Consider the following 72,089-nt stretch of genomic DNA (forward strand, 5'->3'; position numbering starts at 1 on the left):
CGCTACCTTTGGAGGAACTTTGCTCAGTTTCTAAAAACAAACCCTCTATTAGTAACAACTAGAAAAACCGGTTTCTTGTAAAACTTATTGAAACTAGAGGAATAACTTCATGGATACAGCTGTGCCTTTAAATAAGATCATCAGTTAGTCCAATGTCAAAAGGCAATATGGAGAAAATTCAAACTACAATACAACACAACGAAAGAAAAGTTACTTTTCCAGAGCCATGATTCCCTTAAGGCAAAAATAAAGGTTTGCACTGAAAGAAAGAAAAAATGGGAAAAGAAAAACAAATTCATCAAACAAAATTCACTCTTTAGAAATAATGAAAAGCGATTTTACAGGCAACTCAAGACAGGTGGAGTTGATGAGCATGATAAACAGCCTCCCATGGATGCCAATGAAAGGTTCTGGAAACAGTTGTGGTCTATACCTGGCAACTGTAGCCTGGGGGCACCATGGGTCCGTGATTATGTCCATGCAATGCAGGAGAAAGTAACTAGGTCGTTTGTCTGTTACATCTCACCAGATTGCCTGAAAAGTGTTACCAAAAAGTCCAAATCTAATACAGTTCCAGGGCCTGAAGGCATTTGAAACTGGTATTGGAAACTGTTTCCCTGTGTCCAAACACTATTACTCCATTGTTTCAACTCTCTTGTGGACACAGGTGATGTTCCTCCATGGTTCTGCAAAGGTCGCACAATACAAGAGAGGAGACTTGACTGATCCCGAAAACTTCCACCCTATCAGGTGTCTGAAGACGCAATATAAATTATTCACAGGGTGTTAGACGAACCTCGTGTCATCTTATTGCTCATCTCATGAGACAATTTACAGAGTGCAGAAGGGGGCGAGAAAGGGATGTTGGGGGTGCAAGGATCAACTTCTTGTACAAAAAAAATTATTTTGGAAGAGGCTAAATGTATCACCGCAACCTCTCCATATGCTGGATTGACTTCAAGAAAGCACATGACTCTGTCCCTCAGGAATGGATTCTGAAGTCTCTTCAATGTATTTGACCTCCCTGGGCGACTACTTGATTTACTCAAGTCTTTAATGAGTTGCTGCTCGACTCAACTTGAGATGAACTGTCAATGGCAGGTGCAGACTTCGGAATCTATTACAATCAGAAGGGGAATTTCCCAGGGGGACTCCTTTAGTCCTTTGCTTTTTTTTGTTTTGTCTCTAAGTCCTTTGAGTTTCCTGCTCAATGGGGAGGATAGGTACCATTCCGGACCTCCTCAGCACAGATCCCCAACACCTCTTACTCATCTCCTCTACATGAATGACATCGAGCTCCTTGCCAAAGGAGAGACAAATTTGAAAGACCAGGTTCTTCTTGTCGAGTCCTTTTCTAGTGATACTGGCATGACATTTGGACTCAACAAATGTAATACTCTTCATTTGAAACGTGGCAAGGTAACCAATGATGGATCGGTCAAGTTACAAGGGGGAGGAGTTATTGAGCATCTTGTGGAAGATCAGGCCTACACCTATCTTGGAATGCAAGTTCGAGACAAGCTCCAGAAAGCCCAGGGTCAAGATAAACTTCGGGCCGAGTAAAAATCTTGTTTAACGAAAATCTGGAGTTTAGAGCTAAATGCTCAAAACAAGGTCAAAGCCACCCCTACTTTTGCTGTGCCAGTCCTCTCCTATTCCTTTGGAGTAGTTGATTGGACAAAACAAGACATCCAGAGTCTTGACCGCATGACCAGAAGGATGATGTCAGATAACAGAGCACACCACCCTCATTCCTCTCTTAATCGTTTATATATGCCAATCAGTTATGGAGGTCGGGGTTTGATTACTGTGGAGGCTCTTCATGATAGAATTTTAATGTGCACATATTTATATATCGGATGTTCATCTGGTGATGCATGTCAAGACACATGACGAAAGCGAGGAATTCCACAGCTAATTTTAAGCGTGCCAAGGTTGTTGGACACAATCTGAAAGTTGAAATAGATTTTGTTGATGGCAATGTACTGCTGGACGGTAAGGTGATGATGGTAGTAAACCAGGTGAAGTCCTTCACCAAGTCAGCCCAGAGTCGTTCCTTCATGAAGCTGTCTGAGAAGCCACTGCACCGTGTGTATATGCAGTGTGTGGAATAGAACAGCAATCCAACCGATTCCGTCGGCTGGTCTCAAATGTGAAACTGAGGGCTTCCTTTTTTCAGCTCAGGACAGTCACTTCCCAATCGCAATCGTCCTGAATGTTATTCTTAAAGAAATTATCAATATGAAATGTCTTTGCAATGAATTTGCGGAGACTGTCCAACACCTTGTCAGTGGATGCCCTTCCTTGGCACAAACAGCATATCTTTAAAGACATGATGGCATAGCTCGCTGATGTTACTATCGTCTCCGCCATGCCTGTGGCTTTGACTCTGAGGTCCATCCATGGTACGACCCTGAACATGTCCAGGGCATCCTGGAAAATGATGATTTCAAACTTCTCTGGAATAGGCCAATATACAGCCTGAGACGAATTCCAGCCATCAAACCTGATCTTGTCCTTGATAAAGCCAATTAATTAATTTATTTATATCATTTAATTGTCCCTTAAGACCGCAATGTGATTGTCAAGATTCAGGAAAAGCATGATAAATATGCGGACCTCGCCTTTGAAATGTCTCGCTTGCATCCCAAGTACACTATCCCCATTGTTCTCGGTGCCCTTGGTTTGGTACCTCCTGATCTCTTGGCGCAGATCAGGAGAGTGCCCAGGTTCTCCACCGGGAGCACAGCCCTTCTGACAGTCTGGGAAATGCAGAAAGCTGCAGAGTTGGGGATCCTCCAGAAAGTTCTTGGTGGGTTCGACTAGGCAGTGTTTCCTGGGTGGAGTCCCATTCGCTGTCTGGGCTGCGTGTAGAGGGGACGAGGGCCCTGAGCTGATGATGAGCTTTACCAGCCTGTCTGTGCCAAGATCACCCAAATCCTAGCTGCTGCATATCTATCTTAACCTGTAAAACATAATAATGAAAATAATATAGTATTGGTATCGTATCGCAATTGTTTAGATCGAAGCTCATGCTGTTGATCACTAGATTGTCTCGACTAATTGCAGATCGCCGTCATATATACATGGGATATAGCTGTGAGGGATTGGAGGGGATCGCAATGCACTTTTACCTCTATTTGTGGGGTGAAGGGATGCGGGTACTCTTGTCGCTTCTGTCTGAGGGAGGACACAATGAACAGGCTCATGCTTCCTCCACGCTAAAAAGTCTCTGGATACCATTACCAGCAATCCTCTAATATCACCAGGTTTATCAAAAATAATCTCCCGTTCCTGGATTTCGTACAAGCTGTAAACTACTACAACATGCCTCACATGGTGCCAAACCTGAAATACTTGTCAAGATTGATTCGTGGAAGGGGACGAAATGGCACAGCACCATGGATGACAGGAGTTAAGGAAGCTGTTAATATGACTGTTTTGCTAATATATATTGTACTGTCCATCATTCGGAAACGTTGCACCAGTATCTACAGTACATAACTTGGTGCCCAGTAAACCTTCCACTCGTATATAATATGCGCCTTTATATATTAACACCAAACAAAGCATCCATTATTCTGGAAGATGTATATGTATGTATTGAAGGGTAGACCGTGCATTCAGTGAATTAATTTGCTAGTAGGTCATTTGGAGTAACAGCTTTGTTGAGATCTTTGCTAGAACCTGTTACAGTTGTGGTGATATTGTTATCCATTAGTATCCAGTTAACACAAGAATGTTTTAAAAACATCCCGAAAACATTTCATGAAATGTAGCAAAAACGTTTTGTAAGATGTTTTATTCACGTGATTTTGAATGGTTTTAGAAACATTTTCACAAACGTTTGACCATAAGGTTTGTAAAACGTTTTACTGACATGTTTTTAAAATCTTTCAAAAAATGTTTAATTCACGTGATTTTGTATGGTTCCAGAACTGTTTCAGAAAGATTTTAAAAAACGTTCAACCACAATTTTTTTAAATGTTTAAAAAAATGTTTAGTTTATGTCATTTTGAGTGGTTCCAGAAATGTTTTAGAAATATTTTCAAGAACGTTTAACCACAAGTTTTTTAAAACGTTTTCCTGAAATGTTTTTGAAATGGTTGTAAAAATGTTTCATTCACGTGATTTTGTATGGTTCCAGAAAAGTTTTAGAAACATACCCAAAACCATTTCGTAACACTGACATAATCTATTTTGAATCTATGTTGTAAATATTGTTGCAATATATTCTGAAAATATCAAGACATTTCGCTCACTTGATATTGTGATGCTTAAGACATGTTTCATAACCTTACATAATATATTGTAGTAATATATTCTGAAAATATCAAGACATTTCGCTCACTTGATATTGTGATGCTTAAGACATGTTTCATAAACTTACATAATATATTGTAGTAATATATTCTGAAAATATCAAGACATTTCGCTCACTTGATATTGTGATGCTTAAGACATGTTTCATAAACTTACATAATATATTGTAGCAATATATTCTGAAAATATCAAAACATTTCGCTCACTTGATATTGTAATGCTTAAGACATGTTTCATAACCTTACATAATATATTGTAGTAATATATTCTGAAAATATCAAGACATTTCGCTCACTTGATATTGTGATGCTTAAGACATGTTTCATAAACTTACATAATATATTGTAGTAATATATTCTGAAAATATCAAAACATTTCGCTCACTTGATATTGTGATGCTTAAGACATGTTTCGTGATTTCATGTTTATACTTTTATGGCATCTCCATAAAAAGTACAAATCATTTTCGATGCACTGTCATGAGAAAGTAAAAAATACAACAAAACTTTTGGACTTCTGTTCCAGTTAACATGGTTACGATCCAGTCCAGTCAGGAGACTTGACCTGCAGGCATAGCATTGTCCCATGGGCATGTATGGCCTACACCCATGTGATTATGAGGTCTGATAACAATCCCAGCTTGCTACATGAAACTTGCATTACTGCATTGCATTGCATTTCCATTGAACTGGCCCCAAATTCTCGAAACAAAATGAAGTCTGAATTGTGACTTAAGTTCCAGTTTTCACAAGAATTTGATTAAATACATTTCCCTGAATTCACTGAAATTGATATTAACCTCGAAAATAGTAGTCAGTTTGATTTTTGTGACTCTATAGCTTCAGGTGTTTGGGCATTATGTATTTTAAAAATGAATTTGAGTTACAAACAAAGCAGTTTCAAATTGTCAAACTTAGTTTGAAATTTGAGTAAAAAATTCAGTTTCTTTCGAGAAATCGGGGCCTGATCTAGCAAATATATATGCAAATATATATGACAATAAGCTATATCATTTCACAACAGAACATTATAATATGACATAATAACCTTAGCATTTTAAAAAGTGCTGTTTAATTACTCTTTTTCAAGTAATGTTTCAATTATGCTTTCATTACATTGAGTTTCACTGGACAAGGATAATTTTGTGCTCACAAGATTGTGTATCTTGGCTAGTGAGGTCTAATATTTATCTTTAATCTCACCAGTGTTTCTCTCCTGTTTAGCAGAGGCAACACTATATAAAAAAGCAATATGCTACGAGTTCATCTGCAGAAACCCCGAGCTGACATGAACCAGGCGCAGCCTGTGCTAGCAATAGTGTGTCTCACAGTAGCAGCATGTTTAACCATTTCTTACCCTTACTAAAACAGAAAAGTAGATCGGTCTAGACTAATTTTTTTTGTTCAAATTTGACACATTATTTGAATAACTTCTTTCAGCCTACTTTTCAATAACTAATTTCATTTCTAGAGTATTGAAAAGAAGTATTAAGTGTGTTTCAGATGGAGTGGAAAGTCGGGGAAACTGTGGCATATCAAAGGTTCAGGTGGTTATGACTGAATCGTTTCTAATCTACTCTGCAAGACTGCCTGTTGTGAGACAAAATATAGAGACGTACAGTGGCTTCGTTATTTTCCCGTCCAAATAGTTTTTTACCATTTCTACCACTGGCACATGATTAACCTTCAAAGTGTTTCATTTGTTTTCATAATACATTTGTAATGAAGTAAAACTGTCTTCACCTTAAATGATCTGTCTATAATTAAACACTCAATTTCGCATGCGGACTGCGCAGCAAAGGTCACGAACCAGTCGCGAAATCTGGGATATCATCCGGTTACTCACGGGAGAAAAACAATAACAAAAGTTTAAACCAGTCCACGGAAATTGCTCCTCGTCAGTGCTCTTTTAGAGAGATTAGGAGCGCGGGAAGTCCACGGGCTGAATACATGCAAATTGATATGATCATTATTTGGATGACTGAGAAGATATATGTGTGTGTTGCTAGCTGTAGAGTTTGAAAACTATCGGCCGACTGGTATCGCCCCTTTGCTGGGCTATCGTCCAAAAAAAAGGCGATGGCGAAAGTGGCGTAGATTTGCCAGTATTGGCGCCACACGTGCGTTCTACTTTGGGAGATAACGAGGAAAGAAACACTATGTATATGCTGCTGCAGAATTCCTCTTGATGTCGTTATAGTTCATCCTGCTGTCGTTCTATTGTGCTTATGCAACTGGAAACAAATGCCGGTTTTGTTTTGTTTATGTTTTTTTTCAGGCAGAATCCATAAGTATGCACGGGGTCCTTTCTGTAATACACTGATACCCCTAATTATAATAATGACGTAACAGCCTTTGCATCGGTAACCAAATGGCATTAGGATAAAGTGTACAGATGTAAGATGAATTCTCACATGGGTAATAAAGTATTACCATTATACATGTGACCTTAAAAACAGTATTCAAATAATCTGTTCCTTGTCTAAACTTACTTTAGCAGGTAGATGAATGTTCTGGATTTTTAAAAAAATATACATGTATTTACTTTTTGGAAACTCCTTTTGAATGAAAGTTAAGCTGACCTGAAACGGACGGAGTGTACAGAGCTATAAGGCTATTTCAATGTACCGTATCAGGACTGAAATTTCCAAAGCGTGCGGGAAAAGTGAGATATGAAAACAATGTTCTTTTTTCACGTTAAATGAGTGAGTAAGTTGATATTTAAAGTCACGTACATCGCCAATAGTGCAGCCATATCGTGACGAGAACATTGTTGAGATAGGATAGTAATACATGTACATTATCAAAATCCGTCGATGAAGGACAGTAGAACCACCAGATTATGACAGTTAGAATCATTTAAACTTGCCTGGAAAGTTGAAACTAATAGCACTGTTGGGACATAACAAGTTTTTAAGATGTGATCACAATGTTTAATTAAAATATTCTTGCATAACATTTCACTAATATCATGTGAAATAGTTTAAAACATTTCAACACATTTTCTGTATTTTTTTTCTGAGATTTAGACAGCATTTGTGTTATGTAGGGAACCCCACTAGTATATCTACTCATGTCAGTTATATCAACACGAGTTGAAAAAGTAACATGTAACCGAAGGTTTTGTCATGAGTATACTATCTTCAGTAATGACTCTTTGTTAGTTTTCAAAGAATATTTTACATCTCTGAACAATTTACAACCATAGACCGTCATCAAATTATGACGTCATAGCATTGTGCAAATTCTACTGTGAAAACGATATCTCCTAGGAGATACTGTATAATATCTCCTATATGGAATACAGTTTGTTTTTATTGATGATAGATGGATAATTGTGTCCCAGATTTCATGAGTAGGTCCGGTTAATGGATTTGGCACGGACTTTTTTTTATCAAAACAGTCTGATAACGTTCTTTAAACCTGTTCTTGCACAACATTCCTGCAACGTAAAAAAACACATTTCAATGAAATGCTATGAAATAGTTTCAGGGCTGTCGTAGCATGAAGTTTTTGATTACCATTTGGAAAACATTCCCAAAACATTTTCAGTCATTTTTTTAGACATTTACCCATTACTTGTATGACTTGAGATAAATGTACCCACAATGTTTTCGAAGCGTGATGACAATATTTCATTGACATGATCCTGCATAACATTTCTAATGTGTTGTGAAATAGTTTAAAACATGTTATACCATGATGTTTTTAAATAACGTTTTGTAAATGTTTCAAAAAGATTTTCTGCATAAATGTATCCACAATGTTTTTGCAACGTGATGACTATATTTCATGGAACATATTCTTGAATAATATTTCTGCAACGTTAAAAAAACACATTTTACTTATGTTAAAGCATGACTTTTTTTAATAACATTTTAAAAGCATTTACAAAACATTATCAGTATTTTTTAGATGTTTGCACAATTTTTGTATGCAGAGTGCGAAATAGTTTCCAGATATTGCAAACCAGTCGGGATAGCTATGCCTGGAAATTAGTAGACCACAGAATACTCCGACATTTGAAAGTAGCACGCGTGTCGTCATTAACATATCTGCTTAAATGATGAACATTTTCATAAGGCCATTATCTTGCATGGTTTAAATGTGCATGTATTATAAAGTAACATGAAGGAGCTAGAGAGGGATATATTCACAAAATAATCCCACGAACATTGACTTGCCAGTCGGGCCAATGACTGTACAGATTCACTGGCCCGAATGGATTTTTACTAGTCACGTGGGTTACCGGACCAGTGGCTACTTCAGACACTGTATGATTTAGCATAACCGTGTCCATAGTGTTTTTCAAAATGACAATATTTCATTATACATGCTCTTGCATAACATTTCAGCGTTTCAAAACATTTACTAATATGTTGTGAAATGGTTTAAAACATATCAAACCATGACGTTTTCGAATAACATTTTGAAAACATTTGAAAAACATTTTCAGCATAATTGTGTAACAATCTCTTTACAACTGACAATATTCCATGAAACACATTCTTGCATAACATTTCTGCAACGTTTAAATACTTTTGATGACATGGTGACTCATTTGAATGAGTTCTGGGAGAGTTTAGTCAGGGCTAGCGGCTTTTAAGGTCTGCAGGTCCAGGTAGCTGCCGGTCAACGTTGGCCCAGCATCTGCAAAGAAACCTTGGATCAACGTCTGTTTTATTCCTCAATATTTTTCACCTACCCTGAAACGTTTGTACAAATCTAACAATACCGTCACTGAAAAAGCAATTCATTCTTCAAACGGAATTCACTTTGGGCACAATCAGTGAAACAGCAACTCAGTTAAAGCTCACTCTCTCTGTCTTTGCTGCACAGCTTGGTGTAGACACAAGAAAAATTCAAAGTGTTTCTGACACAGATAAAATAATAAGCATGTTTCAGAACACTTTTCAAGCCTATATAAGTCGCTAATGATTAAAAACAGTATTAAAAAATTGGTGATTTTCAAATAAAAAGAAGCTGCCAGACAACAGTATGGCCATATATCCATTTGGCGTATCTTTGGAAGCATTTGACCACATTCTTAGTGACTCCGCGATTACCTGTGACGTTTCAGAATAATCACTGATTAATGAAATAATAAAAAAAATATGAAAAGTCAAAAAAGAAAAATAATTAATTCCCTCTTATGTAAACATTCAAAACATGCACAAACTTTAACACCCCTTTGGTTAGTATGTAGCAGAATGTGACACTTTATTTATCAACTTAAGTATAAAATTTAAAAGGTGTTACAAATGAAATTCCACTTTCTCTTTTTGCAACCTATAAGTGACAGTAGGCATTACTTTGCTAACAGATATTGTTTTGATGTCGTATTGAAAAGAACCAACTCTTGAGCTTGGTTCTTTTAATGAAGTGAGAAAATGCGATTCGTGGGAGTGGATCAAACAGTGTGAAACGACAAGTAACATCCCATACATTACAGATTATCTCCCTTATATTGATGTCAATTATCTCTTTGCTTCGTGCATGGTAGAGACTCTAGCTGTCGTTGATGAATAATTTGTAAGATCATAAGTGTTTCGATGACTGGTCCCAAGCTGACGGAAAGACAGGAAGTAGCTTTGCCATATCGATGCATGAATACCAGTGCCCTTGAATTTAGCACAACTGTATTACAATATTTCATTGGACGAAATTTCCCTGTACCACAAAACACAGCATGAACGGCTCCCTCTCAGTGCACATTTAAACACAAAACTTTAGAACTATAGATCTTATTAAGACTTAGGCATGAACATGTTAAACAAAGGCTAAAAACCCTTCCTTGAGTTCAATTTACCCATCGTCAACTACCCACACGTCTTTGCAGCTAAGATAGATGCCGATTTAGGTTAAATTGCGGTTTGATTCCATTCTCCGTACAAAACCATAAAAGTACACAAGTCAAAATTACTAAAATATGTGGCAAAACCAATTTCGAAAATGTGAAGATATTTCATGTCCCTACCATGTTCAGATCACGTTTGTTTCACAGTACCTAAGCGTGCCAAGCACCACATAAAATCCATTATTAGTCTCTCTTTGAATAGTGATTCATAAACACGATTTGACCTCGCATGGTGAGAATCACTGGATTGCCTGGTCCAGACTCGATTCTTCATAGACCATATGGTACAGCTGTACTGCTGGGAAACTCATGCCTCACAACAGGCATTGCTCGACGATTACCAATTCATAAAACAGAATCTGCTTCTGTTTGAGACGTCAAATTATTATCTTCATCACATAGTTCATACACTGAGTGACACAGGTTAACTCGTGAAAGAGGAGAAAAAATTCAAAACAAAAGCAAACAAACAAAATGTTATCTGCTGGAGGTAGAAATGTTTATCACATAAAATGTTTATAGTGTCCTTTGAAATTCTCTCTCATTGTAAATTGCCTTTGTTTAGGGTTCTACCAATGTAACAAGCTGCAGTAAAGAATAATACTAGTATATTGGAACAATTAATACGTAACTGGATAACCTTTTCCATAACACAAAATCTGCTCACAGAAAACCATGTGAAACAAAAAAGTTGTTACAAGAAGTAACTGTTTAGTTGATTTAAGAGATAATTTATATTAATTATGATTCTAATTCTGGAAATTTCACATATTTTCTTTAAACTATACTGAATTTCTTTGGAAAGAATTAATTTAAGACGGTCGAACGGGGAGGGGGGGGGGGGGGGTCTGCGAAAAATATCCAGTATGGGTAAAACATTCATGTTACTTTAACACTGTTGAAAGTCAGGAACAATAAAAAGTACAATGAAACCATTAAGCAATAAACTTTATCTCTTGAAAGATGGAATTGATCGTGATCCTCTATTACATCGAACACTTTGCATGGAAGAGAGCTTGCGGCAAGACACTTATCTTTCTCTTCTTGCTTACACTCGGCACTGTCACGTCATTAGATTTTATCGACTGGTATGAAAGTGGGCGGGGTAGCGATCATCACAAGGTCCATTTCAGTGCTAAACACCCAAGCGCGAGTCACCGTTTGAACCAATCGATAAATGTGTTATATTTTTTGTTTACATTGCAATCAGGGTGTTTATGACGTATTATGTCTGTAAACAATATTGCAATGAAAATATATATTTTTCAAGAAACTCATTTCTACTTAAAATGTTTGTGAATGACGACTTGGCTGTGTAGTTAAACTGCTTGAACAATGCATATGTACGGTAAAACTCAGCTCAAGCCTACAAAATTCGTAATATAAAAGAGTTTTCTGCTCTTAGAACCAATCCACATGAAGACATTGTCTTGTCACTCTAAAGATAATTTTTATTTGTAAATTAATATTCACAAAAGATTGAGCACACAATGAAAGGATAGGTCACATGATTTTAGAATGAGACGAGACAGCATAATCAGCTTTGCAATTATTACTTTTGCAGACAATAAAACAACCAATTTATTGATGACATAGAAAGAACATTTGCTCATGCATCAGTCTCTTTCACCGTCACACTTATTAGTTACGCTCACCTGTAAGTTGACGTGCTGCAATATCCACACCTAGATGAATAAATATATAAGTCCATTATCAATAACGATAATAGTGTTGTTATCGTATCCCTATAGCTGATGATCACCTGATTGCCTAGTCCACTTTTTTATTTACTGATCGCCGCCATGGAATATAGCTGTGAGGGAGGGGAAGGGATCCATGTGGGTACCCCGTCCCCTGTCTGAGGGAGGTAGACAGGCATATTTCCAATCCACGCGGAAACGTCACTGGGCACCATTACCAGCAATCATCTAATTTGGCTCCTGAGTCTAGACTATAGGCTCTCTGCATGGCAGTTAATGTATGGCACTTACGACCATCTTAGTGCTGAGAGAGAGAGAGAGAGAGAGAGAGAGAGAGAGAGTGTGTGTGTGTGTGTGTGTGTTCGTGTGTGTGACGCTTTCTACTTCCGTCGGCCAATAGGGACATTTTTCTTATGAATGTAGTGTTCACTAAAACCCTTAGCTTCATTCACTTTTCACACTTACCTGTAGTTATGTAATGGAGAAGATTATATTGTGCACAGTAAAAGCGAACATGTCAGGTTATATAGAAAATAGATGGTTCACTACATTATTGCGGACAATTGATCATTGGATTGTCTGGCCCACTCTAGATTATTTAAAGACGGCGGTGATTTCGTTGGAATATTGACGAGTGCAGAGTTAAACAACGTTAACCAATACAAAATCGGCTTTCTAATCGGATTCCTTCCTAACACGTATCAGTAAATTTCTGGGAAACAGCACTAAACCTTAATGAATGTACTCATTTCCGTAGTCTGTCTGATATTGTTTCAAAATAGTTTATTTGTTAGTGCATTTCTCGGTATATGAGGCTAGGCACTCGAACGGGTGCCTCATCAGTTTCTGCAACAGGACTAAAATATATGATATTTGAAGAAAAGAAAATCCGATAGTCTGGCCGTCAGATATGTTTTCACAGAAGACCAGGGACTTGGCTAACATTGTTGCTACTCGCTCTGATTTTCTGACAGTTGATGGCCCTGAAATCGACATGCACGTGTCTACCTGACGTCCACTCGGCTGGCAGGTGTATCTGTGGGAGAGTCTATAAATAGATTTGACAGCCGGAATATATCGAAGTTTCATTCCCACTGAGTATTTCGTCTTGTTTGCTTGATACAGGGCAGAGACTGGTGATCGAAAAGATAATTTTTTAATCCCTCAGACACTGGGAGAGGTTTTATGTTACAAAGAAATTAAAAGGGTTATTCATAACATAGACTGCAGCACAATATGAATGTTTGTTCTAAAACGGGTTTGTAAGTGGCCATCTATCTCAATACTTATATTGTCAGCTGATACCTTAGTACATTTCAATAATCTGGACTGTAGCATAGAATCAGGGAAACTTTACACCACTGGATAATGGTGTGACTGTACCAGGTTCAAACCCCCTAAGCCGATTTCCACACAGCCACCATACTGTGACACAACTCCACTTACCACAATGGTGGCCGCTGCTAGCGACCTCTTGCCAATTTATATCTCGTATCATTAATTCTTAGCTATCATAACTTCCTATGAACCAGTTTTCCAAAATATGTGAGAATCAAGTTAATTGAAGACTATGGCTCTTCTAAAAGATTCCAGGTTTTGACGTCAACATATTGAAGCTGCGGGATGTATTATCATTGATGAAACAACTAACTACTAGTGATAGAATGAATCTGCTTAATCATGAAAATTGTACAGTAAGTTACTCGGCCACTGTAAAATCCTATTTGGAGGGAAACAATTTTGACCAACAGAACGCCTCTTCAGCAATACTTATCACCCAATGCATCTCGGCACCGGTCAAGACATGCCACAATCCCCATGTCTGTCTGTCTGTCTGTCCATCTCCCGAGCCTCAAACTGACATTGGGGCCGATGGAGTAGCTTAACTGCTAAAACGGTCGCCCGTCACGACGAGGATCCAGATTTGATTCTGGACATGAGTACAAAAGGTGAAATCAATTTCTGATGTTCTCCTCTTCTATCTTTTGCTGGAATATTGCTAAAAGCGGCGTAAAACCATACTCACTAAATGTGGCATGGCTTAATGAATGTAGACATACAAAATTGAAACAGAGTAAGGGCTAAACCCAAAGTACAGTGATAGTCACAAATACTAGTACCCACCATGTCAAATGATCAGGAATATATCTTTAAACATATTTTTTTCACAATGTGAAAAGGAATGGAGATAAATACTTTCTACTAATAAATCCCCTCTCCAAAGATATTTACAATCACTTATTACAAGAAATTATTACAAACAGAGCAAGCTTGAAGGATAACAGAGGGAAATGTTAGAAGACCAAGGGTGTATAGAGAAAAGACTACTGGAATCGTTCAGATTTGCATATGTATTGATGTACAGTTTTGAATATAATTTAATTTTTATGCTTTGGACGGAAAAAAACTTCAACATGATTTGACATCACATATTATTTTCACAAGTGCCCCTCCAGCAGGATTTCGAACTCGTGACCCTGTAACTCAGAGTCCTGCTCTCTGCCTATTGAGCTACACAGACCTTGATAAGAAAAAGTTCAAAATTTAAGGTGATACTTGCGAGGTGGAAGTTGGTTTGCTAATGGCAATGGTGCTTGAAACTGAAAATGATTTATCAGTCGGAATCGTCCGTCAGACTGAGTATGGTTTCTCAACTTGGTTTTAAACAACTTATGACAGGTACAATCTTTGTGGAGCCACTCCTATGGACAGGATAGGAGAGCCAGGTATCATTGTTGGGAAAGGTTCGGTAAGTGAAAACACGTCAGGTGGTCAAAGGCTAGTGGGTGTTCGGTGGTTTTGAGAGGGGGGCTGGACACAAGATTTGTGTGATACCACTAACCAGCAGACATACTCCCATTAACCAAACGTTGTATTGTTCCGGGTTCAGTGATCATTTATTAATGAGTCAAACTGCTGAAGAGTCGAAATCTGTGTCCTGTACAAAATTTTGATGTATTTGGTTACTTTTGTTTTAAAACCCCATTCCCTGTGATATATGTCAAAGCCGTTACCATCATCTATTTGATGAAAATATTGAGACCTCCCCACTAAGTCAATGAGGCACTTCCTGTCTTCCACCCCTTCCTGTGTGCAGAAGCACATGGCTACAGGGTTTTGAAAAACACCAAGAAAAAGAAACATTACGTAAAGCGGTCAAGGTAAGTAGCAGGTTGGGTGTATTATGTGAGTGAGTGAGTTAAAATGTAACGTCACATCGGCAATATTTCAGCCATATCGTGACGGGAACGTAACATTAAAATGGAATATATGAGTATTATAAAAATCTGTCGACGAAGGACAGTCAAACAACTAGAACATCACAGAAAAGAATGTAAAACTTGTAGCTATGCCTAAAACAATTTATCTATAGAGGACAATACAATATAAAACTGGGCTATAGATTGCCAACAACTGAAGGTAGATCACCATACTAGGGACCATGGGGACTTACAGTACCTTTGCTACCTGCATGGACCCTAGCTGGATTTACGTCATCCCCTCAGCCGTCAGCAATTTCGGAAATCTAGCCATTCAATGAAAAAAAACACTTATACTACGATTAAAAACCTGGAAATCTAGAATTTACTTTGAATGTTTGTGGACTTACGTACCCTCTCAGGAGGACAATAATTTTACAATACTTCAACCCCCTTTGAGGGTACAGCCACCAACAATTCAAGTTACTAATTCAAACTACTAGTCATTAAAATAATATGTTTCTGTAAATAGATGTATTCAAAATTCAACCAAAAAATCAATTTCTTGTAAGAAAACCTATTATTAAATGAGAATTCACGCTGCTAAAAAGATCCTTAATTGTTTTAACTGTAAAATACTTATCTCTTGTGATGGATAATTCAACACAGTCAAGCAGAATATGCTTGACCGTGAATCTCTCATCACAAGGGATACAAAATGGAGGATACTCGCCTTTTAACAGGTACGCATGAGTACATCTAGTGTGGCCAATACGACATCGTCGTAAAATAATCTCTTCAAATCTCGACTGACAACCCCAGTGGGTATAACCAATGTAAGGTTTTATCTCATGTAATTTATTGATACACACTTGGGTGTCCCACTTCTTTTGCATCAGATTACGGATATAAGATCTAATGGTGGCTGTGTAATCACTGTAAGGAATAAGAAGTGGTGTCACAGATTTGTTGAGTGCTGCTTTAGCAGCAAGATCAGCCAATGTGTTACCAGAAATTCTATGCTGGGTAACCAACAGAAGACGATGTCGTATTGGCCAGTAGCAAGATCATTATACAATTCAATAATTTCTATTAAAAGTGGATGTTTGCAAACAGTATTTTTAATAGCCTGAAGGCAACAAAGAGAATCGGAATAGATTATATATTGTTTACGTTTAGGGTGTCTTTGAATATATTTGAGAGCTGTTAATATGGCGTTCGCTTCTGCTGTAAAAATAGAACTATTATCTGGTGATCTAGAAGATATTGTTCTGGATCCAATGACAGTGGCACAAGCCACTGCGCCACCGTCCTTGGATCCATCTGTAAATAAGGGTTTCTAATTGCTATATTTATGTTTTAATTGCTCTTGATCACTGCATTGTCTGGTCTGATTATTTACAGACTATAGCCATACGGCTCGAATATCGCTAAATGCGGCATTAAATAATAAACAGTGAAAAAGGAAGATACTAAACCCTAGTAATTAAAACATAAACATGGGCAAACTTCAGTAGACCTGTATCAGCCCTGTATTGGCTCTACATCGGCTCAACTTACAAAACGACAAGCCCCCATTGTGTAAAACAAAAAGAATTTTGATAACAGGTGTATGGGTAACATGCACGTGTGTGCGTACACATGCCCATGCACTTTACTTTCCTTTACATATGGTGGCTTGTTTTGTATTACCAGTGATATCGACTTGGTATTGTTTCTTTTGCCCTTTAGTTTAGTTTTTCGTTTCACTTCTCCATGGTGAATTCCTATTTGTTATATTTGATAGCATGTACCACGATGTATCAATGAATAGTTCATATGTATATCAGAATAATAAAAACACGTGAAATAAACAAACATCCCTTAAACATTTCTTGTTTTTGAAACGTTAAATTCACATGAATCCGTATGGTTCCAGAAACAGTTCCAGGATAGTTTGGTTCCAAAAATGAGTAACCATCAAAAAGGTCCCTAAAAGCGTTTTATTCATGTGAATGTTTATGGTTCTGGAAACGTTGCGACACAACAGTTTTAATCAAGATGTGGTTTTAACCTTTCAGTGAAACACTATTTATAGGATCGTCTGTGTATGGACAATAGACAGTGTTACTCTCAACAAGGAAACATAACAAACAAACAAAAAACATAAAGAATGACACACACCTAATCAACACTTTTTATTTGTTTTTTTTTCTGAAAACGTGTACACTTTCAGAGATTATTTCAGCATCTTCTTCTTTGGTTTTGCCTTGATCCATGCCTTGATCCACCCATACAGAAAAAATATAGTAAGTGTATTAAGTCAAACCAGAGACACTAATAAGTTGATGAAGTCTTGGAGCACCTATGTCTATGCAAGTGTTTGATGGATACGAGAACTCATTAGAAAACAATGGAAATAACTGGATGCCTAATTTGGTGATAGTACCCAATTACGTTTAATGGCATCGACAAACTCATCACCCTCGTTGGTCAGAAGCTGAGTGCAGGGAAATTCAGTTTTGGCAATAAAAAGCCAAAATCCCATCAGCATGCCTACAGACAATGATACTTAACAGATGTATTTACGTTGACTGATTCACAGATCCGGGATTATTTCATGCTACCCTCAGTATTAAAGTTTACACAATGTAAACACTTTACTTTAATTATATAGATCCAGACTTTCACTGAAAATAGCGTCGGGATGTTTCACAACCTTGACCCAAACACCCATGCACTTGATCAACATTTATAGTTTTGTCAACGTTTACAAAAATCGGTGATTAAGCATGCTTCGGTCATTTCTGCCAGAACAGTCATCTTAAATAACATACCTACACTCTACCAGTAACTAACAGCCTTTAGCCAGGTCGACCCGAAGTTATTTGCATACTTTTGATTTTCCATTTTCGTGCGAGAGGTTGATGCAACCTTTCCCACCGACTGATGTGAACGAACATTCCATAGCTTAAAATCTGATAGTAAGTTGTAATGTTTAAACTAAAAACATATATATATTTCAGAAAAAAGCAAACAAATTAAAAGACGATAAGTACCAAGGCGTCTGAGCTGTGCTGCGCGCGTGTGCATGCCCTTTCTACAGTACAGTAGATCGAAAACCGAACGAAATAGCCGCCTGATTTGAACTGTGGTTATGAGCTTACTGCTTGTCAGTGATAGCTAAATTAACTTTTGTATAAAAAATAACATTAATATGTTGCAAACTCCCACAACAACTGATTCACAACAATATACAAAAGGTTCTTTGTTGAAAGCCTAACACCACCGAATCTAAGAGATCGTGTACGGCTGCAAAGTTTTTCACAACCTCGCGAATTCTGAGTACCAAGACACATTAATCGAGTGAATATCAAAACGTAAATAAACATAACAATAACGGTTAACTGGGTGATAATGACTGTAAAGGTAACTGACCGAGGTTAGATCTATGATCCACATCCATGTCCTCTTGCAGAATGACATTGTACTGTCCTGAATAAAATTCAACTAAGACATGGCAGATGCGAAAACTATGATGTGAGCATGTGACTTCATTCCGACGTCCCGCGGTAACATTTCTACCTTCATGAACTTGTTCAAAAGCATTTGAATCGTTAATGCTTCTAAATAGTTGAGCGATACCATTGTGACTATGTTTTGACGACAATATGTTTGATTCACCAGTTTGAAAAAGTTAGTTTACATCGGCCCGATATCGGCTCAGCGTAGCCGACGGTGCCGACCATCAGCCGACGTGGGAACGATGATGGCATGCTACGTAGCGTGGTCATTAGTGGACTGGTGCACATCCAATCAAGCACAGATCCTACACTCTGTGGATGAACCCTGCTCTTCATTACAAGGTAAGTCGTACAGAGAAGGGCGGGGCAGGGCTGCAACCAAATATGGAACAGTGCTTGTATTGACGGTGTCTTTTTCAAGGCGTTCGTGAGGACCTCGCACTTGTCGGACCAACCCATTTGAGTTCCAACTCTCTTCCACCGAAAACAACAACTGTAGCATTCAAAACACAACGTCGAGGAAAACAAAACGTACATCTTTATGTTATCAAACAAAACGTACCGGAATCAGATACAGTAAATTGTCTAAGTCTAATGTGGTATACCAGCACTTACCCTGGAAAAAACACACTCTAATTCTGCCTCCCATCCAAATTTCCCTTCATACTCATTTATTTACTTATATTTATTCATTCAGTTAGTTAGTTATTGGTAGTAACACAACTCTTTTAAAATTTCTCTTTGAGCTACCCGGCGAGTGACTGAGCGAATGAGTGAGAGTGTGCGAGTGAGTCAGTGTGCGAGTGAGTCAGTGTGCGAGAGTGAGAGTGTGCGAGTGAGTCAGTGTGCGACAGTGAGAGTGTGCGAGTGAGTGCGTTTATGAGTCAGTGAGTGAGTGAGTAAATGAGTCAGTGAGTGTGAGAGTGAGTTTTGACCCCAGTTCTACCCCGCTGTAATGTGAAGTGAGATACTAGATTTCATGGAGAGTTTGGTATGAAAACGCTGCGCTGAGAGTGAAATCTAATGCCACAAGACTTGACACGTTTATGTTAATAGAGCCCCGACCCCACATAAAGCACGATTCATTTATATGCCACGCCACGCCACGCCACGCCACGCCACGCCACGCCACGCCACGCCACGCCACGCCACGCCACGCCACGCCACGCCACGCCACGCCACGCCACGCATACACACAGGGATAAATGTACAAATCTACGTTGGGAAATATCATTGATATGATGTGCTACAATGTTGCTTTCAAAACAACCAAACGTCAGCTGACAATAACGCCGGTGGTTGATAACTGACTACATCTGCCTGCTTTGGCGCTTTTGTAGCAAGACTAACTCTAGCACCCTAAGTTGCAAAGATCACGTGACTTTACGTGATTACTATTTTTCACTTCGTATTAGAGGTTTTGTATGGTAACTCCACCATGTGAATTTCTTTTGGAGCATGAACACATAGTCAGTGTAACACAACAATGTACAAACAACATTTACTGAATGTTTCTCAAAAGAGGTAATTTCAAAACATTTTCGTGTTGTCCAGATCTACCTTTTCAATGCACATCTTTTCAGGACAAACCTTCTTTCCACTGGTTTAAACATTTGACATGATAGTACAGAATTAAATTCATTATCGGAATTTAAGTTGCATGTATGTCACTGAGGTACTTACGAAAAAGAAGTTATACAGAAATCTATTAAACTGGTTGCCATGATTACAACACGACTGAATAGGAAGTTCTCTAAACCATCTTCTCCAAACCATCTATGTAACTCACCTTAAACTTTGAATTTACATTTAGGTGTCATATCACGTGGACAGGACATAGCTAGACGAGAGACTCTGTCCCATACACATACTGCATGCACACGGAGGTTCTTCCCCGTACACATACTGCATGCACACAGTTTCTGCTCCGTACACATACTGCATGCGCACGGAGGTTCTGCTCCGTACACATACTGCATGCACAGAGAGGTTCTGCTCCCTACACATACTGCATGCATACAGAGGTTCTGCCCCGTACACATACTGCATGGACACAGAGGTTCTGTCCCGTACACATACTGCATGCATACAGAGGTTCTGTCCCGTACACATACTGCATGCATACAGAGGTTCTGCCCCGTACACATATTTCATGCATACAGAGGTTCTACTCCGTACACATATTCCATGCATACAGAGGTTTGCCCCGTACACACACTGCATGCACACAGAGGTTCTGCCCCGTACACATACTGCATGGACACAGAGGTTCTGTCCCGTACACATACTGCATGCATACAAAGGTTCTGCCCCGTACACATATTCCATGCATACAGAGGTTCTGCCCCGTACACATATTCCATGCATACAGAGGTTTGCCCCGTACACACACTGCATGCATACAGAGGTTCTGCCCCGTACACATACTGCATGGACACAGAGGTTCTGTCCCGTACACATACTGCATGCATACAAAGGTTCTGCCCCGTACACATATTCCATGCATAGAGGTTCTGCCCCGTACACAAACTGCATGCACACAGAGGTTCTGCGCTATGCAGATACTGCATGCATACAGAGGGTCTGCCCCGTACACATACTGCATGCACAGAGAGGTTCTTCCCCGTACACATACTGCATGCACACAGAGGTTTTGCCCCGTACACACTAATACGCGTTCGTAATCTATGAGTTCATTGAGTGAATGAGTTTAGTTTCATACCGCTTTTAGCAATACTCAAGCAATATCACTTGAGTGACACCAGACACCAGAAATGGGCTTGCACATTGTACCCATGGGGGAATCAAACCCGGGGTTGCAGTATAACAAGTTAGCGCTTGAACCACTAGTCTTTTGTTAATCTTAAAACAGCCGTTGTGCATATAACTCTGTTATGGTCTCCACCCATTGAATGAATGTGCAGGTATTCTGCACCGATATTGGTGTACAGGATGTGAAGATATTCTACTCCCATATAGTGTACAGAACGTGCAGATATGTTGCAGTGATACAGGTGTACAGAATGTGCAGATATTCTACAGTGGTACAGGTGTACAGAATGTGCAAATATTCTGCACTTATATATAGAAATATAGATTTAAATCTGGTACACCAGCACACTGTCCAGAAAACCGTTGTGCCAGCTGACGGAGCTTAGAAAACAGCTGTTGTGCCAGCCGACGGAGCACAGAAAACGCATGCCGTGTATATTTTTATGACCATGACACCCACACTAGCGACAATGTATGTATCTGTGTCCACCATCGTACCCACACTAGCCACAATGTATGTATCTGTATCCACCATCATACCCACAATAGCCACAATGTATGTATCTGTGTCCACCATCGTACCCACAATAGCCACAATGTATGTATCTGTGTCCACCATGACACCCACACTAGCCACAATGTATGTATCTGTATCCACCATCGTACCCACAATAGCCACAATGTATGTATCTGTGTCCACCATGACACCCACACTAGCCACAATGTATGTATCTGTATCCACCATCGTACCCACAATAGCCACAATGTATGTATCTGTATCCACCATCGTACCCACAATAGCCACAATGTATGTATCTGTATCCACCATCGTACCCACAATAGCCACAATGTATGTATCTGTATCCACCATCGTACCCACAATAGCCACAATGTATGTATCTGTATCCACCATCGTACCCACAATAGCCACAATGTATGTATCTGTATCCACCATCGTACCCACAATAGCCACAATGTATGTATCTGTGTCCACCATCGTACCCACAATAGCCACAATGTATGTATCTGTGTCCACCATCGTACCCACAATAGCCACAATGTATGTATCTGTGTCCACCATCGTACCCACAATAGCCACAATGTATGTATCTGTGTCCACCATCGTACCCACAATAGCCACAATGTATGTATCTGTGTCCACCATCGTACCCACAATAGCCACAATGTATGTATCTGTATCCACCATCGTACCCACAATAGCCACAATGTATGTATCTGTATCCACCATCGTACCCACAATAGCCACAATGTATGTATCTGTATCCACCATCGTACCCACAATAGCCACAATGTATGTATCTGTATCCACCATCGTACCCACAATAGCCACAATGTATGTATCTGTATCCACCATCGTACCCACAATAGCCACAATGTATGTATCTGTATCCACCATCGTACCCACAATAGCCACAATGTATGTATCTGTATCCACCATCGTACCCACAATAGCCACAATGTATGTATCTGTATCCACCATCGTACCCACAATAGCCACAATGTATGTATCTGTATCCACCATCATACCCACAATAGCCACAATGTATGTATCTGTATCCACCATCGTACCCACAATAGCCACAATGTATGTATCTGTATCCACCATCTGTGGGGAGGGAGGAGTTGGTATGATGTAGTTCGTGGGGCATAAATAAATGTTAATGAAGTGAGTTAGGGGTGGATCTTTGTCACATTTGACAGATAAATTTATCATATCTGTTATAACTATTTAACTAATGACATCATTTTTTGTAAAACTTCGTATGGTTCCACGATGCACAATTCCCCTGGGCACCATGTTGAAGGATATGTTGATTAACTTGTTGCTATCCAATAACTAATCAACGGAAAATGTAATCTGAAATTATGTGATTTAGGTCAGATGACTCCTCAAAATGCGCAAAAATTTCCCTGTATCTTACGAAAATTGAATGCAAGAAAATCAATAATGCTAAACTAGACATGGAAAATACATCAAGTGTCTGGATAGTTTTAGCGCGACTCTGTAGCTCTCTTTCTAACCGTAGTAACAATAAAGTAATTACAGTTGTCCGGAGTTGGAACTACACCACTCTCCCCTGCTACCGGACATTTAGTGTCTGCCTTACTGGCGCTGAGCTATCCGCATGACGTCATGGCGACGGTCGAGTTAGTCACCTGACATACAGTCGTATTATTTCTCATTGTAAACCAAAAGTTACTGAGTTCTGTAATCTGATTGGTTGAAAAACATGATTAAATGGTATTAGATTCCCGGAAACTGAAAGGCTGTTCACCGCGTACTGACACGTAAACAATTGTTTTGTTGTTTCATCAACAGTGGTGACGTCATTCAAATCATATTGTGACGTAAAGTTAGAATGACGTCACAAATGAGCAACTCCAGATGATACCGTGAGAACCAGCTGAAACGACCAGCTGATGACACTTCACTGCTGTGTCCGTAATCGATGTAAACGAGTGCAGACACTAAAACCCTTATGGTTTATTTTTGTGTTTACAAACTCGATAAACATCATGTGTTGGCCAATTTACGGGTGTTATTGAGTATTTGAAGCACGGGAATGCATTTGGAACCGACGGCGTCAGACGGCCAACACATGATGTTTATCTCCTAAGTGAAACACCGCTGTCTTTAGTACTGTAAACTAAATCCTTCGGAATATTTCGTTGCCAGTATGCACACACCCTCAAGAACAGGACATATACTTGATGTGTGTTAGGGGAAAGTAGATGTCTGACATTCCCTTTTCAGTTATATAGCCCTTCTGTTCATTCCGAGCTGACGTTTGTCAACATGAGATGTCACTAGCTGATGACAACAGGTACTGTGTACAGACGTGTTTTCCGGCTACAAAGGTTATGACGTCAGCATCGCCGGGCGTGACGTCACGCCTACCAGACCAACGTACCGGTTAGGTGGCGGTGAGATGGCTGTGGGAGGCTTGCATTTACTTTTCGAGGGAATCCTGCGCGGCGGGTTGGGCGTGGCATGATACTCCTTGGATGGTCACATGTAGTCGTCTAACTGTCAATATGTCGTTATGATGTTTTATGGCCATGACGTTTGAGAGTGCTGTTAGTGGGGAGGGGTTCCCATATACGAGGGTTAGTGGTGAGTGTGCGAGTTAGTGTTCCATATACACCCGACATATCCTGTATTCCGCGTGGTCACACGTGTCCTGTAATAGGCCTCTGTGATATTTCAAACGCTTGCTAGTGACCATTACGGCTCCCTACGTACGATTGAAGGTAATTTTCACCACGTGATCTTGCCGCACAAACTGTGTAAGTGAAGCCAAACCCTGTGCTCTGTGGGGGAACTTTATCGTATTTTCATAACTTAATAATTATGTAATAACGCGATCTTAAACTCGCAAATGTTATAAGAATGGTGCAAATGGTCGATGTTATTTAGCATGTTTTGGCATTACATGGAATAACATTTCACCAAACAAAGAGATACCAGGTGACATTATTGCAATATGGATGTGTGTTATACTCCATATTCACACTGCGGCGATGTTGGCAACGAAAGTAAGGCTCGTAACGCAAGCCTTTCGACAACAACAGGCCCAGCCAGCATGGCCTGGTCAAAGAGTCTTCGGGTGTCCCATCTTTAACTCAACAATATGTATGTGTGTGATTGGGCGTGAATAATTTAATTCCAATTCGAAGTTACAGACGAAGTTATAATTTGAGAGACTGATTGACTGACCCTGACTTGATTGCTGGTGGCCTGGGAAGCTTTTCAGACTTCTTCAGAAAGACCATGATGTAGTGCACAGTTCTCCTCCGGGACACGAGGATAAAGAAGAGGTGCATCATCTTCATCTGCTCACTCATATACAAAGAGTAGCCAATAGAAAGAACTCTTAACTTTAAAAATCAGATCTACAAACTGCTGCTAGATGGCAGAGAAAGTGATAATGCTCCCGGTCCTGCAGAGACAGAGGTACTAGTATTCATGTCTGGTCAGGTTTGTGTCATAACTACCACGGATCTCTGACGACGGTACCACTCCCGGTCCATTTCATTACAAGGGTGATTATCAAGGGTGTATGTTGCATTAATCGTTTGTAGCCATGGTGTTCATTAATGGGTTTCTCAGTCAGTAGTATATTTGGCCCGTCGTGGCCCGGCCCAGCCCGACTTCTAGGCCATCCCTAAGAGGCGACTTACGGAGTCGGGTGGTCAGACTTGCAGACTTGGTTGACACATGTCATCGGTTCCCAATGGCGCAGATCGATGCTCATGTTGTTGATCACTGGATTGTCTCGTTCAAACTCTATTTACAGACCGACGCCATATAGCTGGAATATTGCCGAGTGCGGTGTAAAACTAAACTCACTCACTCACTCGATCACTCACTCACTAGGGACTATTGCGACTTACTATACCTTTGCTACCTGCATGCACCCTAGTTGGATTTACACCATCCCTTCATCTGCTAACGATTGTGGGAAATGTTAGCCAAAATTTAAAACAAGAAGAAAACGCGTTTATATTATTTTGTATTAATGCATGATCAATCTCGATTTATACTACTACAACTACAAAAATGAATAGTTTTACAACGTATCTTCATGAATTTCTGGATAGTCCTTGTGTAATTTGTACATTTTGAGCAGTTCCACTGATCAAAATTTGTCTTAATTTCCTAACGAATGTCATTCTCCAACCCTGAGGTCCATTTTGGTAGACTGTGTTTGAGGCTCGACGTTGACCACATGGAACTCGTGTACCCAACTTAGTTTTACCATTTTTTAAAGCCATTATCTGTTTTGGGGTGAATAAATCTCGTTCAAAGGACTGAAAAAGACTTTAAAAGGTGACAGCCAATTTCGCATGACATTTGTAATTGTCCCGGGATTGTAGCCGAGTTTATGAAAATAAAAACTTTATGAAATCCTTCAGCTAAAAAAATATCTCAGTATATTAATTCCCACCCTCTACTTATTCATATATACAGATGACATGTCATTAGTGACAGGAAATGTGGGCAGCCTGCCAACACTTAAACACTTCATACTTGTTATGATAGTCTGTGTGTCAACAATGAAAGTAGTAAGTGTATTCAGTGGCGGAATACAATGCACGTCGTGATATACTTCTGATATGTCCCACAGAACAGATAGATAGATAATAGACAGTTCGATGATGAGTAGTCAGTCACGTCATTTTATATGCCCGTCCAGTCGCCAATAGAAAGGATACACTTGAAACTGGATAAAAAATATTTCGTACGTTGTGAAACCAGTACGAGGCTGAAAATGTTGCCCAAACACTTAAGGTCTTAACACCATGTTAACTTAACCATGAATTTTCGTTTCTTGATGGTTTCCCAAGGTCAGAAAACCCCGGCGATGTACAAATGGTAAGTTACCAAAGAATAGGGTCAAGACTGTAAAAACAAATAACTTCTAAACTGGTCGTTACAACTGTTGTTTGCCAACACTGACTTTTGACACTTAGACAAAATACTTCTACCTGTCTGTCTGTCTGTCTGTGAGATGACGTTTGTTTATTCATTTAGTAAATATTCTATCAGCATGTAGTTGTGGGTTATTGGCAACCAAATGTGTGCTTTTTTAGATCAAGTCCATTTTACTGGCAAATTGACAAGCTGTCTTGTATAGTTTATTGGGACAGTAATCAAGGGCGAATGCGGTCTGTGAAAACATGGAGAGACGCCAATTAACAGTACTTTCTCTTGATGTCAACGGGACTGCTCTCTGCGGAAGAAGATCTTGCAGAAACTTCACGTGCAGCGCACAAAGTTCGGCGGTATGTTTGATACCACGTGACGTGGTCGTGCCAGTCGAGCGCCTGCATCTGAGGTAAGTAGAAATGTCTTGGACGAGTTGATCACTGACCGCCTCACTGTTATGTAACATGGCTAAAAAGAGATTGGTTGCGCTGTATTTATATACTGGTACACTATCAGCAATACAAAAGTACTGAATTTGTAGTTACATTAGCTGAATGAGTTTGCTTCGTTGTTGTCCTGATTCCCCCAGGAATACTCGCTGACCATTATATAGCAATATCCTGGCAAAAGAAAACTGCATAGGACACGACTTATTAATCAGTCAATCAAGTCGTGATTTCTGTGATAAATTTATTTTATTAACGCATAATTCATGTGAAATGTACAGATTTGTATAGCGGAAACATACCCAAAAACATACACACAACCAGAAGCATCGCCAAACCCTGTACACCACCCCATCCCCCACCCCCTCCCAACCCCCTCACATACACGCGCCAAATAAATCAATCAGTCAATCAATCAATCAATCAATCAATCCATGACAATTACTCTAACCCTTCAAACTTCCATTTTGCAAAACAGCTGAGAAAATAAATTAAGCAAATCACAATAGCAACCAACAAGAACCACTGTCAAACTTTATTGCGGCTTGTATGAAATAATGTTGGAAACATTCAAAGATATGATTTTAAATTCAAGATTTCGATTTTACTGACCATTGGAAGCATAGTCACAAGCAATGCAATGATACTCCACTTCTATGGCACACCTAGCTCCAACAACCAAACAAAATTCATTACTTATACAAAATTACCAGAAATATGGTCCCAGACTAAACAAACCCGGGTTGTTGAACAAGTAAACCTACACACAGTCAGCTATACCTACAGTACTCGAAAAACAAGCTACATTACAGGTCATCACATCAACAACAAAATCGTAAACAACTTTGTAATCTAATTATGGATTTCTATGGATTTCACTGAATGAAGATGACTTGTGGTAATACCAAGTCTTAAACAGAGATAACTCTCACCTACCCACCCCATTTCGCGAAACTAACACATAATCCTGAAAACCATTATCAAATAACATGCACAAAGTTCCAAACATAACCATAGTAGCTGAAACGAAATCAGAATCCATCCTGTCCAGATAACTTGAGACCAATTTAGAATGCCATGTGAAAACATCACAGGCAACAAGACAGAGCACTCTGACAATTTATTGATATTTGTGAACATTATACATTGATTATTACACCTCAAAATAAAGATTACATACCTGTTTAGCTGTCACATCAGAGTAAATTCCAACAACCCGCACCCTATCTGTACCTTTTCTCTTGACAATGACACCCCCATTCTGGACATACTCAAACCAATAATAACACATCCCAAATGATATACTACAAGATGCAATTTCATACTGGTCTTCCTACTACAGGTACAAATCAAATGCTCACGTAAATATGAATTAGCATTTAAAAACTTGAAAAACAACATTGATACCAAATGTATACAAATCAGCATAAAAAATATTCCCAAAAACATGCATGTTCAAAGGAAGTAACATGGCCTTGAACTTTAACCACTATGTAACATGGACATGCACACCTGTACATCAAACATGGACATGCACACCTGTACATCAAATGGCCAACTCAAGGAAAGCCAGCAGCACTGACAGTCGCCTTGCAGAACAAGGAGAAAGTATCAACAGGTATATGGGATTTAACCAATCTTAACATTATCTTAAGAAGTCATATTGCGTGATGGTAGAGGTGATGTGTTAGGTTAGGGTAAAAGTTTTATAGTTAACTTAGGTAGGTAGATTTATGTGTGGGTGTATGTGTGGGAAGTTGGAGAGCAGTGATTGTGGGGGAGGAATATCTGGAGGTGGGGAAGGGGAAAGGCGGGGGAGGGGAGGAGGGAAAAGAGAGGTTGTGTCCTCAAAGCCATAGTTATCTCTTGGATGGAGGGTATTTGAAGTTAACTTGTCGCTTGTCTTTGCGATTTTGCTATATTCAGGCATACTGTGAGATTCGTGATGACAAGACAGCGTCAGCAAGTAATGATGACGAGGATGAGTGTATGACACATTGTAGATCAGCAGTCCCATTCAGTTAGACTTAAACTGGTAAGAAATATTCTTCAAATACATATGTAATATTATACGCATGAAATATATATACATGTCCCCACAATATAAGTGATGATCAACTTGTATAAGTTCCCTTGAATTAATGATCCCTTGTTAATTATGGTCTGAAAGTCATTAGAATTCATGGTGTGTGGCCACTTTTTGATTTACGTCACACATAAATACCAGGCACATTAAAATGAAGGGTATGGGGTGAGTGATTGAGTGCTTTTGTGCCGCACTCAGCAACTGCCAACTAAATGGCGGCAGTCTGTAAATAATGGAGTTTGGACCAGACAGTCCAGTGATCAACAGCATGAGCATCGATCTGTGTACTTGGCAGTAAATGGTATGGGGAATAGCAGCGTGTTCATGTCAACACTATGTCCATAATTAGGTCACCTTGTCAGTGTGAATCAAGGGTGTTTGCCTTGTGTTAATCTGTCAGTTCAGCTGTTGGCACTTCAAACTTTAAATCTCTTTGTCCCTAAAACTATTATCACATGACATCTTACATGTCCCCAGCTACATCTCTCTCTTACCACATCTCTATACAGGAACAATGTGTCAAAAAGGCTCTGTCATAATTATACATTTAAAATAGAAAGAAATCTGCTTTCTGGAATTCTTTTATGAAAATCCAACTTTTCCCTGTAACTCCGCACTATAATATTCAGTGTCTTCTTATGATGTGTTGAGGTTAAAACTAGTGAGAACTTGTTCAGAAATATGTATCAAAACTAGATAGATTAATAATACAAGGTTATCATTGTTCAAAGGGCAGTGATGACACAATTGAACAGCTGTGTGTATCACGTGAAAAGTTTCAAAAACTGACAATGCCACAGGAAAAACGTCTGAAAAATAAGAAAAATATTACAACCATAGAGAAGTGCATTTACTTTAAAAAAACCGCATTGATGTGAATCAAACAGAAAAGGTGTAAATGAACGAAATTGTGGGTAACTAGATTTCCGAATAAAAGTTTGATACCTATAACATCTTCAATGTTTTACTAATCACAACTTGTCTTTACACAAAATTCCTGCTAGTTGTATTATTTCAATGTATTACGTGATCTGTCATAGTTGCATCATAGTTCTTTCTCCAATCACGCATCCAACGCCCCTCCAACAAGGGGTGGTAAAGCCATTATATTGTACACTGACAACTGCTTCAGATAGCAGATAGACAGATAACAGCAATATCCACAGCCCTATGCATAGAGAACCTTACAATGTTCATATAGTAGGGAATGATATGAAAGTTAATGAGGTAATGTTATTTAAACACAGGACCACAAAGCCATGAGAAGAGTATTAGGGAAAGCACTGTGTAAGAAGGAACACAAATTAAAGTGAAATTAAAATTCAAAAGTGTTGGGGTTGTTTTGTTTTTGCTGGTTTTTGTTGGTGTTTTCTATTTGATTTGTGAGTGTGTGTGCCCAGTTTAGAATTACAATAAGCTATGAATACTAAGAACTACAAATTATATTCCAATGCATAACATTGGCAATGGAATGGAACAACTGAGCATGACTTGACATTTACCTTTGCAAAAGTTTGGGATACACAATGAATACCCTACAAAATATGTTAAATACATATAGCACATTCACATACGGAGTGTAGATTTCACGTGTTTAATGGAATGTGAGAATGAGAGTGTGACATGAAACATAAGTGGACACAAATTAAAATGAAATCACATGAAATTAAATCACCTGTGGTTACTGATGAAAGTAAAGAACATTAGGACCTTGAAACACCCTTGACTGGTGTCATATTTGAATGAAACATCCTCAGTAGCTAATAAGGCCTCATTTATCCCTTGACTATGTAATGAGGAGCACTACTGTTATCTTATGAAAGTTGAAAAAATGCAAGCATTGAAAATCGTGTGATATGTAAAAAAAACACTGAGAGACTTTCAAGTTACAATCAGCTCCTTGGGATTTGTTGTGGTGTAAGTGTCCATATACGCTCGTTCCTCTGAATCCTGGTAAAAATATTCTGGATATGAAAGAAGTGGGTAGCAAGGTCATCTTCCTGTGTTCAGTCTGTGTGCTGTAAACAGTCATTTGTAACAGAGATTAAAACTGTTTACATCTCCCCCCACTTGATACTAGTTTTGAAATGCCCTAATGTTACATTAAACGTTATTATTTATCTCACTTAAAATTCTTTAATGATAGTACATTTCATGTTTCTCTAACGCTGTCACATCACACATTAACGTAACCACATGAGATACACTACTGGTAAACTAACTTGCTTAGCAAGCAGTTGTCAGTTGTACCACTTGCAGCTGTTCAAAACTACCTCGCCCGACGCCCAGGACAAGTCAGTTTTCACTTCGGGCGATCAAATGTTATCTGATTTGTCCGTGATTTGTTTGATTGGCATTGTTAGGAGTTGATGAGTAATAAGAAAGTAAGATTGTGAACTTCATTCTTTCATATTCTTTCATTACCATGCTACTCAATTAATGAGTGAGTGAGTTTAGTTTTATGCCGCACGGATCGACTCAATTCATAGTTAATTTAAGTAATTTTCAAGTATTTTGAAGTGTAATACACACGACTACAGGTACATGCCATAAAAGGAACAAGACATATTGAATCTCTCATTTGATAATTATGCTACTGATTCAGTTGTGGTTGCCAAGCCATTTATGTTTATAGGCCAGTGGGACATTACAGAATTCCAATAAACTACAGGTATTCAGTGCTTGAAGTTATTAGCTTGGCTGTTACATTTACAGCACCAGTTTGAACACAGTGAACCTCCATTACAGCTTAACAAATACAAGATGGAGACAAGGACTTGTACAAACGATGATATAGGCTTGAAGTGAGGGTGGCTTCGTAACAATGAACATAAAGCAATAGGATGATGTGACTGTTGAACATGGTTTGTGATTGTTATTCTTTTGAATGATGTGGAGATAATCTATAACAGCTATTACTGGTGGTATTCCAACCATACCCACAAGTGTAAAATTCTCGTAGTAATCCTGACTGACCTGCATCTGTGGTCAATGTACAGAAGACCTGGAGTATCCGTGTTAGTGCTTGGTGACACCTGTGAGGAATATTACAATGTCCAGAACATGGGTGGTCATTGAGCAGACCTACGGTTTACTGACAGAGCAGTTGTTTATGTGTCAGTGCTGGGTGACACCTGTGAGGAACACTACAATGTCCAGGACATGGGTGGTCATTGAGCACACCTAGGACCATTATGTTGATGTGTACAGTATTATGAGTTTGGTTTCTTTACTGGTAAAATTTATAATCATATGCCGATTTCTTGCTGCCCATCTTTATTTTGTGTGTCATAATTGTTTGTTTCCTGGAAACATAACATTATATTCAACAAATGCCGTTCTGTGGTCATGTATATAGGAATGTAGATGGAAAATGATTTCTGAAATCATGTGAAATGTATAACAATAGATAAAGGAGTGAATCTGTTTTGTTCACACAAATATCAAACACTGTCTGAAATAGTTGTGTTTGCATGCTCTGTCTATAAAAGCAATGAAGTAAAAAAATGTAAAGTTTCTACAAACAATATTGGTCTAAATATATTGACTTTATTACTGGGCGGAATAGCTCTATGATAGTGTAGGACACTGATGTGATGGGGTTTGATAGAGAAGAATGAGATGGGATTTCATGGAAAACGATGGGATGGGGTTTGACGGGAATGATGGGACCAGGTTTGATGGAGAAGGATGTGATGGGGTTTGATGGAGAAGGATGGGATCAGGTTTGATGGAGAAGGATGTGATGGAGTTTGATGGAGAATGACGGGAGTGGGTTTGATAGCGAAGGTTCAGAGGTTACTCAAAGACGGGGAATTATCATAGTGGGCTTAATGATGAGATGGATACCCTGATAACTATTAACACAGGTACCCTGACTGATAACTATTAACACATGTACCCTGACTGATACCTATTAACACAGGTACCCTGACTGATCACTATTAACACAGGTACCCTGACTGATAACTATTAACACAGGTACCCTGACTGATACCTATTAACACAGGTACCATGACTGATACCTATTAATACAGGTACCCTGACTGATAACTATTAACACAGGTACCCTGACTGATACCTATTAACACAGGTACCCTGACTGATACCTATTAACACAGGTACCCAGGGTGATAATTACTGACACAAATAGCCGGACTGGTGACTACTGACACAGATACCTTGAATGATAACTATTTAAACAGGCACCCTACTGATAACTATTGAAACAGGTGCCTGGAATTATAACTACTGACACAGGTACCCTGCAGGATAATTACTGACACACATAACCTGACTTTTGACTACTGACACAGATACCCTGAATGATAACTATTGAAACAGGCACCCTACTGATAACTATTGAAACAGGTACCCTGAATGATAACTACTGACACAGGTACCCTGGATGATAATTACTGACACAAATAACCTGACTTTTGACTACTGACACAGATACCCTGAATGATAACTACTGACACAAGTACCCTGAATGATAACTACTGACGCAGGTACCCTGGAAGAGAACTACTGACATGGATACACTGAATGATAACTACTGACACAGGTACTCTGACTGATAACTACTGACACAAGTACCCTGAATGATAACTAATGACACAGGTACCATGAGTGATAACTAATGACATTGGTAGCCTGACTGATAACTACTGACAGAGGTACCCTGAGTGATAACTACTGACACAGGTACGCTGAGTGATAACTACAGACACAGGTACCCTGACTGATGACTACTGACACAGGTATCCTGGAGCATAACTACTGACATGGGTATTCTGAATGATAACTACTGACACAGGTACCCTGACTGACAACCACTGACACGGGTATCCTGAATGATAACTACTGACACAGGTAACCTGACTGACAACTACTGGCACAGGTAACCTGACTGATAACTACTGACAAGGTACCCTGAGTGGTAACTAAAGACACAGGTACCCTGACTGATAACTACTGACACAGATACCTTGAATTTATTTCTGTTTCTGTTCTGAAATTCTTTTAATGTGATAACCTTTCCCTTATTTTCAATCACAAATCAGCCTGTGATGACTGTGAAGGTGACTTGATGGCGGGCATTTGACCCGCTCACTCAATCTACCATTGTCTTTGTTGCAGATACGATTATTAAGATGTGTTCTTTGTATGAAATGATCCTGACGGAAACTGAGATACAGACACTGATGAGCAGGATTAGATGCAGAATTAACATCGGAGGCCCAAACAGCCAATGTCAGTTGTGGGAAGGCTCAGTTGACAAGGATGGCTACCCTGTACTCAACACGACGTTGCGGACGAAAAGGATGAGACTCCGGGCAAACAGGGCTTGGTATTTCCTGCACAACTTGAAGGACTTCAGGGATGACTTAACCGTCAGTCATCTCTGCCACTTCAAGTTGTGCATGAATTTATCACACTTGACCCTGGAGCCCTCAGGCATCAATACGCAACGTAAGACATGTGTGGACGAGAGACGGTGCTTCCACCATGGCCACTACAAAGACTGTCTGGGTTTCCCGGAGTAAATGTCACTACTTCATCTTACACTGTCTCAAAGTAGTTCTTCCTAAGCCTTCAATGACGTCTGCAAAAACATAACCTGGGACACATCCATCTGTGTATGAACCACTTCAGCAGAGACTTAACCATATGTCACCTCTGTCACACCCGTCTGTGTATGAACCACTTCTCCAGAGACTTAACCATCTGTCACCTGTGTCACACCCGTTTGTGTATGAACCACTATACAAGAGACTTAACCATCTGTCACCTGTGTCACACCCGTCTGTGTATGAACCACTTCACCAGAGACCTAACCATCTGTCACCTCTGTCACACCCATCTGTGTATGAATCACTTCGGCAGAGACTTAACCATATGTCACCTCAGTCACACCCATCTGTGTATGAACCACTTCACCAGAGACCTAACCATCTGTCACCTGTGTCACACCCAACTGTTTATGAACCACTTCGACAGAGACTTAACCATATGTCACCTCAGTTACACCCATCTGTGTAAGAACCGCTTCAGCAGGGAGTTAAACATCTATCACCTGTGTCACACCCATCTGTGTATGAACCACTTCACCAGAGACTTAACCATATGTCATCTGTCTAATACCCATTTGTGTATGAATGACAATACCAGAGACTGAACTATTGATTACCTGTGCCACACCCGTCTGTATGTGAACAACTTCAGTAAAGACATAATTATCCATCAAACCATCAGAATAACGTTTTGCTATCCAAAAACCATAAGCATCACCTTGTCCTATCAAACGCCATCAGAATCGCTTTGTTCTATCAAAAACCATCAGAATCACCTTGTGCTATAAGAAACCATCAAAAACACCCTGTGCTATCAGAAACCACCAGAATCACCCTGTTCTATTAAAAAACATCAGAATCCCCTTGTTCTATCAAAAACCACCAGAATACACGTGTGCTATCAGAAACCATCGGAATCACCTTGTGCTATCAGAAACCACCAGAATCACCTTGTGCTGTCAGAAACCATCTGAATCACCTTGTGCTATCAGAAACCATCAGAAGAACGTTTTGCTATCAGAAACCCTCAAGATGACCTTGTTCTATGAGAAACATTGTGTTGTCAGAAACCATCAGATTCACCTTATGCTGTAAGAAACCATCTGAATCACCTTGTTGTATCAGAAACTACCAGAATAGCCTTGTGCTATCAGAAACCATGTGAAAGCGTTGTGCTATGAGAAACCACTTATCCACTCTGAATCAGTATATGTTTTCCCAAGGTAACTTTCCCACTTTGTGTAGGTCTAACATTTTGTAATATTAGGTTCATGCAGAATTTCATTAAGTACCTTACATACAGATTTATTGTTTGTGTATGTTTGAGATGTTGAATGGCAATATTGGTCCTTTTCACTCAATGTTTCCTATAGATTTTTTTTTAAATAGCTCAACATAGCTTGTTTAATTCATTGATAGGTCACGAAATTGGTTCTAATTCTAGATTTGTTAACTAGTCATCAAACTCATATCATTTTACCATGTTCATCAATAGAATCGTTGAGACATATTATACCCTTTTTATTCCACCTTGCAGTATATACTGGACAAAAATAGATAGGGATAAATGTAAATTTTGAAATTATGAATCATGAAGTATTTATCTATTGACACACTGATATCAATCATAAAAATACCAATATCCCAAACATATTTTGTCCAGTATATATGGGCTTACCATCAGTTTTGTTGGAATTGTTATACCAAACTGATTTGCTTACAGTGTCTTCAGTAGTTGTTTCTTTAGAGTCAAAACAGGTCAGTGTGTGCTCCATAATAGCAATATCTACATCCCAAAACTGTTATGAATGTTTGGCGCAATAGTTTTCATTCACTACAGATTGAAAAAATATGTTTGACCACTTAGACTAACCATTAAATAATCTAGTAACCCATCCTAATTTCTGAGGTGCAATTTTCCACAACAGGTGCACTAATGCCACCATATTCTGGCTGTAGTGATATTATCTCCCTTCTCTGGTTTAAACTTCGATATAAACTGAAAACATTTTTTTCTGAAAATTTTCTGTTATATGCTTTGGTGGAGTAGGTATACTGCTGAAAAGATGATTAATCATAAGTAGAAGCAAAGATTTTTAGGTAGAAGCAAAGATTTTTTTAGGTAGAAGCAAACATATTAATACTACATTTCCGCCAATTGGTGTTGATGTTCTCTTTCCCTATTACCCGTGAAGGTCCAGGGTAGAATAGGCTTTCAGCAACCCATGCTTGCAATATACTTGGCATAAGGGGTGACTAAAGGGATCAGGAGGTTATACTCACCGACTTGGTTGACACTTCATCTGTTCCCAATTGCGCAGATTGATGCTTATGCTACTGATCACTGGATTGTCTGGTCCAGACTCGTTTATTTACAGACCACTGGCATGTACCTTAGATATTGGTGTGTGGCCTAAAACTAAAGTCACTCATTCACTCACTAACCCTTTACCAACCATTTCTTTTTCTACCTAAACAAATTTATATGTGTAATTTAGGCTAACCATATTATCTAATTCCACATGAAACTCAATCCCATGTAGTTCAAATTGTGTCTATGTCCAGTCAAAATTCCAGTCTTCACATACTTTATATCTAGACCTTATCTTTTTACCCTATGCATATCAATTTAGTTTTTTCAAGCATTAACTTTTAACCTAAATATCTAGCAAAACACGATAAGGTGTTCACTGTAGCACAGAGACTTTTTTCCACACCCATCTAAAGTAAGTGTAGATTTTAAGTGGCCTATTTGAATTCCTTACCTACTATTATTTCAAACCATTATTGCTAAGATGTCAGCACAAAGAAGAAATGTATATGGCGATATTGGGCCTCCCTGATGACAACCTACTGGGACAATGAAAAAGGGTGGTTGCAAACCCATTTACTAAAAAACTACAGTCAAGGTCTGCAGAAAAGAGTTTTATCCAATATTGAATGCTTGGCCCAACGTTGAAAATGTGTAAAACATCCTTTTCAAAATCAGTAACAGTATACTGGTATCTGATACAACTACTGTGCAACATAAATTATATAATAGGTTACATCACCTATATATCTACCTTTCCCAAATCCTTTCTGATCTTCGTGAATGATTAATGGTACACGTGGTTTTAACCTATCAGTAATTGAAGCCGCTGCTAACTCATAGGTTGTATTTAAAAAGGAGATGGGTCGCCAGTTTTTCAAATACCTTTCACATTTATTTTCTTGTGGTATACAAGTAATCAATCCTTACTTTTTTTCATATGCATCAGGATACTCCCAGGCAGCATGACGGTAATGGCCCGTTGCCGGTTTCATGCTGGCCGCTACCGTCAGTGCCGGCAGGGGATATACAGTACAGGTCCAGCACTGTGCCAGTGCCTGGCTGCCAGTGTCCTACAGTTTGCCCAGCTAGCTAGCAGAGATTGAAATGCGATATCCCTTGTATCCATGTGTATCTAAATATAACTGGCCATGCTTGCCACCTACAGCCATTCTGACCGCTCAGTGCTCCCTCCACGTTGTGCATTTCTTTGTCTCAGAATTTAAGTCCTGTCTGTAATACTACTGAAAAAGTCTACCAACAACAGTGTCATACTTACGAGGTAACTATTCTTCCATTCTTACTTATCACAGTCTTTAAATCTGCAAGAAATTGACCTTCTAACTTTTGAAAACATTGTTTCAGTAATTTGATATCTCAGTGCCATTTTCTCAACCGTCTCTCTCATACAGACAGATCTAGTTTGAACAACATTTCTTCTGAATGTTATTTGACATTCTTGTATCAGTTTGCATACTTCAAGTTCTGTTTAATCTTTATGAATTATTAGTACAGAATAAATATAAATTCATACCAGTAATTATAAGCATTAAATAAATGTTAGCTTTATAATAAGCATCAGCTGGATTTCTAACAAACCTTTTAAATGATGTACAGATGCTAATTATGGCCGGTATACCGAAATTGTACTAGGGAAAAAAAATTGCATGCTTTTGATCCTGAATTCATCATTCATCTCATAGGAGTATTTATAAATAGAAACATTTATCAACTGTAGTATGAAATAAGTTCGGGAAATTAATGATACATCAATAGTATTAAGATACACATAATAGACTGGTTATATAAAGCGACCATGAACGATTCTAACTGGACAAGGCGTCGTAAAATCAGAGAAAGAGTTACTAAACATTTAGAAGCTATTGCAGCAAACAGTTGTGATTCTTATGCGACTCCACATGAACATATTCACAACAAGAAAAACAGATCTGAGGATCTGACTACTGACGAAGGTTCACGTATATCTGATGATGACTCAAGATCAGCAGTTCAGTCAACTAGTCAAATCCATAATTCATTTGGTGAAGATGAAAAGGATACCAACATGTTCCCTCTACCGGTAGAGGATACAGATGAACCTGATATACTACTTGACATACAAAGTGATATCAGTTCAAATGATAGCAAAGAGACAGATGATGACATAATGCGTGTTAAACTGTCAGAATGGGCAGTGAAATATCAAGTTCCACATGCCGCCCTTTCTGCTCTATTGGAAATACTCCGGAAAGATTATACGTCACTACCGAAAGATCCAAGGACATTATTATGTACCTCTGTAAGTTATGATATAAAAAACATTGTTGGTGGAAAATACTACCATTTTGGAATTGCAAATGGAATTTTGCAACGAATCGGTGATATTGAAGATGTTGATATGCGAGAATCCATTGCCATACAAGTGAATATAGATGGCCTATCCGTATTTAAAAGCACTTCAATGCAGTTTTGGCCAATACTGGGTAGAATTGAAGGGTCCAAGGCACGAGAACCCTTTATGATCGGTCTATTTTATGGTGACTCAAAGCCACAAAATTTAGATCAATATCTACAAGATTTTGTAAGTGAAATGAAGACATTGCAGACAGAAGGGATGATTTATCATGGTGCCACTATAAAAGTTATTCTGGCATGTGTTATTTGTGATACACCCGCCAGGGCCTTTGTTAAAAGAGTTAAAGGACACAGCGGATATGGAGGATGTGACAGATGTACACAGAATGGGGAATGGTTAGGTAAAATAATATTTCCAGAGACAGATGCTCCCCTGAGAACAGATGTTCAGTTTGATGAGATGACTGATGATGAACATCATCTCCCTGGTGTTGGAAAATCTCTATTTACACAGTTGTCAGTTGGAATGGTGTCACGATTTCCATTAGACTACATGCATCTTGTGTGTTTAGGGGTTACAAAGAAACTACTTATGTTGTGGATGAAAGGTCCTGTTGGCATTAAATGTCGGATTGGCTCAACTGCTGTGAATTTACTATCAGAGATAATAACATCTTACAGCAGCTATATCCCACGAGAATTCCACAGAAAAGGGAGATCACTCCGTGATATTGACCGATGGAAAGCAACAGAGTATAGATTGTTTCTGCTATATACAGGCCCTGTAGCTTTAAGTAGTGTACTGTCTCCTGTACTTTATAGAAACTTCCTGTTATTTGTTACAGGCATCACTTGCTTGATAAGCCCCAAATTATCTCGGTATTTTTGCGATTATGCTCAGGAACTGCTTTGTTTATTTGTTCACAATTTTGCCGATTTGTATGGGCGTGATATGCTAGTATATAATGTCCACGCCCTGGTGCACTTGTCTGATGATGTGAAAAACTTTGGACCATTAGATAACTTTTCGGCATTTGCATTTGAAAGTTATTTAGGGGAGATTAAAAAAATGCTCCGTACACCAAATCAGCCACTTCAGCAAGTGATTAGAAGATTTTCTGAAAAGCAGTCTGTTGGTCACCCGCAGAGAAGAAAAACTACCAGGACAGAAAACGAAAATCTAAGATGTAAACATACAGATGGTCCCTTACTTCGTGGAATGGATGCCGTTACACAGTATAAGGAAATTCAAACACCCGATATATTTATCTCAAGGTCAAGAGGTGACAATTGTGTAAATATAAATGATGAGGTTTGCATTATCCGCAACTTAATTCTTCAGTCAGATAATGAAAAGACCGTTATATATGAAAAATTCATTGATAAAAAAGACTTTTTTACATATCCCCTTTCTTCCTCAAACATTGGTGTATACAAAGTTTCTCAACTGAGTAGACATTTAGAAATTACTTTGTTAAGAAATGTTAAGAATAAATATGTCTTATTACCCAAAGACAATGAATACATTGCGCTACCACTGTTGCACCGTGAAAACTAGTAATGTCGTGACGTTTTGGAAAGTCATAGATATATGTCATACCATTACACTATTATAAGATTAAATACAATTTGAAGTATGCTGCATGTTTTTAACCTAACATATTTAAGGTCTTGAACACGTATTAATTATGTTTAGCAATAAAATGTGTTATGTCACAGGAAGAATGTATCTTGTCGTGGAGTTTTCAAGCACAGGTGACATTGGCCTGATCCCTGAGTCATGGCTCGCAAGCAATGGCAAGCAATGCTACTGGCCCACAACTAAGAATATTAACATGCTGAACAGGGCCGTAAAGACTTGCCAGCAACCAAATGAAGAGTCATGGGAGCTTTATGACATCAGAATTCTCTATAAGAACGGTAAGCGAGTAATACTTTATCATGTGTTCTTTTAGGTTTTGTGACACATTTTGTCTATATACATGATGCACATTTGAAGAGTTGTGCGTTACAGGCCCTGAGTGAAAAGTGGAAAGAGGAGCTCAAGCTGTGAATCGAACCAGTGTCGTTTGGACTCTGATTCCAGTGGTGTACTAACTGAGCTAAAGGGTTACCCCATGTTAATTACATTAAGAGTATCCATTTTTGTTTATAATTACATCATTCACTTTGAGTTATGAGTATCATGAATACTTTGTGTTTATTTGCAGCATCCTATGATAAAGCAAGAAAGAAGCTACCTCTTGCAGAGGAAACGTCAGATCTATATACAGATGTAGATGATGGGATCGATGGCATAAGAAAGAAGAGGTTCTTGGATTTAAACATTAAACAATTAATTATCATACACATATAACTTCTGTATGCAAATAATTGAAATTAATGGTTGAAGAGAAATCTTCTTGACTGAGAAGCTATTTCAGTCTTTAGGAAATGGTTTCTTCGTATATTCTTACTGACTAAGAAAATAACTCAAGCTCTTAAATTAAGAGTGACTCTTAATTGCTAAATGCATGTATCTGACTGTTCCAAACACTAGGTTACTTTCTATCTTCTATAAATCTTTATAAACACAAGTATAAATCTTTATAAACACAAGCAGTTATCGAGTTTTAATGCTCTTGCTTTAGGCCAAATAGAAGATACCTTTCGACTTCAAGCGAAGATGAGGAAGAGAGGGATCCACCAGCAAAATGTAAGAGGACTGGGTCTCTGTCTGTTGGAAATAGTACACCTATCAGGTCACCAACACCCCCACCATTGCCGCATCTGTTTTCAAACAGACAGCCTGCATCACCTGCAGCAGGGGAATCCTTGCAGTCTTCCCCACTCACACCCCTTACGACTCAGACGGAGGCCGTACGACGTTCACCTAGAAGGTTATACTCAGCAACTGGTATCAGACATCAACCAGACTTCAGACCACCATCACCGCTACAGTTGCCCCATCGTGCTTCTACTCATGGTGCTTCTACAGGTTTGTTTGTTTCCAGTGTTACAGTATAACAATTATAACACTGTGAGAGTGATTTTGAATATTTCCAGATTTGAATTTTCAAGAATGCATTAAATGTTACATGACATGGATGTTTTACAATCATCTGTTTTAATTGCAGCTGAAGTATTACAACTTATTAGGGCTGTGGAGGAAAACACAGCTACAACAAAGACAAATAACCAGCTATTGCACCAACTCCTAAGGGTCGTTACAGCCCAGTCAACCCAACCAAGTGCCGAGCAAAGAAAGCTGGACCTTCCCTTGAAGTCACTGAAAGAGCTTCATGACGCCAACACGGCATTGGATGATGCCATAGCATTCAGAAGTGTGGTAAGTTATTTCATGTCTATTGTCCTTACGTGATCTATATTCTGTTGAAACAGTAAACGCATAGAGAATGACATTACCTCACTTCCTTTCTATGCAGGTGATGCAATTAGGAGTAATTGGGGGATCATGTTTAAAGCACACCGTGTATAACATCCTGGAAGCAGCTTTTACCACCCCACTGGCAAGAAGTGTCAACTGGATAGGCAGTGGAACCAAGGCAGCTTTTAAGGGGATGAAAATGAAGGATGCAATAGTCGGTATGTGAAGCAGAAACAAAGGGTTCACACTGCATTCATAATAACTTAATAAGTTCGCAGGGCTTTTTTTAAAACTTGGGTTAGTGCGTTTAAATTTAATGAAAACATAAACGTGAAAAGGGAAAGTAATTTATCTCTCGAATGAAATTATCATTTTTTAAAAGTGCAAGAGAATTTAGTTCAAGATGTAAAGAAAGTGAAAAAGCGCTCGTAACATGCCGAGGGGAAGTTACTCCTTCAACAGACCAAAAATTCACGAGAGAATGATGTCAGCTGTTGCTTTGCAATGAAAGTGCTGTACCAGTTTTCATTTGCTCACTGACACGACTATTTACCAAGAAAACAACATTTACTCTTATTGTTAATGGACACAACAGCAACATTTAATATAATGTCACTATGAGTTTTATTGTTGTCTAATAAAGCGCGTTTTGTGGAATTTCAGAGGCTACAAGGAAAAGTCCGGTGACCCAAAAGGCATCAAACATTGAAATCGAAAGCTTTATAAAGCTGTGGTTCCGCAATGCTGCAGACAGAGATGGTGGCAGAAAGGAACGAGAAAAGAAAAAGACTGCAGCAAGCACTGTAACGGCACCCAATGACGACACATTGTCATGTTAATTCATCAATATCACTTGAATGCAAAGCCTAGTAGAATGCTGTGACGGCACTCTATAACACATTGTAAATGAAAGTCCTTTCAGGAAGCATTCATGTAATACCAATGTATATTTTTGTATATAAACCATTGAAATCATTTAACGACTACATTGTCATTACCACCATGAAATAACTAATACTGCGGAGAAGTCTATACCAACACTCAACCTCGTTTTCATGTATTTTAAGCATTCTAGACAATTTCCAGCAATTTGGATATGCTCAATTCCACTACTCGTGTTTTATAAAAACGACGGAGTGCGTTTGGTTCAATTGACGACTGAGAGAGCCCATTTTCACTGACTTTGTTGTATTGGTAATTACATTAATGTGAACAATAGCTTGGCATGTTAGGGGCTGAAAAACGATATAGTGTAACAGAAAAGCTACGTACAGCCGGTAGTTTCAGTACAGGCATGGTGCTGGTTTAGTGCTGGCCCGGTGCTGGCCCAGTACTGAAATGTCATGAATGGCCCATTGCTGACCCAGCGTTGATAAACGGTACTGGCCCGTTGATGGCATGCAGCACTGGGCCAGCATTTAGTACAGCACTGGGCCAGTGGTGGCCCGGTGACGAATTGCCACCTGGGCTGTTTTATATGCATAATTTAGGGTATTAATCAAGTATTTCTGGAATAAGTATGTACACCTTCCGAAGTGAGTGATGTTTGATGATCTGGCCGTGGTACTAAAGCATCAGAAAATAAATTCTCAAGGTCAGTGTGTGTACAATTTGCTGTTTTTGTATTATTTAATGTAATACTTTCTTACTTCTTGCATAATTTCAATTTGTTTTTGTTTTGTTTTTGGGAGGGTTTTTTTCGTTTTTGTTTTCTTTCTGTTACTTTTGTTCCATTCTCTCAATTGAGAATGTGGAAGGATTTATTTATAAAATGTCTGTGTTCTACATGGAGGAGGTAGTTTGAGGGTTTTTTCACCATGTTAGATCAATTTGCCATCAGATCGCACAAAGAGGCCTTCAGTTCTTATTTTGTAAAATTTACTAGTTCTCATCTAGCTCCTTTGAACTGTTCCCTTATATACTCTGCCTCTCTATCAACATTTTGTTCTCCTAGCTTACTCTCAAGACAGTTTAATTCATTTTTTTCTTCCTATGTGTATAGATGAAAATAGTATTGATGCTCCACTTTATTTAGCAGTCACATTTCCCATAGTAATTGATCGTTAATTGTAAACATTCTTTCATCTTCTATTTATATTCTTCTAGGGTATCATTTACTTTTTTTTATAATATCGACATATTTTGTATCCTTTGTCAGTGAATTATTGAACTTCCAGAGAGCCCTTCCCACTTTGTATACCTGACACTGTAATTGTGAGTGACACTTTTGAGAGATCTGAATTAATACTTGGATGTATATTACTTTCCTCTACAGAACTGAAAGCATTATGGGAAAAAACAGTCTATTCGAGCTTGCTTTCGTGGTTGTTGCCAGGTGAACCTTCTCTCAGAGGGACCAATTCTCTTTAAGACAGGAAGTCTATTGTCTGTAAACAATTCCTTCCTTGCTTAAGGGTTATTAATATGTTTATACTTAAAGGTATCATTATCAGGATTAATCACCAAATTCCAATCACCACATGTAACAATATTTAATTCTTCTGATATTTCTCTAACATTTTTATGAATTCTGGTTTATCAGAGTTTTGTCCATCTAAGTTAATCAAAGTATATATCTTATCATTGATAGTCACATCCACTGCTACATAAAATTGCTGTCCTCCTTGCCTTACTGTTAAATGGGCTTATGTACGGTAGTATTCACTATACATCCCCACTGTATCCCCATTGTTCTGTTGTTACTTGTTCCTGGACAGCTGTAACATGATCATCCTGTAGACAATAGATTTCAGCCTTTTTCTTTCTCACGGATCTGAAACTTGTATTCTTTGAAGGTTATTATCAAACCCTCTACAATTTAATGATAGCATTTTATTTTTTCCCTTTGGGAAAGTGTTCCGCCCGTACCCCCCGCTCTTTTTACGTAAAAAAATCGCTCCAGGGGAATATGCCAACACTGAAAAAAGTTCATTGGATCGATTGATTGTTTTTCTACCTGTTATAGATTACTAAATGCATATTTAGGGTGAGCTTTGCATGTCCGTTTGTAAGTTTGGTTTTTGATGGGAGTGGGGGTACGGGCTGAACTCTCACTATGCTTCCGTTTGTTCCAAACCGAAACCGCCCTCATTAATGAACATATTTACATGAAAAAAAAACAGTGTCAAGTATCTCAATGACTAGCGCATACCGGGACTCCATCGTGTTCAGACATTGCCATAATGTTCACTCGGTGTCTTCTGATAATAAGTAACGTTTTGCTGCCTCAAGAGTCACTTACACTGGAAACAAAATCACGTGTAACTGGTGGCCTTGACCTTAACACAATAACATCCGGTTTTAGGGTCACGTGTTATTTACAAAGAAACCAACGTAGTCAGTGGGGAAGGAAAGGTTCACCCTATCTCTCTTCAGACGGAGTCTTACTGTAAATCAGGACCTGGTCGAGGAATGACTGGGAAGGGTTAGAACTTGGTATGTCCAACACTTCACTAGCAGCAACGATTAAAATCTGAGTAAAATGCTGGTACATTTGCGTTCAGAAAGAGACGCACGCACTAACCAATCCGCGAATTAGATTACAAGTGGATGTTATCACCAAGCTTGAGAGTTTTCCATGTCCTTTCTATAGTCATGTATCACATGAATTCCCCTCTCATATATTCGTGTTTGAACCTTGAGTTCGGTTTTTCGCGGGGTTGCTTTTGCTGCTCGGTATTTCTTTAGAAAGACTGGGAGATCAGTACCGATTGTTTAACGCTCGCTTGCAGCACACCTTGTCATCTGCCGTGTGCACAAATTTAATCACTATAGGTTTGGGGGACTTCTTGGTGTGCTCATTTGTGATGTGTGGTGGTAGGCGGTGGTTGTTGACAACATCCAATGACGTGGGCAGGCCCATATCGTTTAACAAATTTTTACATGTTGATTTGGGTTCTCACATCAGGAATACCCTACACTAACAGGTTTTGTTTACGGGAATACAGTTTTTACCTTAACAGCTTTGTTTCCATCTCTTCCGTGCGAGTTCAACTGGCAGCCTATGATCTGTTACACCAGTGTGCTAACACACACCTTTAAGTGGCTCTCCAGGAAGAATGGCGTAGAATTCCGATTGGTACCATCCATACACTCTTTCGCAGAATGCCACGACAATGCCAAGCGGGTCTCCAGAGACAAGCTGGACACACCCGATATTGATTTTCATCACTTGACTTAAACCTTTTCATCTGTATCAACTTTTCTCATACTGTTTCAAAGATTAAAAGTCAGAGCTATTTCATGCGTTCCCTTAAATTTTTCCATGGGTATATATTTTCAATTGACTGATGTTTAATCTTCATTTCTGTCAAACAATGTGCCACATAATCACAATTCATTCAACATGACTAGGACAATCACGATTGAAGCCTACGAACATTCATCAAATACATGAATGAGTTACAGTCAAGTTTCAAATTCACTGCCGAATACTTTTTTTAAACATTTATTTGTTCCCACGATAGAGTACAAGCATACACAGTAAAGTAATAGATGTACACATTTATGTTCCAAGTTCATCAACTGGTAGTCTAAAAGAAAAAAAAGATTATATAAGCAAAACAAACAACACACAAGAATGTTATATTGCAGATTAAATCAGAGGTTGTAAATTGAGGATAAAGAAAACCATTTGTCAGAAAATTTATCAAAAGTATTGTTCCTTCTGGATATGAAGTTTTCAACAGTGTAAATGTTTTTCAATACTTTTAAGAAATTATTAACCTTTGGGATAAGTTTCTTTAAAGTGCAAGTGTAAATATGTCTTTTCGCAGAAATAATTATGTGGTTTAGCAACGGTTTATTTCCCAAAACTCCAAACCAAACCAGAGTTTTTGTTCTTTCAAAATTCTGCCTGTTTTGTATTATCCAGTTTTCAAGTTCTTTCCAGAAGATTTGGGTTACATTACATTCCCAATATACATGACATAAAGGGTCACTATCAATGTTACAAAAGCTACATGTCAACATGTGTTGTCAACATGTTTCATAGTCAAAAGCTCTGTTTTCCTATAAATAATTCTGTTCAAAAAATTTGAATTGAAAACCTTAAAGTTTTACATCTTTCAAATTATTTCTACAAGTTTGAAAATTCATATGCCAGTCCATATCAATATGATGAAATAGGTCTTCCCATTTTTGGCAAATATGAGGTTTCTATCATGCATAATCCTCCTTCTGTATAATCTTTTTTTAAGGTACTCCATTTAATTTTGTCATTTTTTGTCATTCCAAATAAATTTGAAAAATAGTCTTTCAAGGCAAGAGATAAATTCTTCATGTGGATTAGGTAATGAACTGAAAATGTGAACCAATTTTGAAATAGCCAATGTTTCAATTGCAGTGATTTTGCCAATCAGTGTCAAATGTTTTTTTCTCCATGTTGCCAGTAATCTATAAATTTCTTCAATTCTTTTTCTCGTGTTAATTACCCATAAGTCATTCAAATCAGGTGTGACTTTTATACCCAGAACTTCAAATTCCTCTCTTTGCCATTCTATAATTGAAATCATGACAAATTATATCTCTGCTACCTGCTTTTGACCCTATCCAGATTGCTTTAGTTTTATCTATATTTATCTTTAACCCTGACATATTATAAAAAGTATTAATGGTATCAATAGCAGGCTCCTCCGAACCATCCAAAAATAATTCAGTATCATCAGCATATTGTCCTAACTTATATTCCTGACTATCAATTACAATACCCTTTATATCATCGCTTTGTCTTATCATACATCCAAGGATTTCAGCTACAAAAAGAAACGAATATGGAGATATTGAATCACCTTGCCTGCAACAGCGTTCATTAGGGAAGAAATCGGAGAGGTGTCCGTTTTAAATAACACATGACGTTCTATCATATGTTAATAGATTAATCCAGCGTATAACCTTAGGTCGGAAACCAAATTTTAGTAAAACAAAGTTGATAAAATCTTTAGAAACTGTGTCAAAAGCATTTTCGAAGTCAGTTAACATCAGCAGACCAGGGACATCTCTCTTCTTTGTTTCAAACATTAAATCATTTAATAACCTTGTATTTTCACAAAGTCTTCTACTTGATATAAACATCCCAGTTTGGTTATTGTGTATCAAAGAATCTAAGGTCATTTTCAACCTGTTAGAGATACAAGCACTACCTATTTCATACAAAGCATTTAATAAAGTAATTGGCCTCAAGTTCTTTAATAAGGTTCTATTTTTTTTAGCTTTAGGGATGCAAGTAATAACTCCTCTCTTCATAGTAGGAGACATCTTATTTCTTCTTGAAACATCATTGATAAATCTAAGAATCCAAACCTTGAGTTCTTTCCAGAAGTACTTAAAGAAATCTATAGGAAATCCATCAATTCCTGGGCTTTTGTTGTTCTTCATTTTTTGACTGCCAGTGTTATTTCGGTCATGTCTATTTCTTTGTCTAGATTGTCTCTAATTTGGTTACTAAAGACTGGAGTTATTACATTGTCTAGGTGGGCATCATCGCCACAATTCTTATCTGTAATAATCTTATTTATTGATTTGCTAACAAAGTTTCTATTTTCTAAATTACAAAAGTATTTTGTTGCTTTCTCTCCTTCATACCATAAGATTCTTTTTCTGAATTGTAGCAGTTTAATTTGTAGCAGTTCCAATTTTAATTTTGTAAGTTCAGCTAGGAGGGCTTCATTGATATTTTGAAAACCTTTTCTAATGTTGTCTTCACAATCTTTGATTTTAAGTTCCAATTCACTGGTCTTATTTGCTGGTTTCTTTTTGAGATGAAAAGGAAAATGATTTTCCTCTGACTTTCATCAGGAAAGTTTCCAAGATTAAGCTGTCATCAGTCTTCAGTTTCATATCAGAATCGTCAAGATTTTCACCAGTACATTCAGAATCTAAGTATTCGTTAATTGTATCCCTCAAGACTGATCTTACTAAATCAGCATATTCAGTATGTAAGAGTAAAGATGTATTAAATTTCCAATAGCCCCTCCCTCTATCTTGGTTAATAGTGTTTGAGAAAGTAAAGCTAATGGCTGAATGACCTGTTTTATAACCAGGTATGATATCAGAATCTAGTCACATATTAACTAAGTCTTAACTAAGAAAAAGTCCAACTTTGCTTGTTGTCTGTTTTCTTTTCTCCATCAGGTATATTTCCTCAGATCAGGATTTAGTTCTCTCCAGATATCTATGAGATCAAGGGATTCAGTTTTGTCTAACACAGTATTTCTGGCTTGGGGATTGTTGATATTTTTTAGTAATTTTCTAAATCAATGGCAGGATCAGTAACCAAATTCCAGTCCCCGACAATAGGTATGGATTCATTATCAACATTACAAATATTGTCAAAAAGTTTTACATAAAAATTTGGATCATCATTATTAGGCCCATACAGATTTGTAAGAGGCAAATCTGTTATTTTCAACGGTTATATCGGCAATTATAAAATTACCATTTTCATCCTCTAATGTTCTGTGTATGGTAAGATCAATGTCATTATCAAGAAGTATAGCCACCCCTCTAGAGTTAGATCTAAATGGTGCAATTATACCCCATTCATTTTTAATCCTATTTAGCCACATGGATGTCCTGTAAACAAATGATTCATGACTTCTCTCCTTTTATTTGTATCAGCTAAGCATCTGCAGTTAGCGGAAACCAGACAAATTTTCTTAGTTTTATCCACCGTGAAATGCTAAAGTTGTTGTTTTTTTGTTGTTTTTTTAAAAAAAAAATTAAAGCGATTAATAGCAACAATTTTCATGTAGGATACAAAGGGAAAAGTTGTTTGCGGATAGTCTGCCATCTCAGTTTTCAAACAATGGGAACAGAGTTTTGCTTTAATATAACTAGTAAGTGGTAGAGGACAACAATGTAAAAAAAGGTAAAGTTGAGTAAATACTGGGCCTGTCCCTATTTCGAAAAAAACACAAGGAGTAAAAACCAAAACTATGTACAGAAACAGAAAACATAGTTGAGGCATTGACGCTGCACTCTCATACCCAATACAGAAGCCAATGGCAACAAGCGTGCCGGCTGATAAAACCATAAACATGACCTCAGGGTCGAGGTCGAACATAATTGACAGAGAAGATTGACATTGTTAGTCTGACCGACTCACCCTTAAACCCAAGCAGATGCGTTTCCGCTAGCAAGTCACGTAAGCAGTACATAAATGCATACATATATATGGGAGGTGTAAATTTGTCGAAGACGTAATAAACTACTTATCAACTCACGTGAGGACTGTTTATTTACACACTACTCAATAGCTTCCGGGTGTTAGATCCGCTGTGAGTATATGCTAAAAATAGCATAGCACGTGGTGATGTTTATAAACACTGCCGAATACCAGAGAAAGGTAGCCTGTCTAGAGGCATGGGTTATGTATAACAGTGCACTCACAAAAAGGAGTTGAAGATATTGAGACTATGTTTTCGTATTAGGAATCAGATTTTAGTCACACCCACGTTCCAACCGCAAGGTCTTACTGACAAATGTTTTAGCTGAGATATGCAGTTTTGGCCTAGCTATCTCTTTTGATACGTAAGCTAAATTTAGTCGACTGTACTCATTTATTACCATGTCATAACACTATGATGTCATCAACCTATGCCGCATCAGAAAGCCACCTGGTTGTCTGCATATGGTATATTGTATCAAGAGTGCTTCACACTTTACAAGGACGTTTTGATTCGATACACGACAACATCAGGCACGTTTGCGTGTGTCTACGGATATGTTAGAAAGGATGACTGCCTACGTCACTTCCGGAAATCACGTGCTTGTCACATGAACACGCCGCTGGATAGATATTTCGACATCGAAGACCCAGAGCTTCCAACCCCGAAAGAAGAAATGCTTGAGAAGCCGGGGTCCAGGGGTTGCTGGCCGCGGCCGGGTCCAGGGCGGAGACCTGGTGGGGGGTCAGGGAGGCGAAGCCCTCCTGAAGCTGAAGAAAAGTAGTGTTTTTTAACACCTTAAAAGTGCTGTAAAAATAAGTAAAAAGTTTTGGTTTTGATAAATGTATGTTAATTTGTTTTTTCAAAGCGTGAAATTAGCAATGTCTGCCGTGACAGCGTGACTAATACTTGAAAACCGTGGCAGGTCTGAAGACCTATCTACAACCACTAACCGACTGAACAAAGCCTTCGTCTCTACGACCGGAACGGGTCTGAAGTGAGCTCAGACAGTGCCACAATATCCAGGGAACCACTCGATATGTGTACCCTTCCAGTTAATAGATATGGTTGGAATTGTTCCCATGCCCCACTTGGTACAAATACCAAAGGAATGGAGGACACGTAATCATAGAACCATGCCCGGTACAAGGACTCCATCATTCATGGGGTTTTGCAGGATGCTTGAAGAGTACTTCTGATCAGTAGCCTCCTACACGGACATGGCCTACACTTCGATGTTTGCAGTTCACAAACATCGCAAACTCAGGACAGTAAAACTGACTTATCCAAACCTCGTATATGGCCCACTCAATCTATCATACAAAGTAGTTTGTATTTACTTATACTCTATAATCAATATACTGTCATATATAGTGGTACCTGGTTCTCGTATCATTTTTGCTCCCCTTACCAAAACAGGTAATGGTGTTCTGACGCTGGGACCGCTGAATACTTTTGTAACAAACACAAACAATGTTGAACCAATAAGACAGCACTTTATTCTGATAGTGAACGAACAAACAATGTACAAAATTGTTACACATGTTGCATACAACTGAGCCAATACAGCTCAATAGTAAACGATCAGTACTGGTATATCTTCACATCAGTAGGCATCTGTTCCTTGTAACAAATGTCATCGAATATTGAATCAGTCGTGAGTGTGGCTTCAATACACCCCAAACCACGTCGACCCAATGATGACGCAACAGGACGCATGACGTTACACCTGGTCCGTTGCCATTTCTGAAGGGAACATTGTTCCAGTTGCTCAGCGTTGACAGGTGCAGGTGATGGTTTTCTGATTTGTCGATCCAGAGAGTCCAATTAGTATTCTATCTGATTCATGTCGGGAGAACATGCTGGCCACGGCAACAAAACAAAAGCGTTATGCAGAAAGTCGTCTGTTAGCCTTGCTGTATGAGGCTTTGCGTTTTCATGTTGGTAGACAATGCTACATGATTGTTGCTGGATAACATTTATGGCAACACAACTCTCACACAATCTTCGAGCATTCGGTCTTGTTTTAGATCGCGCAGAGCTCACTCCACACCATTGTGCTATAGGCTCCAAATAGTGAGGCTTGATGAACGCAGTCAGGCACCAAGCGTTTACCTACTCGTCTGCGAGCACAAATCCGGCTGTGGTTACCGTGAAATTAAAACCTGCTCTTGTTGGTGAATATCACACCTTGCCAATCACGCATCTGCCTCTTGCCTGGCTCGTGTCAAATGACTACTTCGGTTTAGAAGAGTCACACTAAAACTGACGAATTCCTCAGTGGGATCGACGTGCTTGAATGCATGCTCTCATAGTCGCCGGATCTCTGTATGTCAATTTATGCTGTGTCCATGTGCCTTCACTTACTTTAAACGGGGCTGTTACAAAACGCCATCTCGATTGAATTCTCCGGCCGTGGTAATCAATTCGTAACTGTATCACCTGGTTCCCCTGATGCTGGTCTTTAAACATTCATACCATGTGGTCCACCTAAATCCCGGTCTTTAAATTTAAATATGTCGACCATCTGGCCCCCCTAATGCTGGGTATATAGAGGATACTAAACGACATTCCGTGTAATACTATTTTTAATTGACAGAAACTGCAGCAAAATTGCCTACCGTGTGAGGACTCTCAGCTTTCAAGTCAAGCAAGGTCTAGTCAAATCGCGACATCAACATTAGCATTGTGACGTCACAACTTTGAACCATTTTGACGTCATACGTCAAGCGGTATTACACTAGTGTAATACAGAAGTGAAAATATTACACTGCTGTATCTTCAACGGGCGAGTAATACTACAAGAACATCTTCCATCTGGTCCCCCAAGTGCTGGTTTTTAAATATGTTTACTGTTTGGACCCCCAAATGTTGGTTTTTAAATATATATACCATCTGGTCCCCCTAATTTTAAAAAAAAAATGTTATATATACCATCTGGTCCCTATAGGCCCCTTTTTAAAATGTGTGTATAAATATATATACTAAACTGGTCCCCCTAATGGTTGTTTTTTAAAGATATGTACCATTTGGTCTCCCTAATGCTGGTTTTACATACGGTCTTCCTAATGCTGGTTCCCGATATATATTCCGGTCTCCCTAATGCTGGTTCTGTATGTATAAGGAGACCGAAAAACAATTTGATTGTGCTGACAACTGAAAATTGTTTACTTTCGGAACAGCAGTGCTAGTCTTCAGTGATGGCTATTTTATCAAACAATTTCATTGTGCTGACAACTTAAGATTGTATACTACAGCAACTCAGTCTTCAGTGATTTAATGAAAACCAACAAATGCACCTCCACAGAAGCCTGTGTACATGCCTCCTACACACATCGGTATGATGGACAAACGGAAGAAATAGTCACGGAAGGGCAGGGTCTACAGTACAGCTTCAACTTTGCTCAGCTGCATTATTTCCCGGCATCTGAAGGCCGAAATCTTGTTCCTGAGGACCGCCGTCATTGAGATGCATAATACAAATTCATGTATACATTTTCAATGTAACAAATTTAAAGTTGGCTATATGAGATGTTTCAGGTTTTACACTGGTCATAGAACATTGATTCCAAATGTTTATCTTTAGAATACTTCAATCACCATGCAATTCAAAACAACTTAAGGAAGTAACAAACAAACATCTGATTCCTGATTCTCATTTACCCTCAAAATTAGCTAAGATACATAGCGTTCACTACAGGAACGCTATGCCGCACCTCCATAGGCCCCAGTGGTGGAAATCCTTTGTCGCACTTTTCCACACTCGTTACGACTATTGCGCACGAAAAACTTATGTGAATAACTTCTTTGAACTTATACCTACATGTGCGTCCTAGTTTCGTTATCAAAAAATCAATATTTGCAAGCCATCAAACATCTCAGTCGATCACTCGCATGTGAGTGGCGTCATTGTGAATCACGTGACGCGTTCCCACCCTAAAATAGGAACACGTGTTCTACACCTCGTTGTTTCATACAATCTTAAAAAATTGAAAGAATTTTGTGGAGACTTTCGTTTCCAATTTACACTGACTGATCCTGCTCTTTCTCACTTAGTAAAATCGTTTCCATAACAACCAAGGAAACTAAAAAGGCAAATAATCTGTACATAGCAAAAGGCACCACTTTAGACTGATCCTTATTTATTCCAATTTATGCTGAAAAGTAACAACCGTTTCAGAGCTATGTACATGTACATATTCATATACTCATCATTGTTTAAGTTCTCAATATAAGTCAATAAAATTTGCACCTTGAAAAGCATACTTTTCTGCACTAAATCTTTTATTTTGTCAACCATAAATGGAAATTAGAGATAATTATTTCGATAACTCAATATTTATTTAGTTCCTTCGTTCAATGTGTCTTATTAGTAAACTATGTTTTGTAGCCAAACTTTTAGGAGTAGTACAGAAACACCTATGCACTGTCAAGGTGGCAGCAATGATCCAATGTAATGAATATTGAAGAAAGCATTGTAAGCTCCAGAGCAATTATTTTCAAAACAGTTTTTGAAATGGCTGGGTGGTCAGTCAATCGGGATTGGGAAAGAAAGTCTCTACACAATCTCCACACAATCCTTTGTATTATCTAAAAATGTATGAAAATTTGTTACAAACAAGCACCGAGGTCTGGAACAGGTGTGTTACTATTTTAGGGAGGGAATCCCTTCGAGTCACGTAATTTAAAAATGGCGCCGCTCATGCGATCGATCGACTGAGATGCTTGATGGCTTGCAAATATTTATTTTTGAATATAATGATAACGAAACTAGGGGGCATATGTAGGTATAAATATAAAGAAGCCAATTTTTTTTTTAAGTTTTCCGTGCGCGAAAGTGCGCAAAGGATTTCCACCATTGCGGCCTAAGGAGGTGCGGCATAGCGTTCACTACGTCTCGGCCATCTCCTCCAGGACCCTCTCTTTTGATCTTTTCAAGGCATTCTCCTGACGAGCTTTCAGGAGGGCAGCCTTCTTACGTGCACCTCGCACACTTTCTTGAACTGAAAATTATTTATTGATCAGTAAATCACATTAAATGCATTTTGGTCATCTGAAATAGAAATAATTGTAGGACAAATACAATCCATTAACTCTACATTCTATTTATTGATTTTAGTCACAATTATGTGAATAATGAACTTTTCTAGAAAATAGATAACAATAGTACTGTGTAAGATAACCTTTTCAATTTAAAAAGCAAAACTTCAAGCAATGTGAACAATATTTACAGTATACCTAAACACCTGAAGTTGATATTGTTGATCTATTGTTTTCTCGGCTCCATGGACATGTTGCTGACTTTGTTTCCGGAGCACAGCTCTAAAACCATTTCATATCTTTCAAAAGATCATGGCAGATATACGAGACAGATCTTGAAATGGGGACTTGTTTCTGATTACAGATATATGGCATTTATATTTTTCATGAATTCCATGGAAACAATTCAGACATGGTCTAAAAGAACAACAAGTACAGTTTCTTTGTGCCTTTTGCTATTTACAGAATTTTGGCATTTTCATTTTTTTGTAATTTTCCATGGAACATTTTGGTGTTAGTCTAGTGGTGGGGCAGGCTTCGTTTCTGAAGCATAACTCAGAAACCGTTCAATATTTTTCTGCAAAACTTGGTAGATATATGCGACAGACCCCAAAGTGGTGCCAATTGCTATTTACCGGCTTTAGTGATTTTTTTTTTTCGGATTCCATGGAAAATGTTTCAGACTTAGTGTCAAAATGGAGGAATGGGCTTCTTTTCCGTTGCAGAACTAAAAAAACATCCAATGTATTTCAGCAAAACTAGGTAAATATATCAATCGGAACCTAAAGTGGTGCCTTTTACAATTTCCAGGTTTTAGTGATTTATCATTTTCTCAGTTCCCATGGAAACGTATTTGAAATGTGAGAGGTGTGTTTCGTTTACGGAGCAGTACTCAAAAACCTCTTAACATCTGTCAGTAAAACTTGGTAGTTAGTTAAGTGTGGCAGACCCCAAAGTGGTGCCTTTCGCTATTTCCTTTTTCTTGTGATGTATTATTTTCTCGGTTCCGTGAACATGTTGCTGACATGTTGCATCGTTTGTGGAGCACAGCTCGAAAACTATATCATATCTTTCAACGAGACACATCATGAAATGGGGACCTTTTCTGATTTACATATATATGACATTTATATTTTTCATGTATTCCATGGAAACGATTCAGACTTGGTCTAAAAACACAATAAGTAACTGTCCGATGATTTGTCCTTTTAAATATGTGGGGGACGCGGGGATATGTTATCTTCTGACGACTCTTGTTTGATATGATAAGATGAGTTACTGTCGATTATATGCATTGTGTTCTACTTGGCGTGCAGAAGAATTTTTTTACATCTTTGGACAGACAGTGCAAACAAACATGATAAATGTTACATGAACAAACTTCTCATGAATACTTAATGAAAAATTACAAAGACTTTCTCCACCAAATCTAATCACAAGAATGCCTACGTGCATTGAAGATTTGAAAAATTGGAAGGCTTCAGAGCTCAGGTCCTTTCTTTTGTTTTGTTCTGTTTGCTGCCTGTATCAGATTTTACCAGATGAATATCTAACACACTATCTCCGTTTGGTTGAAGCTAAGTAGGGAAATATTAATAAGCAAAAAGCCACATCCGTGGCACAGGGGCTTTCAAAGGTGGCTCTCTGACGTCACTAGTGTACCTATTGACCTTATGTCAACAATGGATTGAATGGGTATTGTCCTTATGTCAACAGTGGGTTGAATAAGTATTGTGAATACCATGCACCTGTGTCAATAATGTATTGAAATCCAATTGAATAGTCCCCCTGCTGTATTGTGTAACACGTTTAGCGTCAGTACCACGCCTGGTGTCAATAAGGTATTGAAATTTGAATTGAATACCTATTGCGTGTAATCCACCTGTGTCAATAAGCCATTGAAATTGGATTTGAATGCATGTTGTATGTAATCCACCTGTGTCAATAAGCCATTGATGTTGGATATGAATGCCTGTTGTATGTACTCCACCTGTGTCAATAAGCCATTGAAATTGGATTTGAATGCATGTTGTATGTAATCCACCTGTGTCAATAAGCCATTGATATTGGATTTGAATGCCTGTTGTATGTACTCCACCTGTGTCAATACGTCACTGAAATTGGAATTGAATACCTATTGTATTCACCCCACCTGTGTCAATATAATGAGAAGATGTGGAAAAAACCCAACATTTTGAATGGAGGTTGAATGGGTATCGTATTCAATCCACCTGCGTCAACAGTGGCTCCACTAGGTATTGTATTCAACCCACCTGTGTCAATATAATTATAGGGTGCTGAAAAACAAATTGAATGGGTATTGTTTGGTGGTATCACTCTAAATTTCAGTCTTAGTGTGAGGTGGGTATTGTCCTGGCTGCACCTGTGTCAGTAGTGTATTGAAATCAAATGAATGCAATACTGCACACACTATAAAACTTGTGGAGTTCTCTTCTCCACCTCACTAAGCACCATCACCTGCTCTGTGTCACACGTTGGTCAAAGCAGCACCACTCCCTTGTCTTGCTCGAAACTGCACTGGAATTGTGGATATTTTGAAATTGTATCAGCATTTTCCCTGATTGAAGGTAATTATTCTTCTTGTTTTTCTTTTTCTGTGATCAATATCACTTTTCATGTTCAATCGTATTCATAACAATTATATTTGTATTGTTACAGATTAATTTGAGCCATCTTCATTGTTTGCTAGACCATATTCTTGAACTATTTACTTCAATACTTTTAAAGTCTCCGTAGATAAAATGACTCCTCTCGAATTCACCAGCATCCAAGTGAACTGGGTGTACATCATTCATAATTTAGATACTTCATCCTTTCTTGATATTTTGTTTGAGAAGGCAATGATTACCTTTGCAAGCTTTGATGACTTTAGGCATATTTTAAAACAAAGGAATAGAATTGAATCAAATCGAGAATTGATGTTTTTTCTCCTGAGACACAACACTTTCCAGCAATTCATGGATGCTCTCAGGACATCACAACACGATGAGATAGCAGAGAGAATCTATCAATCATTTAAACAACAGTAAAATACACTGCAAATGGCATGAAAGACAAATCTTTCTCTTCTTTTTTTGTAAATATTGATTAAAGATGTACACATCTCTACTACCATGAAGATTTTTGTAGTCCTCCATAAATTCGTACTGAATTTATTTCAGAGTGCATACAACAGTGTATTGTTTGCTAGACTATCTGTAAAATGTCTTCACAATCAACAAAACCTTTATACACATGTGAGTTTTGTCAAAAACAATACACTCTCAAAAATTCACTTGTTAGACATCAGAAAAACTGTGGTCCTTCTTCTTCTTCTTTCTCTTGTGAATTTTGTTCCAGTGTTTTCTTGCGCAAGGATACATTGCTAAGACATGTAAAAAGTCATCATAGTTCATCAGCTAGTACAAATTTTTCCTGTCACTCATGTTCAGGTACTTTTTCTTCTGCAAAAGCCCTTGCTAATCATAAAAGACAAGTCCATTTTCATCATGAGCAAAGTGGTAGGGGGGGCAGGTGCAGCTAAGCGAAGGAAAGTGAAGAAAAATACGAAATGCTCCAAACAAGCGCTGAATGGGAATGTAAGAGAATTTGATGTTGTGCCCCAGGGTGATGAAGGAAACGATCCCTACGTTTATTTAGTGAAAATTCAACCCGAAATCATTGAACATTTAAAATCTGAACTTGAAACTAAAAGTTCCATCAAGTGGGCACTTTGCACTCAATTTCGATTTAGTAAAACCAATGCCGACGGTTTGAGTTCCTTCACTGAACCCTACTTTAGAACCAAAATGTCTCCAGCGACAGACGCTGATGATTTGGACGAGTTGTACACCAAAGCCATCCATACCATCATCGAATTAATGGATAACTATGAAGGGGAGAGCTCAAATTTGAATTTTGAAAAGGTACTGAGTGTGAAATTGTCTGTGGTCAAATTTCAACCTTTTCGCGGTAGTTCATTTCTCCCCCTCCCTCCGTCATTGGAGAAAAAGCGCTGTTTGATAAACATTAGGAACACAGACGATGACATGTGCTTTGCATACTGTGTTTTGGCTCACCTGTTCCCTGTGCAACCAGATTTGGTGAGGGAACAAGTGACTCATTACAGGGATAAATTACACGAGCTCAATTTGAATGGTTGCCAATTTCCCATGAGTCTCAGACACATCTCAAAATTTGAAAAAGCAAACAATCTCAGCATTAACGTGTATGGTGTAGATGAAGGGGAAAATCAAGAACATGTAATCTTCCCTTTGAGAATCGGTTCCAATATGGTCCATTTACCCAAAGAGTGTCACATTGACTTGCTACTGCTAACTCAGGAAGTAGAGGAGGAGGATGAATCTCCACTCTCTCATTACGTTTTGATCTCAAGTTTGTCAGCTTTGGTTAGAAAACCTGGAGATGGTAACCATAAATCCATTTGTAGAAAATGTTTGTGGACATTTAGTTCGAAAGATGTTTTGGAAAAGCATGTCCCCTACTGTCATGACAAAGCACAGCGTATCAAAATGCCTAAACCAGACCAAGCTTTTCGAGCTTTTGGACTGGGTCAATATCCTAGGATGAATAAAGTCCCCTTTGTCATCTATGCAGATTTTGAATCCGTCTTGGCTCCTTTAGAACTTAATGAGAGAGAGGGGAGAACCCAACACGTTCAAAAGCACATTCCTTGTGGTTACAGTTACCAGATTGTGTGCAGGGAACCTGATCTGTATTCTTTTCCGTTGAGAACTTATAGCGGGGAGGAGGCTGCCCAACATTTCATGACACATCTTTTAGAGGATTACGACTACCTCATGGAGATATTAAACCACCCTGTACCCATGAAAATGAGCCTCAAAGATAAGTTAGTCATAGATTCGGAAACCCATTGCTATCTTTGTGGAAAGGAAGTACGAGACAAAGACAGACACATCGACCATGACCATTTGACAGGTCGAGTCAGAGGTCTTTGCCACAATCATTGTAATGTCAACTACAAAGAATCCTCATTTGTGAATGTTATTTGCCACAATGCCTCACGATATGACAACCATTTGATTCTCCAAGCAGCAGAATTATTTGCTGATCGCAAATTGACATGTATAGGTCAAAATTCAGAACACTTCATCATGTTTCAAATTGATCAGTTGCGTTTTTTGGACAGTTTCAAATTTTTGAATACCAGCTTGCAAACACTGGCAAACAATTTGAGGAAAAAAGGACAAGAGGAATTTGTGTACGTGGCAAAGAACTATCCTGAACATGTGGATATGCTGACCCGAAAGCTACCCTACTTTTATGAATATGTAGACAGTTTTGAAAAATTGAACGAGACAGAATTTCCGAGTCGTGACGACTTTTATTCCTCCTTGTCTGAAGAGACCATTTCGGAAGAAGAGTATGCCTTTGCTCATCACATTTGGCAGACTTTCCAAATTTCCTCAGTGAGACAATTTATGGAACTGTATGTTGGCGTTGACACTTTGATACTGACCGATGTGTTTGAAGCATTTCGGAACATGTGTCTCAGCTACTACAGGCTGGATCCATGTCACTACTTTACTCTCCCAGGAATGGCCATGGATGCATGTCTCTTGATGACAGGGGTGAAACTTGACCTCATGTCAGATCCTGACATGTATAATTTCGTCTCTAACGCAATAAGGGGTGGAGTCGCCAGTATCAATCATAGGTATGCAGAAGCCAACAACAAATACATGTTTGATTTTGACCCTTCCCAACCTGAATCATATCTGTTGTATTATGACATAAACAATTTGTATGGTGCAGCCATGAGTTGTCCGTTACCTCAAGATCAGTTTGAATGGGTAGATGAGTCAGAAAAGAATACCATGGATTGGTTGAAGCTTGACCCAGAAGGTGATGTAGGTTACATCGTAGAATGTGATTTGGAGTATCCCCGTGATCTTCACTCTGTCCACCAAACTTTGCCACTTGCCCCCACCAAGGAAAGCATTCCATTCGAAGACTTGTCGCCCTATCACCGTGATCTGCTCGCCGAGTTAGGTATGTTAGGGCGAAGGAATACGAAGAAGCCACCCACAGGGTCCGAACTCTTCACCACCCTAAAAGACAAACAAAATTATGTTGTCTACTTTGGAACTTTGCAGCAGTATCTGCAGTTGGGTTTGAAACTGAAAAAGGTACACAAAATTTTGAAATTTACTCAATGCAAATGGTTGAAGCCTTACATCGACTTTAACACAGAAAAAAGAAAAGAGGCCACAGATGACTTTTCGAAAGATTTGTTTAAATTACTTTCGAATGCCGTGTATGCAAAACAATTGCAAAATGTGAGAAATTACAAGCAAATTGAATTAATCACCACTGAGGAAAGGCTGAGGAGGTTTACAGCAAAGCCTAATTTCAAAAGCGTCAGTATCTTTTCGGAAAACTTGGTTGTGGTGTGCATGGAAAGAGTGTCCGTGACTTTGAACCAACCTGTGGCTGTGGGCTTCACCATTTTGGAACATGCAAAGAGACTCCTTTACGATTTCCACTATAACGTGATGTTGAAGGAATACACCAGCAACCATGTTCGGGTTTGCATGACGGACACGGATAGTTTATTTTTTCAAATCCGGTCCCCAGTGGGTACCCCCCTTCGAGACCCTCAAGATTTTATGTTAGCCAATCCTCATCTCTTTAACACCTCAAACTACCCTAAGAACCATCCACTTCATTCCATGGAAAGACACAAAGCCATTGGTTTGATGAAAGACGAAGTGGGTGGTCAGACTATCAGAGAGTTTGTTGGGCTTCGTCCCAAAAACTATAGTTTCATTTTTGACAAAACTCAGTGTGAACGGGTCGAGAAACGCACTGCCAAAGGAGTGCAAAAAGTGTTCGTCAAAAAACATCTTCGTCACCAGATGTTTAAAGATTGCCTTTTCAAACAAAAACAAAGCACAGCTTCTTATCATCAGATCCGTTCTATTCAGAACACACTCTATACAGACAGAGTGACAAAATTAGCCCTGACTCCACAAGATGACAAACGTTATCTTTTGGCAGATGGTATAGAATCCCGTCCTTACGGCTATAATCCCATTTAGGCAAAACAAGATTAAAGTTACAATATGTGTCTAGCAAACAAAAACAAACAAAAAAAAAAAATGGAAGAACATCATGACAGGAAGCTTTCCACCTCTCCATCAGCATGTGACAGTGTTCCTGTGTCTTCGACAACGTGATGTGTAAAACGAAGTATGTCAGCAATTTAAAAATGTGTAAAACGAAAAACAAAACTTGTATGTTGTAAATTAAAAATTGTATGTTAGAAATCAAAATGTGTAAAACAGAAACGAAAACTTGCATGTTCGAAATTAAAATTGCATGTCAGAAATTATAAACGTGTAAAACTGAAACAAAACTTGCATGATAGAAACTGTAGAGAAAAAACATATGAAACAAAACAAACAAAATGTGTGTTCTTAATAACAAATGGAATTAAACACAGGAACATATCTCATAATGTTATTTTGTTATATTCACATAATGAGTGGGACCAAGCAAGCACAAGCTCACCCTGGAAGAGAACAGTTTGAGGCTATTCTCGAGGGAATATATGTAGATCGTTTGATCATGAGAGTAAATGAGATGCGCGTCAACAGATGTTATGGGTGTAAGATCGATCATCCGTCCCAGCGCCATCATCAGTGTCTCATGATGGATCCGAAAGAATGTGTGGACACCTATTTCGATGAAGCCTTGGCAGAAATCTCCCATGACAGTATACTTCAGGAGGCGAGAGCGCAAAGAGCTGGCGCAAATCTAGACTTTGCTGACATTTACACGCTCATTTATGAGGACGTGGAATATAGAAATAGATGTTTCTTAACACTGAGTAGAATAGAACGAATGGAGAGCAGAGTGGTAAGAAATCTCTAATGATAATGCAATATGATACATGTTTGTATTACATCTGTTTATAGTTGATCCTATTATATCATGTAACAAGTGTCATTTTCAATACCAGTTTGGATGTGTGTATTCAATCACGTGAAACACACGTGATAAACATTTAAACCTTTTCATCCACTCAGTTTAAAATAATTCTGATGCATGTATCCAATCACATGAAAGACAGGTGACAAACATTTAACTTTTTTTTCTTTCTGTCCAATCAGTTTATAATAATTCGACAGTTATGAATATAAAGAGTGTGTTTGCGCATCAGTAGTTACTCTCCACCCTCGTTGACAACAGTTGTGGTGCTCCTCTGTGGTGTGTAACATGGCAGGAAGAAAGGTCAGATCTACTTACTACTCGTGGAAGCAGGTCATGAGAATGCCTCACGCTCTGAGTGAACCCGTGATTGTACAATCTCAGGACTGGTTTTGGAACCGTGATCGTTGTGTGAATGATGCCAAACGCAAGTTTAGAGATGACTGCAATGTGACCAAGCGAATTATTATAAAAAAATCTCGCTGGGCACTATCGGCTGATGAAGTTGCCATGGGGGAGAAGATGAAACTCGTCGAAAACTTGTTGACTTTGTGTTATTGTCTCGAGGTCACCAAGATCATCAGACGATTGTCTCAAGAACTCTGTTTTGGATGTATGTTTGAAGAGGAAGGTGAGCATGTGCACAGTTGTGACTTGTCTGAGCATGACCTCGTGGAGAGATACTTTAACATGTCACTGTCAGAGGTCGACGATGCAGAGGTTCATGAAAACTGGAGAAAGCTGGTGACAGAGGACCCATCTTTGCAAGAAACGAGAGACTTTAACCTGGTTCTGTATAAATGCAAAGATTATCTTGATACTCATTTTAAAACACCTGAATGGACAGTTGGACTGAAAGAACGCGTTGTGAAAATGTTGAAATTGGAGAAAAGGATGTAAAATATGTACATGACTATGATATCACTGTGTCATTATTGTGAAAACTTATTTTGTTGTTTGTTTTATCCTGTATATATTGTGTATGTGTCATCTAAGAGGGGAGAGGGAAGCAATGGAATAAAAGAATAATCCTACTTTCACATTGTGTTTTCATTACGTTATATCATTCAGTCTTGCTTCTCTCATTCAATCACGTTCTGAATCAACTTGCACAAGGTGTAAACAAACAATTCGAATTTCAAAAGTAAATGCAACCAATATTCAAATTGAATTGAATGAAGTCTGTTGTCCTCAAGTGTGTTATTTTGCTAGCAAGCTTGGTGTATGATTATTACACCACTCAACTCAGAGTCTTTCGGCACATGAGAAACTCATAAAAATATAATAGATTAAAAATAAAATAAATACAATTTATTTCCATTATATTATGAGATCTCATCTTTAACTTTTTTCATTCAACCATGAGTTCTCAGAAGAGTAAGAGGAAGAATGTGGATTCTGATAAGGCGTTGGAAGAATATTATTTCAATCCACAAAGACCAGGGGCATATTATGGACCTATGAAACTTCGTAGTGTGTTGCGAGATAAGGGTGAATCAAAAGGCACACTACGTCGTGTGAAAAAGTTTGTCAGTAATCAAGATGCTTACAGCTTACCTAGGCCTCCAAGATACCGCTTTAAAAGAATGAAAGTGAGAGTGCATTCTCTTGACGAAATGTTTGACGTTGATTTAGCAGACATGTCTAGATACACGAAATGGAATGATGGTGTTCGATACTTGCTGGTGACCTTGGACATTCTTTCACGGTATGCATTTGTTTCACCTTTGGTAAACAAGAGACCTGAGACCGTGTTGAAGGCTTTCAAGGAAATAATTAAAGAAAGGAGACCTGAGAAAGTGAGAACAGATGCAGGGAGCGAATTCAAAGGGGCTTTTAATATGTTTCTAGAAAAGGAAAACATAACCCACACGATTGAACGCAATGAAAACATCAAAAGCAATTACGTGGAGCGGTTCAACAGGACGTTGAAATCCTTGATCACTCGATATATGACGCACAAAAACACAAAACATTACCTGGATGTTCTCCCCAAATTGGTGGACAACTACAATCACACATTGCATTCGTCGTTACCTCATCTGTCGCCTGCACAAGTCACCGAACAGAACGAGGTGAAAGTTTGGGATCACGTCTACCTCGAACCCTTGAGGAAGAAATTCAACAACAGCAGCAGCAGCAGTAGCAACAAATTCAGTAGTAGACCTAAGAGATATCTATTTAAAGTAGGTGATCTGGTTCGCATCTCATATCTCAGGAGACCCTTCAACACAGTGCTCGATCTGAAGTGGACAGAGGAGCTTTTCAAAGTGGCTCGACGCTACAGGAAACAAGGGTTTCATCAGTACAAACTCAAAGATTTCCACGACGAACCCTTGACAGGGTCCTTTTATGCAAACGAGCTGAAGAAGGTCGACAAAGGGGAGGACGCGTTGTGGCAAGTTGAGAAAGTCCTGAAAAGGAAAAAGGTGAAGGGAAAGACTTACGCCCTGGTGCGCTGGCTTGGCTGGCCCAAAAAATTTGACTCCTACGTGTCAGAAAGTGAACTGAAAGAAGTGTGAAAAAAAATAATAATTAGATTGTCATGGAGAAGTATGTGTTTCTCAAAAGCTCAGACTCCAAAACCACATCGTTCACAGGGAACACGCCCTATCATTTTCGTGTGCAACTCAACCAGAGACTGACATTTGACGGATTCTGGGTGGTGTCCTTGATGGAGTTGAACTTTGGGTCCATAGACATGAGTAAGGTCAAAGATCCCTACGTGGATATTTTGTGTAATCTTTGCGACAGTTCGTTGGTGGGAGAGACTCAGCTGAACTTACTGAGACGGATCGATTTGAGACAGGGTCCTACGTACACCTTTAGCACTGAAATGTGCATGCGTGTCAAATTGAAAGAAACGGACAACATTGAACTGTATTTAAGGAGTGAAAACACTGCCGTTGCTTCATTCTTGTCAGAGGAGACCCACGCCACACTTCACTTGAGACGATATCCTTTTGTGGAGTAATTTACTACCAACAACATCATATATCATCATGGAGTCTCGTCCGCTGTACGTTCCTGACTATGCCAAGTTCAAGCACTATTTTGACAACAAACACGTGAGGAAGACTTCGAATCTACTTTACGGGAAAGCCAAAAAAATGGTGATTCCAATTCGACGTCAGGCAGCAGGATCAACGCAACCCCAAACAACCACTGACGTCACTATGCACGTGACATCGGAATCTCAAAGCGAGGTAGACAGAGCCGAAGCCAAAGACAAGAGAGCCAAGGCTATAAAACGCAAAGCGGGCGAGAGATGCGTCACAACGAAGAAAATTCGTCGAACCGAGAACACTACCTCCATCGTCCCTTCGAAAACCGCCAAAGCGCTCAAGTGCACTCACGTGCGAGAAGACGACATTTTCAGTTAAAAAGAGAACCAAAAGCATGTCTCTCATAAACGACGGGGACTTTGAGGAACTGGTTCCCGAAGCGTTGAATTTGTTTTCACTTCCGCCTTATCAAAGTTCGGTGCAGAAGCATTATTTCGTTAACGTGAGACCTCTGAGTCAAATCAACGACACGAGCCCGCTGGAGTTTCACGTGTCCAATTCGGGAGCCGACTACATCGATCTGAAAAGGACCCGTCTGCACGTGAAGGTCAAGGTCACTCAAGCCGACGGCACCACGTCGTTGGCAGAAGATGAAAACGTGGCTCCCATAAACTTGTTTATGTCGGCGCTATTTTCTCAAACGTCTGTCTACCTGCAGAATCAGCTGGTGTCTTCGACCAACAACCACTATGCCTACAAGAGCATGATGAAAGCTCTGCTCGGGTACGATGCAGAAGCCAAAAGCACGCAGTTGACCTCACAGCTGTTCTACAAGGACTACGCTGTGAGCAATGCGGACTTGGAAAGCAGTGACGTCACGGGATCGGTCAACAATGGAATGATGACACGTGCCTCTTTTATTGCCAAAAGCAAGGAACTGACCATGTCGGGTCCCATCTTCGAAGACATCTTCGAAATGAACCGTCACTTGATCAACGAAGTGGACATGACCGTGAAAATGTATAGATCAGAACCCAAATTCTGTCTGATCACCAGCGTGACCAGCCACGAATTCAAAGTGCATCTCCTGGATGCTTACCTGCAGGTCTGCAAAGTCAAAGTCAACCCCGCTCTGATCTTGGCTCACAACTCCCTGTTCGAAAAGTCTAACGCCCTCTACCCATACACGAAGAGCGAGGTCAAGGTCACCAGCATCCCGACATCGCAGCTGAGTCATTCCATCGACAACGTCTCCAACCCCGTGGCCAGCCGTTATATCGTTGGCTTGGTCGAATCGGCCTCTCTGAATGGTTCATACGATCGCAACCCATACAATTTTTTATCCTCGATGGTGAAAAAGATGACCCTCTACGTCGACGGTGCCAGGTCAGCCGACCGAAGCGGACGATGTCGCCACTTATGTCAGCATGCTCGATGGTATGGGTTTGTGGGCGGAAGGCAAGGGCAACGGCATCAGCAGAAGCGAGTTTCTCCTGGGAAGTGCCCTCTACGTCTTTGACCTGGACAAGATTTGCGCCGATTCGGAATACCTCAATTTGGTGAAGTCTGGAGACGTGAGGCTGGAACTGGAGTTCAAATCAGCCCTCACTCAACCGCTGAGCTGCATTGTCATGACTCAGAGAAACTCTCTGATTGAGATCGATAAAGCGCGGAACGTGTTTGTCAAGTAGAACGTCAGATGAAGGCTTCGGAGCTTTGGTGCGCTGTCCAGTGCGATTCCAGCTTACAGAGACACGTGTTGGGCGTGTACGCCAAAAATACCCTACCACTCTCCATCCCTGACAACATGCTTGCCCGAGGTGTGGGTCTTATCGTCAATACCGAGATAAGACAAAGCAAAGGTCGTCATTGGATCGCCATGGTCATCAAAAATATGGGTATCTCGTTGTGGATGCTTCCCCACACGCCGACGAACGCTACGGACGATTGCGCACAAGCATATTCCCGGATGACATCTGCACGGTGTACTTACCTAAGTAGTCATAAAAATAAATCAGACCTCATTCTCCAAGTCAAATCATTTGTGCGCTGGCTGTGACATGAACAAGAAGGAATATTCTTGGATCTCAGTGGCTTACCCACCTGGAGAAGCAGAAGTGACACTGCTTCAGTGTGACACCTGGTACGTGGACAAGTCGGAGGCTATCAACAATCTTAAAAGCGTCATCAAAACTCGTGGTATCGACATCCCGGATCGTTGGGGAAGTGCCGTCCACTTTGTGACTGTTCGTAAAAGAATTCAATTGTGACAGTATCATTGATATCAATATTGGTATATCTAACCAAACAACCAATATGGCCGATCTGCTGGAGAAACAAAAGACATTTCTACATTCACTGGAGCAAGTAAACACAAAACAAAGGAAGGCGCTGCTCACCCATCTCTCGAGCGAACAATTCAAAGCCATTATCACCTTGATCTACAACATTTTGAGAGGAAACATTACACTCTCTGACGCTCATAAAACCCAACTGCGAAGACACAAGAAGCTCATTCGGACACTAGGGAGCAAGACAGTAGGAGGTCGTGAAAAACGTCAACTCCTAATCGATCATCACTACATACTACGGACTTGCATAAGGTCGCTGTTTCAGCACTATTCGCTTGCCTCGAGAGACAGTAACAAGCTTGACCATGACCAAGCCCATGGTTCTCTTGACGAGGGACACCTACCAGAGGCTGTTGTCGGAACGGGAAGAACGGGAGACACCAGCGGAGAAGACTCGAGTGACAGCGACACCATCGATAGCACCAGTGACAACGACACCAGTGACACCAGCATCTGTGACAGTGACTGAACAGTCTGAGGACAACAACGACCAATCGATGACAGCAGAAGGGAACAACGTTGAAAATAGCAAAAAATTAGACATCAACAGTGACATTCTGCTACGCGTTTCCGATCGACTTCTCAAGAACATTTCTTCAGCAAAAACGATGGGGAAATTGATGACTCTGTGGCTCTTTCTCAAGAACAAAATCGAGTCAAATGACCTGCGTGTGAATGATAATTTGGAAATGATGTCGGCAGATGGAAAATGGTTAAAAGGTTCAAACCTTGTGAAACTTGTTCGTTTTGCTATTCTCCACTCTCCTATGGTCAAAATACCACGTGCTTACAAGGAATTTCGCAAAGTGTTGCGCAGTTTACACGTACCAAAGCGTCTCATGAGGACTATCAGTGGAAAAAACATGGAGGTTCCTGGAACAAAAAGATTGCTAGTGAAGAGTAAACCAGGTCTTGGCGCTCCTAGTGAGCGGGACTTTGGAAAGTTAGACAAATTTTAGAATGTCAAAATCTTGGTGTAAATTTTTGTATGCGACAAATCGTTTGTAATTGAAAAAAAAAAAAAAAAGGATAATAAAATATAATACATATATGTTTCTCTGTGTTGTATTTTCACCAAGATCAAATCTCATGCATATTCCATTGTTCATTAACATGGTGGGTTAAAATGATGATCATGATCAAGATCTCTCTAACATATTACAATATTATGAAACCAATGGTAATTGGTTTCATAAAGGAGTATAATATTAAGTGAAATATGAATTTAGAATTTAGAGAGCACCAGTCGAGAGCCTCACATGATCGACAAACTCCTGCCTCGCCACATTGACACATCCGGTAGAGAACCTCACACTGACGAAAAAAAAAAATTACGATATTTTGACAACTTGTTAATGAATTCCTACAGACATAAACACGTGTATAACTGAGTGAAATATTCATTGAGAATGTACAGTGCACTAGTGAAGAACCTCACATGACAGAGAACGCTAGTCTCCTGCCTCGCCACACTGACACATCGGAATAGATCGAGTGTCATGCTGTTGGAAAGTCTAGTCAAAAAGATTAGGATATTACGACAAATAGTAAATGAATTCATAACAATACAAACACACGTATATGGTTGAGTCAACACGAATTGAACACGTACAGTGCACTGTGGAGAGTCTTACTGCCTCTCGTCATATTGACACACTCGTATAGAGCCTCAGGTTAACTGTTCAGAATGGAGTTGGCTGTGTTGACACAGTAGGCATACATACTCAATGTATTGCCAAAACACAGAGTTCTGACAGAGCGTTCTAAATTAACGACAACCATAACAACAAGAGTGATGCACTTGATATGGATTAAAACTTACATAAAGATGTGTCGGGGTTTGTAGGTTCATTCGTCGAGAATCCCCTCAAACGTAACAATGTGTGGACTATGCACCGTTTCCACCCCTCGTGTTTACATTGATGAATGCGTTTTGACGAATGTTTTTCCAAATCAGTCATGTACTCGAGTTCGACATATTTCATTTCTTGTAGAAACATACAAGGTTTGGGAGGGTTTCAATGTTTGGTTTTTCGTCACACATTTTCATCATGAAATTCAATGAATATATTTAGTGAAGGGGAGGGCTGACAAAACCGAGTTTAATTTGTTTAGGCAAACCATTAGAGATGTTTACAATTGTCCGTGAAATAATGCCATGGAAAACACTTCTAGTACATGATTGTATGGTTTGATCCAACCTCTGACATACTTGTTCCTTACATAAAGTTTATGTAAACGCAAAGGAGATGGTCTATAAACAATAAATCTAAAACGTAAAATTCTTTCCTCTTTTCGCTTTGTCACACCTTCATCACCGTACTTTCACGAAGTTGCACCGATGTCGTGAGAATATAAACATATGTCTTCTCCTTGCAAAAAAAAAAGTAAACAGTTTTTATACACTTCAAAAAGTTTAACGTGGGGGTTGCGTGACTAAATGTAAGTAAGGGTGTATGTTTTATAGTTAGAATGTTTTATAAAGTAAATATTAGTCATGGGTGGATTTTTACTAGAGAAACGTTTTCTCAAATAATAGAATGCGTAGAACGGAAATTTTTTGGTGTGTAAATTAAACATTGAAGTTTGATAGTAAAAAAAGACTTT

The 72,089-nt window shown here is 39.0% G+C and overlaps 2 protein-coding genes across 2 annotated transcripts; both read left to right on the forward strand.

Moving 5' to 3' along the window:
- The first annotated feature begins 39,815 nt into the window (after window positions 1-39,815).
- LOC137280947 (uncharacterized) lies at window positions 39,816-41,138 on the forward strand. The gene has a single exon (XM_067812126.1). The coding sequence runs from the start codon at window positions 39,816-39,818 to the stop codon at window positions 41,136-41,138; it is 1,323 nt and encodes a 440-aa protein (XP_067668227.1).
- A 166-nt stretch (window positions 41,139-41,304) lies between these two features.
- Window positions 41,305-43,786, forward strand: LOC137280948 (uncharacterized). Its single transcript, XM_067812127.1, has 6 exons — window positions 41,305-41,500; window positions 41,791-41,890; window positions 42,211-42,557; window positions 42,697-42,908; window positions 43,006-43,165; window positions 43,611-43,786. Exons 1-6 carry the CDS (start codon window positions 41,305-41,307, stop codon window positions 43,784-43,786), a joined length of 1,191 nt encoding a protein of 396 aa, XP_067668228.1.
- The last annotated feature ends 28,303 nt before the right edge of the window (window positions 43,787-72,089 follow it).

Source organism: Haliotis asinina, chromosome 4 (genome assembly GCF_037392515.1).
Source record: "Haliotis asinina isolate JCU_RB_2024 chromosome 4, JCU_Hal_asi_v2, whole genome shotgun sequence".
NCBI lineage: Eukaryota > Metazoa > Mollusca > Gastropoda > Lepetellida > Haliotidae > Haliotis > Haliotis asinina.

Coding starts and splice junctions, on each gene's coding strand:
- LOC137280947 (XM_067812126.1), top strand. CDS start 39,816: ATGAAGACATTGCAGACAGAAGGGATGATTTATCATGGTGCCACTATA.
- LOC137280948 (XM_067812127.1), top strand. CDS start 41,305: ATGTATCTTGTCGTGGAGTTTTCAAGCACAGGTGACATTGGCCTGATC. Junction 41,891..42,210: donor GATGGCATAAGAAAGAAGAG/GTTCTTGGATTT, acceptor CTCTTGCTTTAG/GCCAAATAGAAGATACCTTT. Junction 42,909..43,005: donor CCATAGCATTCAGAAGTGTG/GTAAGTTATTTC, acceptor CTTTCTATGCAG/GTGATGCAATTAGGAGTAAT.